Below are 60,948 nucleotides of genomic sequence, written 5' to 3'. Positions count from 1 at the left end.
AATTAAGACTAACAAATAGAATTATATATGACATTATCAACCTCACCTTAGGGCCAGAAGGTATACAGGTCTCATGAATGAAATCCGGAATTTCGAGAATAATGAAGATTTACAACCTGGAAATCTTCTCATTTTGCCATCAATTCAAGATAGCCCACTAAGTATAATTCAGTGTTATCAAGATGTAATGGCAAAAATCGTGTAATTCAAAATGGGAAGAAATTTCACAAAATTTCAATGGCCAACAGTAGAACATTGTCCTGGTGGCAAGAATTTTGTAACTAAAACTAATAGCACTTGAATTATTTAACAGAAAGCATATTTTTATAGTTCCTGTAGCCATAGTCAAATGTTTAAAGTGAATTTTAAACATGAGGGTCACCTCATGCCTACATTCTTTTGATTCTGAAAGAAGGCAATAAACTGAAATTACTGTAGAAAATATTTAGAATTATCTGTATAACTGAGACCAATATGAAGTATGATGTTAATTCTTATTGTGAATAATAAATTTAAGTAATTATTTCATTTGCTCTTGTTATAGGTAGCACAATGCCTTTATATTATATTTTTTAATTTTTTTATTCATTTAATGCAATTAAAATGTGTGATGACATTATTATTAAAAGAATTATTTATTACAATTGCAAATATAAAAAAAATGCAATTATGTAATTGCATTGTAGAATTGCAAATAATTCTCTTCTCTATTTCAGACAATTTTGCATCAGCAAAATCCCATACAGGTTTTTTCTTGGTAGTACATAATTTCTATTTACCTTTAAAAGAAACTCTAAGAATAAATTGTATCAGAACTAGATATATGAGAAACTTTAATACTGTTACTAGTTTTTAAGTACAATTAAGGGAATCATGGATCGAAAAATTTTGCGATTTTTAGTTTTTTGTTATAAAACGTAATTAAAAATTTCCTCTTTCCAATGCCGTTTGGATCACCTATATCTGAGTTGTATATACAATTTTTTTTTTATCAACACATGTTTTTCATTTTATCATAAAACATTGACTTTCAGCTGTTTTCGTTTATTTTATTATTTTTCCACTAGATTATTTTTATTCTTTGTTACTGTATTTGTTTTTAAAGTTAGTACTATTGCTTCTCACTAGTTTATAGCAAAACTTTATTGTGTTTAATATTCCGTAGTAATCTTATTTGTTTACGTTTTCTTTGGAGTGTGCTGTTGTGGATATTATTAATATCAGAATGGATTGGTATTATTATTGTTATTGTTCTTTATAGTGTAAATAGTTGTATTTTTAATATAAAATATCTAGATTGAAACTTCGTTTTAAAAAACGAAAAGTGGGTTCAATTACAAGTCTCAACAATCCAAAACATTTCTCCTGTTGTCTCTTTAGCAAACAAAAAAATTTCGACGTTTAAGGAAGTAAGTACCGGGATGCTGAAAGAAGGAAACTACCTTACGACCATAATCAGAGCTTCCATTTGAATAAAATAATTGTGGATGAAATTAAGCCAATTTTCAAGGATTTATCTGATAGTGTGTTGCTGGAAAAATGTTTATCTGGCAAAACCAAAAATGTCAGTGAAAGTTTGAACAATACGATTTGGTCGACAATACCCAAAAGAACGTTTGTTGATATTGAAACTTAATTTTGGAATAAATGATGCCATTTGCAAGTTTAATGACTGCAATGTAGCAAAAGTTTTGGCTTTAGAAGAAATGAGGTTAAATCCAGGAAAATACACCCTTGATACAATGAAAAAATTAGATGAGGAGCGAGTGAAATATAGTGAGCGAGGCATCTAACAACTAGAGATAAAAAGAGTAGGCAGAAGAGGAATCTCAGCAGAAGAAAATTAGAGCATAGTTATGAGTAGCAGGAAGACTAGAAAACACCATCTTATAGCGGTGGACACTACTAAAGGTATGTTTTCTGTTTATAAAATTTTTTAGATTTAGTTTTTACAAAACTTGATTTTTTTTGTGTTTAGGTACACTTCTCAGCTCCCTATAAAAGAGAAACTTGAAATTTTTTGTGAATGTACAATTCACTTTACTCTTTCAACTGAATGTACATCAAACAATTTTAAATATTTCTTGACAAAAAAAGAAAGTGTTATTTTTTTTTGCTCCATGGTGGAAAAATAGGGAAAATAGTGGAAAAATATACTTATACAAAACCTTCTTAGTACTATTCATGGGGAACAAGCTGTTGCTTTACCTCTGTTGCATTAACAGAAATTGCTGCTAATCTACTCTAAGGTGGAAAAACAAATTTCAATCACATTAAATTTAACCTTTTGATGTAGAATTGATTTGCTCAAGTAAAGCCATAATTTGGGATGAAGCCACAATGGTTCCCCGTTTTGCTTTAACTACAGTTGATCAAATACTTAAAGAAATTACGAAAAATCAAAAATCTCTTCAGCAATGTCATTTTACTAGGAAGTAACTTAGGTAAACTCTTTCTGTTGTCAAACATGGTGACAGAACAAAAACAACTGATTGCTTATCAGAGAAAATGATAGAAATAATTTCCTGTATTCTATTTGATGGAGATATAGCCGAAGAAATATTAACTTAATATTAACAACTTAAAAAGTTTCTAATTCTTATGAAATTTTTATGAAACCCATTCGTTGTCCCAAAAATTCAGATGTAGACAACTTACCTTGCTGTGACCCATGGTGGAGCAAAAAAATTAAAAAGTAGTAAAATTTTGAATAAATAAAAGTAATTTATTGAAATAAATAACGACATGGGAACAACAATTTCATTTATTTTTATAAAAAATAAGGCTCTAATAATAAAAAAATAAAAAACAGATCAGAGCAAGTGAAAGGTTGGTTGTCTGAAGCAGTGTAAATAAACATTTATTAGAATTAATATTAATAGAATGTTAGATAAAAAGTAATAATCTAATGTTTTAAAAAAAAAGGATAGCACTTTATTAAGGGCATAAATATTTTTAAGTTTAACCCAGACAAAGTTTTCTTATTATAACAAACAATACGTTTCATAAAAATAAGTATAACATTTTGTATAAAACAGGTAAATCTATAAAGTATATTTTTTGGATTAACAGAATTAATAATAAATTGTGTGGAATTACCACTCATTTTTTCATGTCATGGTGTGAGGAAGAGTTTTTAATGTTGTATGACAAGACAGTGTTTGTTGATTATTTTATGTGTAAGTTGTAATTTTAACTGCTGACGAAGAAAGTAAATTTTTGAAACCACTACAGTTGATTAAGCGTCTCTTACTTTTGATGTACTGTCTTGTGGTTTTTGATTTTATAATTAGTTTTATTATTTGATACAGCGAGAAAAATGTTTGAAAACAATAATAATGACACCTGACCAGGTCAAACTGGTTTTTCATTTTTTTAAATTACACAAAGATGAAAAAACGTTAGATTTAATATACAAAATTAAAAATTTAATATAATACCTAAATATGCAAATTTAAAAGAATTAAAACAGGAAATATTAATACGCTGTAACAAGAAAATTAATTGTGTATTGATAAGAAACAATAATATAAACAAATTTACTAACAATAAACAACATTATGATAAAGGCTTTTTAAATTTAGCCGATGCAAAATTGTCTGAAATAGAGAAGAGAATTATTTGCAATTCTACAATGCAATTGCATTATTTTTATATTTGCAATTGTAATGAATAATTCTTTTAATAATAATGTCATCAATCATACTATAGTGGACACTGAAATAAGTATGCATGAAATACAAGAACAAAACAAGATAAACACGCAATAATGAATGAGATTGCAAATACTAAAGTGCCAAAGTTCAAAATTATAGAACACACTACATCAGTAAAAGAAAAAAAATCACAAATATACCAAAAATTACCCACACATCAAAGGCATAAAAACATACACTCGATAAACAAAATTCTAACATAACATGTGCACATATGCATATGCATTCTAATGTAACATATTATATTAATATAAAACGAACATACCCATCATCATTATAAAAATAATTATATTAAAAATATTAAATATATTCTTGGCAATAATTACACTGAAATAAAAGACCCAAACACATATGACTTACAAAAACAACTATGAAAGACAACCATACAAGCCTAAATTACAATGTCATTTATGTCTGTACCCTTTCATACCATTGGCACCAAAATGAACATGATTACCTGTTAATTACCTGTAAATTCGTAACTCTAATATTGCAATACGCCCACTTATTAATTTCCAAGCTGCACCATGTTATTACATAATGTAAATAGATAAAATATTAAGAAATAAAGTAAATTATCCGTGCATGTATACTATAAAATATAGTTTTCAACTAATAAATAAATGAAGTAATATTGAAATTAAAAATAACAAAATTACTTTCATTTGATTTATCAAGTACACAAATATATCTATAAATGATATTTTAGTTATAATAAAAAGTATACTTATTTATAATAAAGAAAACCAAGATGACATAACATAATTACTATAGTATGAATTGTATTCAAAACTATTTTGAATTTGAAAGACACAGTTAACAAATCAGACAGACTGTCTTGCCGTGTATTATCATCAGTTATTTTATCAGAAATATACATTCAACACTTGACAAAATATTACTAAGTGGTAAACATACACATGATATTATTATTATTACAGGTAAGATATGTTTACGACATTAGTGTTATGTGATGAAAATATAAAAAAAATAACACAATATATTTTATATATATGTTATATATACATTATAACATTTGATTTTGCTTCATTTTTTGCACAAGAAATATACAAAACATAAATTAAATGAGAAAACGAAAAGCGGTATAACTTTTTCTTTATTTTTTAATATTTTCCATTTACATGATAATTAAATTATAATAATCGTAGTTTGATGATACATTTAAAAATGACCAGACTCTACTCACAAGCATAAAGTTCTCGATCACCAGTGAGGTTATGTTGTCTGTTGTAAACCTTAGATTGAGGTTAACTCATTTCACCCCCTCCCACCACAAATTCCACGATGTGTGACCAAAAGTAATACCATTCTGTAAACATTTTCTGTTTGAAAATTCTGTAAAAAAATGTAGTTCTGTAAAAAAATGTAGTAAAAGATATTTTAAAGCTGTGGTAAAATATACTTAAAATAAAACTACGGGCTGCGATTTAGTGTGTTTCATTTATACTTAAATGGAGCTGTACTTTTCATGAAAGCATTAATTTATGTGCATGATTTAATTCAGTGGTGACAGATAACAGAGAAGAACCTTTAATTGAGCGTAACTCAAGAACGACCCAACAAATTTTCACATGCACAACTTCAGATACATTATTACAGCATATCCAAATTTCAATGAAAATGATTTTGTATTTTTTTTTTTAAATTAAACTAGCAATTAAATTAACCTTAAAAGTATTTTATTTTTATTTTAATTAAATTTAAAAAAATCATTTTAATAGCATTTATAGCGGTAATAAAGTAATACTAATTGCAGACGATGGGCAAAATTTAAAGTGTAACAACTTATTATTATGCTTATGAAAGTATTTTCTGTAGTGCCTCTGAAGAAAATACGAATTGAACAAATTTTGAAAAAATAGGGATATGATCAACGCCCCATATATAGAAGTATTTGATCTAAATTTTAAAGAAAATCTCTGCGGTCTAAACCTAGTTGGACCACACGAAGTTACTTCTGTCTTGAGATAAAGGATTATGGAAAATTTTTTTCCTAATTATCATTAAATGTAACAGTATTTATAAGTGTGATGAATCATCCTTATGTAATTAATCGTTGTGTATGAATAATATTCTTGGAATAAATTTTACAGCTCCTTGTTCAACTATTGTTAAAGATGTATATCATTCAAGTAACTCGACTGAAGAACGATCTTGCTGTATTGACATTACTTAAAAGTAAGTTATTTTAAATTTTTTTAAATTATAAAAACTTTAAATTATTATTAATAAAATTTTTAATTTATTTTATAGTATTTTAAACATTTCTTATTTTTTTTTTATGTTTCAAATGAATCAACAATAAAACAAAAATTTTAATACATGAGGATCAGTAATACCGTTTTATTTTTATTTATTTATTTACAATTTAAAACTTACATGGTCATCCGTCAGACCTAAGTCTGTCGACAGATATACTAAAGAGTATTATTACATTATTAAGTGGTTAATGTAATAACCAATTTTATGTAACAACTAAAGATATTATTAGTTTTATAATACTTATAATAGTAGTACAATTATAAAAATTAATTTTACAAAATTAGACTAAATATTTAAAAACTAATGAACAAATTATTTCTTTAATAATTGTAATGTATTAGATTTAGTAACTAAAATTATATTCAAGAAACAAAACTATACTTAATTACAACAACGAATTACACAATTAATATCTTGTTGCAACAATTACATAAAGAAAATAAATAACTAAGCTTTAACCATTCAACAATACATTATTTATTGATTTACAATAATTATCAACATTAAAATAATAACTATAATCATGTTATAATTGTCTGGACTGCCAGTATAAATCCAACACGAATCCTGTTAGTACCTATTACGTTATAATTAATGCCCACTCAATGAGAAGTTTTTTTAAATCATTTTTTTTTATTTTTACATTATTGAGGTTATTCGGTAAAGAATTAAGTAATGCAGGAACAACGTACTTCTGTAATCGTTTACCGTAAGTATTATTATATCTATCTGTGATAAAGCTCATTGCTCTCAAATTGTATCCACTTTCTATATTTACCCTGTATTCACTGTTGTAAAAGTTCTTAAAAATAATTAAGAATTTAAATAGACCTCTAACTGACAGAAACCTTGTAAGATTATTTAAATTAGTGTCATAATTGTTATCAGAATCATAAAGAGCAATATCTTTGAGGACCCTATTTTGTATTAAATTTATTTTATTTATGAGATAGTCTGCGGCTGATCCCCATGTTGTCAAGCCGTATCGAATAACAGATTCAAACAAGGATGAATAGAGTAAGCGTTTACAGTGAATTGGTAATAGGGGTGAGATGTGGTGGAATTTCATAGCAACCACTCTTAAATTTTTACATATATGTTTTATATGGTGATCCCATCTAAAAAAAGAGTCAAAATGTACACCCAAATATTTGTATTTGTCAGCATTCTGGAGATGTTCACAATTACAATTTATGTGGTAATTTTTTATACAGTCACATGTATGACAAATAATTTTTATCGGTCTTTGGGATCGAAGATAAGGAGATCTTACATGTAAAACAGTAGTTTTTTTAGCGTTAATAATTAGGCCTTTGTCATGAAGCCACTTTAATAGATTATTAAAATCTTCTTGCATTAAAAACTCTGCTTCTTCCAATCGCTTATGTCCAAATGCTAAAACACTATCATCAGTGTATTGCAACAGACATGAATTAGAGATCGCGCTAGACATATCATTAACGTACAGATTAAAAAGTGTTGGGCCCAAGATAGACCCTTGAGGCACGCCACTATCCGTTTCGTGTCTATCACTATATTTATCTTTAATTTTAACAATAAGTTTTCTGTTACTTAAATAGTTTTGTAGCATATTATTAAAAGGGCCATTAAACCCTAGCTTATTTAGGGCATCTAAAAGTTTATGATGGTCTAACGTATCAAAAGCTTTACGAAAATCTAAAAAAAGTAAGATTACATGGTTACATTTATTTAAGTTAATATTGACAAAATCAGATAAATCATTTATAGCATCGTTAGTCCCAATCCCCTTTCTGAAACCATATTGAGTTTCACTGATTAATTTGTTATCATCAAGGTATTTAGTAATATGCGTAGAGACATACCGTTCAAAAACTTTTTCGATACATGACAGTATAGAAATTGGCCGATAATTATTTAAATCTTTAAAAGAACCAGCTTTATAGATAGGTCTAACAATAGACATCTTCAGTAGATCAGGAACCCTCCTTGATTTAATTATATTGTTTACTATAATTGAAATTAAAGGGCTGACTTTATTAACGACATATTTCAAATCTTTGATTCGTATGCCATCTACACCTGGCGATTTTTTATCATTCATAGATGAAATTATATTTTCTATTTGTTTAGGAGAACTTAAAGGTAAATGAAAAGACACAAGCTGCATGCAATTGCCACCCGTGAATTTCAAGAACTTATGTATACAATTATGTTTAATATCATCTACTGAAGTTACAAAGTGTTTACCGATAATGTCTGCAGCGACCTTACCCGCGTTATTAGATGTACCGCTTACATATTTAATTATAGTATCGTCTAAGTTACGCTTAGAGGGTAACCCCATCAAAGAGTTAAGTAGTTTCCAGTTACCCTTAATATCATTCTTTTGAAAATTTTTAAATTTATCATTAAAATACTTCTCCTTCGCTTTTCGTATTTCAATATTAATTTTATTTCTATATAATATGTAATCTTTTCGAATTTCCAGGTTAGCTGGTGCTTTTTTCCATTTTTTGAACAGTTTGTCTCTATACTTTATTTTATTTAGAATGTCATCCGTCATCCATGGTTTTTTTCTATTTTGAATTTTAATCCTATCAGTATTTCTGCGAACTAAAGAACTGTTATACACAGAATTAATTATATCAACGAATTTCTCATACGCAGATGGATTATTATCCATCTTATTACCTAAGGTGTCATAATTTATGCTATCTAACTTATATCTAATTAAGGCATTATCTAAGTAAAATGAACCAAGACTGTCATCCATCGATCGTTGGGATGAATTCTTGTACAACAGATCTGCTATTGTCACATAGTGATCAGAAATTTTAGTTTCAATTACTCCAGAAAAAACGTAATCAGGAAAGCCTCTAATAAAAATGTGATCTATACAAGATCTAACAATTACCCCATCTCTTATTTCCTCCCTCGTTATATCAGATATGCAACACATGAATCCCGTTGTATGTAATAAGGTTTGATAGTAACTAACTACAGTATTTTCCTTAGTAAGATCAATGTTCATATCTCCGATTAAGACCGCATTATTATTATTACAATTATGAAGAATATTTTCAAGATCATGTAAAAATTCATGAACATTTAAATCTGGCGGTCTGTAAAAGCATATTATCGTAAAATCATCGGTCTTAACGCCCAATTTCACTGAAACCTGAATGCATAATAGTTCACAACTTGAGACAGTCAAATCCAACATTATTCATAATATTAATAATAATTACAAAGGATCGTTCTCGTTTCCATTGATACACTTACGATTATCTGTAATTAAAGAATATGTAGTTACGTAGTTAATAATAGTTAAAAAAATTTAAACAGATTTTTTTTCCATGGTGATTATAAATAATATGGAACAAATTTTAATGTGTTAAAAATCTTAAAAAATTGTTTGTGTATGAATGATTATTTATGTTATGTTTAAAAATTATGTATAGAACAAATCTGAACGCTTTTAAAAAAAACGCTCAAATTGACTATAAAATCTGCCAAAATGTTTCATTAATCTAAAGTTCTCAAAGTTGGAACTGTAAAAAAAGTATTGAGGTTAAAATTTTAATTACATTTATAAGATTTAACATTGGTGACATGTTTGAAGATGTATAATTTTTTTCTTCTTTTTTCAAATTCCAACTGGACCACAACCATCCACGCATCATAGAGTATGCGGTAACATTATTGATGTAAAATAATTTCTTTTAGTTCAAGTGAATTAAATAACTGTGTAATGTTTGTACCGTACCAAATTTTGTATTCCATATTTTATTGTATTTTGTTAAATAATTGTTAATTTTGTTAAATAAATTTATAAAATATTTTTTTTTATTACAAGTGAATTCAACAAAAACTGTTTTTTTTATATTTTATTGTACTTTTATTTTGTTTTTCGCAATAAATAAAGTAAATGGCGAAAAACAATTGTAATATAATTTAATGTATGGTTTATGGAATGTTTTTGGGAAAGATTAAAATCTATAACATGAATGTCGCTAAGAAAAATGTTTTCTATTCTGGAAGTATCTTTTTTCACAGTTACGATTCTGCAAATAGTTTTCAGACATTAGGTTAAAGCAAATTATTAAATAATAAAAGTTATTATTTAAATCGCTAATAATTTTATAAACATAGAAATAAAATTTAAGTCTAACAGTAACCAATTTTATTTAGACTAGAAGTAATGCGTAATTATTAACTGGACAAATTCTTAAAACATTTACCATTTAAAGATAATAATTATTTAATTATTGCTTATTATTATATCATTCGGAAGGAGGATTTCGAAATCATTACGTGCTTTAAAATGTTTATTTTTAAACCCAGAACCTTTCAGATGAGTGACTACTGGGCCACAGATGTAGCATAAAATATTTTGGATAACTCAAAAATAAACATTTATTTTTACACATTTAGATTATAAAAAATTTCCGTAAACAAGCTTTGTAATAAATATTGTAAAAAGAATAAAGTACACATTTTCTGTAAAAATAATTTCAATAATCAGAATACGTCGAAAACAATAACGATTACTTTCGATTAACTCCATTACTCTTTTTGAAATAGAAAAAATACGAAAGAGAAGAAAATAAATTTATTACTCTCTGTCGACAAACCGACAAAAAACTATGATTTTCGTTTAATTTTCATCTAAAAAATATATATTTTGATAAAATACTCATTCGATCCAAAAAAAGAATTACATGTTACCTTAACTTTAATTTTCAGAATAAAAAATGCACGACTGCAGTTTGTATTAAGAGCAGTACTCAGTCAGTGTTAAAACAGAACGAGATACACCGCTAAGGCACCAGTACTTCATTATTATAAATATGCTTACTTATTCAAATATAAAACTAGTACAAATGAACCGTTAATCTCATATGAAAGTACGATAAGCAACTTCTACGAATCGAACCATTATGTGATTTATAATATTATTCCCGATCCGTGAGATATTTCTAAAACATTCTTTTTTAAAAACAAATCATGTTTTAATAAAATTCTCGAATAGATTTTCATAAAATTTAGTTTTCAATATAAAAAACACATAGGCTACCAACGGTTTGTACAATTAGTAATCATTCAGTATACGGGTACTGTATGATGAATAGAAACGACTAATCCACGTTCGCTCCACTCGCATAATGTCTAAATTGGTTATTTTAGAAAAATATAAAAAAGGGAAGTGTTTAATATTTCATACGATATTTATCGATTTATTTATAGAAGCTTATTAAAAATGAACGAAGTCTTTTTTTTTTAAAGTATATTTGGAATAACAATAAGAGTGCCATGCAATATATATATATATATATATATATATATATATAATCTTTGTACGATGTATATACTTTTTTTTTCTGTCATTTACATATTTTATATTTATATATATATATATATATATATGACAGTCATGTCTTTTCTTAAAGAAATGTCCGTAAGTTATTAAACAAAGTATATATATATATATATATATATACTTTGTAAGCCAGTAAAACTGTTTCATTTTTTTTTGTAAAATTTCCCGTATTGAAGGATGTTCTGTATTTTATTTACTTATATTTTAGTATTGAAAAATCAGTAAAATCTGCTTACAAATACAGCAAAAATTACTTTCATAAAACTGAGATTTTGGTACATAACACCACAGAAATTAGAACGAGCAGTAAGCTTAAAAGATCTGAATTCTGGACTACGTGTTTAACAATATTCCAATTCTAATTCTACTATTTAAAATTTGTATAAGTACAGCATTATAAATATTAGAAAATAAAAATTTACATTTAAGGTAAGCAATTTTTTTTTCGATTCTTCGTTTGCGTAACTGTAATTTTTACATTCGGCTGTAATTTGACCGTCATCCAGTTCCTGTTTAAAAAGTATAATAAATTAGTACTTTTAGTAAATATTTTCAGTGAACAGTCGATCTTTGATTAGCCTCAGTTTATTTTAATCCGTTAACGAATTTTTTTCTGTTACGATATCCAATTATATTACTGAAATTCTTTCAAATGATGTTTATAATGAGTGAACATCTGTAAAACACTGTAAAAAATTGAAGAAAATAATAAAAAATGTTTTGAGTAGTTCTGAGTAAGAAGACCGAATTGACGTTTTTTTTATTTTTTTCATTTTGTCTCGCTCAAACACGTACCCGATCAAGGCCATCCAGTCATAGCGAATCAAGGCCCTTAGAGTAAGTATCGCTAAATAAATTTGCCGAACAATATCGCCAACAGATAACGCAAATAAAGAAACGTCATCATAACGGACCGCGCTTCTAACTTGCCCTGCTGAAATTATTAGATCTTAAATTTATCTTCACAGAACAATCACTTATCCGATATTCATCAAATGTACATGAGCTTAACTTCAGTTACACTACTACAGCATATCTAAATTTCAATGAGATTGATTTAGTAGTTTTGGATATTTTCGAACCAAAAAACTTTATACACAGGCCTACACTATGTGTATATATTTATAATATATTATGTTAAATATAAATATAATTTATATATTATAATATATATATATATATTGAAATTTAATTGGTGCTTTCTTGTTCCTCAAACCTCAAAATTCCATTTTCACCCGTCAATTCTACCATGCAACTGTTCTTCAAAAGTCTGAAAAAAAATTACCTTATTTTTACTTCAAACGTTTTTATGCACATACGAACAACTTAAGAGATTAATATTTATCGCAATTTGAAATAACTCCTCAAAATTAATTAAAAAACAAAATTGAATGTTTCACAGGATTAAAATCGATGTTCAAAAAAAAGAGGCCGGTTATTGCAGTTTTATAAGCAAGTAATTCACGGAAAATAAGTATAATCAAAACTGTTGATCAAAAAGATTGCCTAGTAATAGTGTTGTATGATAAGTTTAATAGTGAATTTCCAGGCAAAGAACATTCCGCTGTTTTTTATAATGGGAAGGTATTTAACATAGCCTTACATATTGAATAGCGGTTCATGAAATCATTTTTTCGTCAGGAATACGAAGGTAAATGACGTTGAACCAAAATATCCATCGTAGTTCTAAAACGTGTAAGTTAACCTGTATGGATACAGTTGACTTAATTGTGCATTTTCTGTTTAGTTGAAGCAGCGAATATACAACAGAACGTTTCTGTTTAGTTGAAGCAGCGAATATACAACAGAACGATTCATCTGTGAGAAATTCAGAATGAGTTCTGCGACTGCAACAGATCAAAAAAGTGTTCATAGAAATGTTTTTCCCGACTCAAAAATTGTTTTATGTTCGTGGTCCCTGACGAACCGTATCTATAATTCAGAATGTCGTAAAGGAATGAGTAAGGCACGGATCGATAACAATCTTTGATAGTTGAAAAATTATAAAAAAATTCCACCTATTACACGTTACAGTACCGTACATAAAAACAAATAAATTATTCCGTCAATACTTCAAATCCGGTTTTTGGAGCCCGTACGAATACAATTAAGACATTTCAACTACAAAATAAATGAGAAACATTAATGAAAGTACACGCCATACTTACTTATCCGACCTTTTGTTTCACCACCGATTTAAGGATTTAACAAAAGACTATATTCTAAATATGTTGACTCTTCTGGAATAGTAACAGCAAAATGATATATTCAAATTCAGCGAGTAATTCCACTGACAGCGGGTTGAGAACTGATATGAGAACTGATATTCGCTGGAATCGTGCACTGCGGCACACCTGTTTCACCGCAGATTAGTCACCGGTTAATCCACTAAATAAGTCCAATTTTTTAATAATATATTGTAAAACTATTTCAGGTAGGCTGATTTTTAATATATCTAAAATGTTTAGCGTTGTTTAGTTCTTACGTTGTATTTTGTTTTCAGGAGGAAATATATTAAAATAATTCATACGATGGACACTGGTGATAAAATAAAAGCTGCATTAGCATTCTTAGGTTATGATTTTCATGATAACAGAAGGCCAAAACTAAACATAAGAATTGTATCATTTAATATAATGCAAGTAGTTTTATTCATGGGTTGTTTTTTATATTTAATCGATAACTGGGATAATATGGATCAAAGAATAGAGTCGTTAAAAGGGATAACAGTTTACACAGTGCTTCTCTCGTTTGTTATCGTGTATTTAACATGTTGGAAGGATTTTCTGTCTGCTATTTTAATAGCTGTTCGTGAAAATAAGGATAAATTTCCATTTTTTGTGTCGAAAGATCGAAAAATATTACTGGAAAGTGATAAAAAAGAAAGAAATTTTATTAATAGTGTATTGTACAATTTTATTTTGTTTGATATGAGCATTTTTTACGTACTTCCTTTATCAACTACAATTTATAAACTGTTAAATACTGAAGATTTGAGTAATATTAAAGTAGAAAATTTACCGCTATTCTTCCCAGGTTATTACCCTTGTAATTACAGGAAACTTTATATGTATTTCATATGGTACATATTACAGTGTTCGTATATAACGTTTGCAGGGTACTATGCGTACGTTACTTATTTCGTATGTATTATATCGATGCAAGAAGTTGTTAATGACATAAAATTACTTTGTTTATCGGTAAGAGAAATGTTAATTCCGAAAAATGGAGAAAATTCTTGTCAGTGTAGCATTGAGGAAATTAATTTGAAAAATTCAGCTTGGATTTTGGTGCAAGAGGATGATGAAAATGGTTCTTTTTCTGAAGATAATATAGAATTAATTAAAAGTTACACGAGATATATTATTATGCATCATCAATTAATATACAAGTAAGGATTTATAATTTTTTTAATTAGATTACTTTCATCATAGATCTATTCTTGATGACGAATATTTGCACAATACATAATTTATTTATTCAATTAAAAAATTGCTCTTAAAAATAGCTGACTGTATTTGTTTTCTCTGATTGTGTAGGCACCCAAGGACTTTTCAGCATTAATTTGTATGAACAGTTAGTTTCACAAGGTATCGAAAACGTTTAACAGGTTTTTACACCTACAAGATTTGAAAAATGTTTTGTTATTGAAGTAACCGCTGATATTCTATATTGTAACTGATCGTTAATCATTTTGATAATTATAAATTGGAAAGAGAGATTACGCTTAAAAATCGCCTGCTTACAGTTTACCGAAATTAAAATGAGCTATTTTGCTCGTTATAACAAACAGTTAGTATATACATTATAAGTTAGAAATACATAGGAGATATACTCCTATGTTTATCTTTAAATATGAGCTTCCCAAAGCAACATCAGTGGTACAGAGCTTTATTTTTGAATAACGGTTGGGGATTGCCTTCTAGAATGTGTATCTGATTAAAAGCCTTTTTGTAAAAAATAACCCTCTCCCTTAAAATTTTTCACAGGAGGGGATATCTCTTTGATCTGTTTAAAGTTCATCCACATTTATCATTCTGGAGATAAATTGTTATAAGTAAAATCTACGTAACAGGCGTGCATCAGGTCTCAGAGGTCAATTATATGTTTCAGTATTTTCCATTTTTTGAACCAAATTTACAGTTTATTTGAATTCTCTAAAATGGATATTGATGTTTATAGTTTTTATTCCCTTTTTTAAAAACTATTAAAAATACCCCTTTTATGTTTTGTAGGTATTGAAAAACTGGCAATGATTTTTTAATGTTACTTCTTTATTTTATATATGTTTCAGTGACAGTTGGCAGCATAGTCCATATTTTAATTCAATAATTGTGTATAGATAATGGTTGAGGTCAATTTTTTTTTTTTTTTTTAGTAATAAAAAAATTATATCTTATTTTATATCTATATTATTATTATTGTAAATGAATGTTTGTTTGTTTGTCCTGTATGTGTTCCTATACTATTCATCTGGTTGCGATGAAACTTTGTTGAGTTGTGCGCACACCCGTGAAGGTTTCTGAATTAGTTTCGACCCGCTAGGTGGTGCTGGGGTTGGGATAATTCGAAAAATTGTATTTATGGTCCGATTTGGCTCATATTCAAAATATATATTAGTTTCGTGAAACGAAATATTTTTGCGAAAAAGGGAAGAAGAGAAGAAGGGAAAAAGAGAAGATGGGAAGAAGGGAAAAGGGAAAGATTAAATTTTGTGAAGTTCCATAGTTCAGTTTTTAATGTTTTATCAAACTTTCATTTGTGTTCATTTAATCTATATATAATATACTCAAATCTAGCAATGGTGAAGCATTGCCGGATCAGCTAATAAGTATAATAATTAGAAACATGAGCCAATATAGCAAATCATGTATAAATTGAATATGAAAACAAACTCATAATATAATATAACAGTGTAATTTATACGTAATTATATAATGTTACAATATAATATATAATAGTAATAATTATTATTATTAATTTTAAAATACTATTTTATAATTCCTGTAGTAAGGGCCTGTTAACAGTAGTTATAATAAGAGTGTGCTCGGATTTCGTTATTACAAAACTTTTTTCCATAGAATAAAGTTAAATGATGTGTATCTTCTAAAAGTATTAAAATGAAAATTATAATTACAGGAGAGTAAGTATAATCAACAAAGGAATTCCAGGTGCATCAATAACAACGCTATGTTTATCAATCGGATATGCTTGTTTGTCTGTATATTCTCTCGTAAAGGTATTTATAAAATTATATATTTACAAAAATAAATTAATAAATAACATTGGTCATCATAAATTTGGAACTGAAAAGGGAGTAGGTGTTCTATATAATATTTTATATGCTGAGTCTGAATATGTATTCCAAAACAACCCATCATGTAATGTTCTTAAGTTAAAACCACTTAAATTTATTTGTTCTATCATTCGTGGAAGAAACTATATAGATAAGTCATAGTCTGATCCGGCCGCTGATTTCTGCAGGTATCTGTTTTTTTTTAATGAAACTTGATTTAAATGAATGATTAATGATTGTTTAATACATTACTGCCAGGTTTCTTAGCAAAAATTAGCCGTAATTACCTTTAATTAAATATATTGTAATTAATTTATTTTAACAAATTGCAACTATACTTTTTTTAAGTGAATTAAACGTCATTTGAAAGAAAATGATGTGAAGAATGTAAAAAAAAAATCGTTGCCAGCTCCCAGTCAATCGCAACCTCCAAGTTGCCAGGTGTAAACAGGTATGTTATTGTTAATTATTTATGCTCATTGTGTTTTTCAAAGAATTTGAAGTTTAATTTTATCTGCACATGATAGTTGTGCTGTGTTCTTGTTTACAACATGAAGCAGCACGCGCATTCCTTCTCTCTCATTCACACTCATCGAGACTGAAAGTAATTAGTTCAAATAATGGCAACTGGTACTTGCGGCTATTTATTTACAGGCAACCACGTGTTTTTGTGTACAGAAAAAATTTAACTTCAATTTAGGATATAAAGTTTTTGAAAAACATGATGAGTGTATATAATTAACAATAACGTACCTGTTTACACCTGGCAACTTGGAGGTTGTGGTTGACTGAGAGCTGGCAACCAATTTTATTTTACATTCTTCACATCATTTTCTTTCAAGTGATGTTTAATTCACTTAAAAAATATAGTTGCATTTGGCTAAAATTAATTAATTACAATATATTTAATTAAAGGTAATTGCGGCTAATTTTTGTTAGGCAACCCGGCAATAATGTATTAAACTATCATTAATCATTCATTTAAATCAAGTTTCATTAAAAAAAACAGATACCTGCAGAAATCAGCGGCCGGATCAGACTATAACTTATGCATGCATGCTGTAGACCTATATTTAATACATAACAGTTAAATGATGTCATTTCATGTCAAGCCAGACATGTATAGACATATTGAAGAGTCAAGTAATAGTAATTCAACGTGATGAAGTTTTCTTCAGTATTAGTTCACATTTTGGTATGACTTGCTGTGTTCTTTAGTTGTGGTAGTTGTTTTTTCAAAGATGTCATTACTAGTTTTCTTGGAAATATAAAAGTTGAAAACCAGGATCAGCTTGTAAGTGAACTACAAAAATCTAGGCTGCGGAATGTCATTGAAAATCCATTTTTTACATTTTTCCATAAAAATATAAAAAATATTTTACATTTTTCAAATTCATTTTTTTAGTTGGTTGATGTCAGTTGATGTTAGTTCACTGAACACAAGGAAAATAAAAAAAAAGAAATTAAGATAAATGTAAATATCTGGAAAATAATGGTTGGAATTTTAATTGTACTGGTAATTATTGTTATTATCTTTGTATTTTATAATTTAAGAATTTTATCAATATGTTAAAGGGTCATATCTAAAAGTCTGAGGCTGATGAAGAAAAACTGATTTCATTTTAAAATTCAGCATAAGAAATACATTCTAATTCACTTCCTTTTATCTCGGTCCAAATTATTATTATTTTTTTTGTTAATATGTGTAAATTACAATAATTCTTAAAGTAAAGTTAGGAATCATTTTGTATTGCGTGCGTGCACGCAAGTGCATGTAATTTATGCATAATGTTTGATTTTAGAAAACTAAATTCCATAATTTTCTTTCATTCTTTTTTAATATTCTTTGTTTAGAAAAGCAGCTTAATATCAAAGTTAACAGAAGTACCTTACTGTGCTTTTTTGTTTTATTTAATATATTTATTCGATGTCAGAGGTGAACGCATGACAACAGAGGTATGTATGGGTATTAAAATCAATGTTTAATTAATTCGCATAAATTTCTTATTTTTCGGAAGTGTATTACAACAGTAATTGTACAAACTTGGTTTTTTGAAAATCTGTCCAGGATTTTTAGGAGTTATGAACATTTAAATAACTTAATAGAATCAAAGACTATTTGACCTAATTTCATAAAATAATATTGATCTTTATACTTTTTGGTAGAAAGTTAAAATGAGGAGCTTGTTTTCAATCAACATATCCACAAATTGTCATTTCTGTGTTTTCATCTATCAACTACTCTTACTAAACCTAGTAAAGGTTTTTTTTTATAGCAAAACTTAATAATAAATCCATTAAAAAATAACAGATAAAAAATCATTTTTATCAGAAGAAAACATATCCATTCCATTATGTTTTGTAAGTTATTTTTTTATCAAATGTCAACATATTTGTAATCAAGAAGTTTGTTAGAAATTCGCCGGTAAGAGTCTATAAAACTGGATGGTACAGCAAAGTCAACGAACTGTGTTTACTATTCTAAACATTACCTAACATAAAAGTAAAAGGAAAATGTGAAAAAAATAAAAAAAATAAGCACGAAAACATTATATTTATGTTCAATTAGATATGTAATAAAGAATACTTTCAAAAAATACCTTGAATTTTATTAGACAATGTTTTTTCTTCCATTTGAACTGCAGGACTTGAATATGTCACTTTTTCCTCAGAAAGATGGGTTTACGAATTGTGCTACTAGGTAGCAGTATTTAATAGTACTAGGTAGCATACAAAAACTTGATAATGTACATGAAATAATAAAATTTAAAAGAAAATATACTACAGCTTGTTTTAATAGTAAATGCTCTTTCATTAAAAGGAAAGTACTGAAAATGAAACAATTTTTTTAATTCCCATCACTTCATTAAAAAAAAAAATAAAAGTATTAGTTTACAAGAGATTATAGCTGCTAAAAAAAACAAAAAAAAACATGAACAGTAGAAAAGTATTGCAAATGAAGCAACAAAGATTTTGTCACATAAAACAGAAATAAATTCGATTGATAAAATTTTTATTCTACAGTTAGAACTATTTGAACTAATTGGTAGCGGAAATAAAAAAAAGTTCAGTTAATAATAATATAAAAAATGTGTCCACAGATGCGATAAAATTCGAGGGTTACACTTATACTAGAAGGTCATTATACTAGATTTATTAAAAAAAAGGAATATAGGGTATGAAGTGAATGATATGATTATCAACAAAAAAAAACTGGCCAACAAATTCAAAAAATGTATATTTGTTTGTTCTAGAATGGCAATAAATTTTAATAATAAATCCATAAGATAACAATCAGTAATTCATAAAAAATAAAAGAATAATCTAACAAAACACTGTAATATTAAAAAAAAATTACAGTGAAATTGTAAACCATATTGTAAGAGTCTTGCAGATATCATTTCTTCTGTTCAAAAAACAAACATTTTTTATTATAAATAACTGTTTTTTAACAAAATGATTCTGATATAATAAAAGGTAAGACGCTTCATTTCTGTTATCAAAATCTGTTATCAATTTAGAAATTTCTTTAAAAAACATATGTGTTAAATATCTATGTAATAGACAATAGATATACAATAATAGATAACAATGTTTAAGCGTTCCATATAATAAACAAAAAATAGAAAAATTTTATATAAAACTCTTACCGGCTTGATTTCATTTATATGTAATACGTATCACATTTACAAAAATAATACAATTGTTGTGATAATTTGTTGTTTAAAAAAAATTAGTTTGAACCAAACTTCATCTCCTTTTTTAACTAATTTTTTTTAATTTATTTTATTAACTTTTTTTTAAATTTAAATATATTGATTTATCAACGCACATTAACTCGTGGCTGTAAAAAAAAAATCTGGTGTGTTGACAGATTCCTTGTATGCCTATTAAATTACATATACAGATTTTTTGCTGTACTTCATTTAAACTTATTTCATTTGAAAGTGAGATACGATCCTTGAATTCTTTAATAAAGTGGACAGTTTTCAAGAAAATATTAAGCTAATTATATTAAGTTAAGTAAGAAAATATTACTTATTAACATCAAATATTTATACAATTATTAATTGAACAACCTTTTCTAAAATATTAGGATAGATTAAAGATCCCTTTAGTACTCTTTAAGTAAATGTGTCATATCTATTTAATACTATGTTTTTATTTTTAAATTATTGTTGTAACCATCAACAAAATGAAAACAAAAACAAATAATTAGATGTTCCACCAAATCTGATGTGGACACCATATGACTTATTTGTACGCTTAGTAAATTACATATACACATATTTTTAAAATGAAAAATACATAAAATTTTATTTCATTAATAACTTCTGATATTTTTTCATAATTGTTTTATTTATTTTTATTGAATAATTTTACAATCACGGGTTAATAATTATTAATAAATCCCTATATTTAATTTGATAAACAGAGACAAGATCTGATTTGAACCAATGTGCCTTTTCCTTATAAGATCCAAATATTTCATTAATTAAAATTTAATTTGGCTATAACTCTGGAACCAGTGAAAATAAGTACTACTTATGATACATCGTTGATAAGCTGTCAATGAGGGCTTATTACTGCAAGTAAGAAAAAGTCCAAATCCAATCTTTTTTTAGATTTTGTACTTTTGAACATTTTTGGTTCAGTCGATTGCAATCAAAAGGGAAGATGCACAACTAGATGTTACAACAGTTCTAAATCCAACACCCTATGGCTAATCATTTCTGATTTATGGGAGATACATACGTTCGTACGTATGTATGTGTGTACTGACGACATGCCGAAACTGGTCAAAATGGCTATTTCTGCTGAAATCTGAAAACTGAAATTTTTCGCGATCACAATACTTGCTTTACTTCAACAAGAAAGTAAAAATTAGAAGTTGTTATTTGTGAAATAAAATTTTATGTACTTTTAAAAATGTGTACATGTAATTTAATAGGCACTATTATACCATCACCATCATACTATTACATATGTGTATATGTAATAAATTTGGTGAAACATCTGATTTTATAGTTTTAGAAACATCTGAAACTTTTGGATTTTCTAGTTTAATTTCTGTTTAACTTTATTTAATTATTCTGGAATTTCTGTTTAATTTTATCTACATAATAAAGTTAACTGCATAGTGACTGAAAAATATATCTTTACAAGAACTACATATACACTAAGGCATAATGCCTGATCTTTAAAAAACTATAAATATAAAAACTGTGTGATCTTAACCATACAATCCTCAAGAACACGTTGCGCTCGTGTAATCATGAAGGTAAAACGTTTCAATGTTATTTGATAAAGAATGAAGATCTTAAGCAAAATCATTTATTGTTTTATTCTGCAGAGGGAAAAGTGAATCAGGATAAAGCTTCACTTAGATTTATATCTGCTATCGAAATGAAAACGTTCTAAAGTCTGAACAAAACCTAAAAGTGTCAGTCTTACCGGCCGGAAGAGGTTCTCTTGAAATTGAGTCAGCTTTAATTCATCATCTATGTTCTGTGAATATAAAGGGAAATATCAGTAAAATCATTTTGTTCTGAGATGAATGTGCAGGACACATCAAATAATCCATAATTCCAAACATGTTGGAATTAAAACGCAAGAAGAGTATTCAGCATATTACAGAGAAGTGGGGACAGTTAAAGAGTTTGGCAAAGACTGGTTACAATGCAATACATTTACAATGCACTTGGCTGTTTACTCAAAAATCAAAGGTATTAGTGATGTTAAAAGTCTTATAATGAAACATAAATCAAGGAATGGAAATATTTTCACCAAAGTACAACACTTCACCAACTACAAATTTTCTTCATCAGTTTAATTAGAAAATGCCAGGAATACAACAAAAAAAAAAACAAAACAGAAGGTTCTGTATTATTAAAAGAACAGCCACTTTCATTATCATCAGAGAAAAAAAAAGAGATGTCATAAATTTACTGGAAAAACATTTTGGAAGTCAATGAGAAAGTATTCTGGAGTTGACATATTACAAAATACTTTTCATAACAATGATGGGCAGATGCAAAAAAATTATCCTGGGACAAGTGATATTTGGTATTGTCTCGTGGAACACTGTGCTTGTATTTAATAATTTTCTTCTAAACTATACTATGATTATCGGTCTTGATACTTTGAAGAAAATTTTTATGAAAAAGTATGTGACAGTCTTACTGTTTAATAATTTAATGGTGTCCATAAAGACAGTCAGTGTTGATTTTATTATACAAGAATAAAATTATGGATGTATGCTAATTCATTATTCTTTTAACTATTAAAATAAATAGCATGTACAAAATTAATACTCTTTTGTTTTGCTTTCTGAAGTGAACATGTACAACTTTTTTCATCAAAACTGAACAACTCCATTTGTTTTCTATTGAAAAGTTTGAAACTAATACTTTTTTAAATGAGATCAAGGTTGGAAATAGTTGCTAAAAACTTTTATCTTAAATCTTAAGATAAATATAAATTAAAAATACCCTCACAGCTCTGACGTATACGTTTTTTGCATCTTCTGAAAAATTATGTGTAGCAGATATGTTCACTTTTGAAAACAAGCTCCTCAAATATTATTAATATAAAATTAAAGTAAAATTACAAAAATTTGTTAAAATAATGAAGATCCATATACAACAAAATCTTAATTTTCATTAAAATGTACCGAAATATTTTTCAGATCTGTGAATGAATAAATTAAAAAATCGATTAGTACTTTTGAAACCTAATCAGTCAGCACTGATCTAGATAAGCCAATCATAAAATATATTACAATTTTCTTTCATAATTATAATTTACTTGATAAGCATTGCCAAGAAATATTAACTTTCTAGTATCTCAACAGACTACTTCCAGCTATTTTCATTCAGAATAATATTCTCTTTTATTATTTATTATCTTTCATTCTCATAACTTCATTATATTATCTTTTTGACTTTATTCAGTTACTTCAATTTTTGTGAACTATACGCTGTTCTGCCATTATATTTTACAAAGAAAAATTGTGCACAGTAGCAGTAAATATTAGTATATAATAATTTTATGAATGTAAAATTTATATTTAACAAAAAAAGTAATCTACAAAACCACTACGTAATCAACAGCAGTCAAATGTCATCATGATGTCGTTAAATTCTGAATTCCCTATTGCCAATTTCATGCTTGTCATCCGTGAAAGAAATTGTAAATGATGTTTTTTTTTTTAATAATCAATTACCTACTTCTGCTTTATTTATTCATCTTCTACTGTTATTACCAGCTATCCTATACATGATACACTATCACAAACTGAGAAAATCTAAAATTGGCTCAAAGCTGAAAAGCACTGTATGCACAAGCCACAACTGTATGTTATTATTTTGTAGCTGTCAGTTTTTAATTATTTCAGTGCAATTATTTATTTTGTGTACTATGGATATATATATATATATATATATATATATATATATATATATATATATATATACAGAGTGTATGTACTTTCTATAATAAACAGAATGAAGGATATATAAAATTCAGATATGTTTTACTGGTTCTTTTAATGTAAAAATTCATAAATTTGTCCCTTAATTTGTGTCTTAAAAATTACAGTCTGGCTTAACTTTTACCAAAGGTGCAGAAACCAGATTGAAATCTTTCACCAGACACCACTTGCTAACGAAGCATTTGCGTTCTATATTTATATGAACTATCTTCTTTATTTTCACCAGTAGAATATGTTCTGAAAGTGTTACATTCTCTATGTTTATTGTTCATTAAAAAATAAAAAAATTTTTCTATTTTTTTTTTACAGTGGGAAAATTTAAGAAATGTTCTTTATGACTGCCAGTGGATAAATAAACCAACATGGTTTAAAAAAATGTTGTTGATCATGATGACTCAAAATAATAAAAAAATTGAAATTAAACCTTTTGGAATAACAGCTCTCAATCTGAATAATTTTGCTGTGGTAATAATTATTTTAATATATATTTAATACAAATTTCCATATAATATAATATTTATTTAAATGCTTCCATTTAAGAAGGATTTCATGTTAACTGTTTTTTAAATGTTCATAAAAAATTCCATAAATTAAGTGCAGCTTCATCCCTTCACTGTGCAATAAATTATATAGTAGTTGTAATCAATAAACTGCCACAGGCAGCTGCTCAATGTGAGGGTGACTCTGATCGAAGAGCAAGTATTAGTAGCTGACTATTGTATACAGAAAACTAAATATTTTCATAAAGTTAGAACATCTAAGAGAGATTTTGGCATTTATTTGTTAGGGAGCAGGGAAATAAACTCCTATAGGGTAACATTGGGCTCACTGAATGAGATATAAGTGTTAGGAATATTTTGTTGACAGCCCAGCATCTCCTATTACTGTCAGTGACTGATGGTTATAGAACTGCCTCTCATGAGCCAGTGAGGCAGTCCTTGTTATTATATGCGTTTAGCTTATTGATATCTTTGCCGCTGAGCACAAATTATGTTTTAGCCAAAAAGACAAAGCCAAAAAGACAGGCCAACTCACCTACAGATGCATGTGAGAATTAGAAAACTATGGAATCCGTTCTGGGCAGTTAAGGTGAAATGAATCCTCTAATGGTCGTTACAATTATGTTTTAGCCAAATTAATTATGTTTTAGCCAAAAAGACAGGCCAACTCACCTACAGATGCATGTGAGAATTAGAAAACTATGGAATCCGTTCTGGGCAGTTAAGGTGAAATGAATCCTCTAATGGTCGTTACACACGTGGTATTTTCCCGAATGTAATAGGTTTACAAGTCACTTGGTGGGTTTCCCCCAATCGGAATATTATTCAGTTTCTTTCTGGATGTATTGCTTTTAGAGATAGTTGGTTTGACTGTCTCTGGTCTATGTCTGGAAAGTAGGTCGATGACAATGTACATCATGTCCTGTATGTCTGCCAAAAATATGAAGCTGAATGTTCTAGAATAGTAAGAGATCATGCAAGAAATGGATTTGCAAGTCAATAGGAAAGTCCAAAGGGAGTGGAATATAGTAGTTGCTGATTTACTTAGGTTTTTGGTCCTGCAGAGGGTGACTAAAGGGGTTTGACACCTTCTGGGTTTGGCTACAATGGATAGAATAGCAACCCGGGTGGCTAGGAGGCTGCTGGGTTCATCAAGATAGGTGTTTTGGCGTCGAGCCCCAGTTAGTTGAGTTGTTCGCTTTCAGGATAGAGATAGACTGTGTTCGGAAATCTGTGATGGAGCAGTGATGTGTGGGAAAGAAAAAGCATTGGTCCAAAAGCGGACCAGATCAGAGAGAGTTAGTGTTTACTTCTTACTAGAATTTCATAATTGAATTTCTTATTTGTCCTTTATAAATTAAGAAATGGATTTGGGTATCTGAAACAAAATTGTTATTGTTATAATAATCACTTGTTTAAGAGGTATGGGAATAAAATTTAGTTGTTTCTAGTAGACTTAGATATAATTATTTGACGGTTAACTCTAGTTTGAAATTTAGTTATGGTTAGGCTTACCATATTTTTTGGTCCAACTCAGGACGTATTTTTGAAATTACTTAAAAGTCTTAACAGTTTACTGAAACATTAAACTTCATTTATTCTGTTGTGTATTTCATTAGATATGACTTTTTTCAGAAATGTTTTGTTTGTTTTTAATTACTTTATAAAATTCACAACAAGAAAGTTCTGAATTAATTTTAACATTTAGCAGATGTTTAATAGTAGATACTGAAGTACCCCATTTTTGCAGACCAATTGTTACCTGTAATTGAAAAAACTTTCAACTGGTGCAGATTTCCCAGGCAAAGAGATGTCTTTACCTCAACCATCTCATGTTCGTAAACTCAACCATCTTAGAAATATTGGAACATGAAATATCAGTCTTTTGAAACATCTTAAAAATTGTTTTCTACTTTTCTTCAATAGTACCTGGTATTTCTTTCAGAACTTGAACCACAATCTACCCTTTGGTTTTGAATTAACTGGTTTAACAATGTACGTTCATCAGATAGGTCATCAATATTTATAGAATTATAATTTCATTAACAACTTGTGCATTCTCTTCTAAATCAGATCAGGAAATTTCAGAGTGCCAACTTATTCACTGAAACTTACTTACTCTATCAAAACTGATTCTCCACAACTCTTAAGTACTGTATACTAGAATTATAAAAATTGTCTATGCTTAAGAAGAATTTTTGTTCACGAACATCATTATTTTCTTTTAGAGTGCATAGCAATTCTTTGACAGAAGATTGTATAAATTTGTGGGTTTTTCTTTCCTGAAGTTAAATTAATTCAGATTATGTCTGAAATGCTTCTGTTGCTGTGATAGAATTAGCTTCCAATTTCAGAACTACATTATTAAATAACTGTAGAGTACCATGTAAAATTTTCAAAAACAGTTCACTTTCTAGATTTTCCAAAAAAAAATAAAAATAATTTTGAGCATTTGTCACAAGGTAAGATGCATGATTTTAGGCCATCAAAAATTGAAAGAATTCTTTCTATTGCAGGTAACAAACTAAAGAAACCTTGAGCTACTGTGAGATAATACTTTTTTTGTAATCTGTTTCCACAAATTCACACAACTCTTTAAGTTTTGTTACTCTTACTGTATATATGTGAAAATATTTATAACAATAATTTCTATGTCCGGAGGTAGAGAATCACATATTGTTTGTACTGAATTGTGTACAATGTAGGCTGAACAACTAATTCATGAAATAGGTCTATCTAAATCACTTTGATTTTTTCTTTACACATTTTAATTTCCCTTTCTTTTCACACCACCAAAATTACTGTTAGTTTATCAGCAGTATAACAAACCAACTTTTCTTCAAGTTTGTATTTTTTCACATTCTGCAAAATACACTGAATCAAAATTTGAGGAGTTTCATGTTACACTTCATCAACATTTAAAAGTTAAACTTGAATTCCCTCCTCCAGACTGAAATATCTTACGACAATTGAAACAAGTTTACTTCATTTGTGTTTGAGCTATTGATCGTTACTGGTTATATAATTAATGTCTTCCAAAGAACGCAACACATTATCAAATATAAATAACGAAATAATGTTAAAAATAATTGCCTCGGTTTTGGTTCTAGCATATGAAATCTTGGGTCATATAACTTTTTAACCAGTTTAGATGTGCAGTCTGATGTTTTGAAACTAAGTTCATGTCTAGGAGTGTGATATGAAAATGTAGCTTCTTTAGCAGCACACTCCAGATCACTTATTGTTACTCCCATGTTTGGCTTTAAAAAAAATCTTTTGTTTGCTAAAGCGGTAGCATTAATAGCACTCTCTCCAATGTTTAGCTGTTTTTATGTGGTCTTCAATATCGCTCTTTCCTTTATGTGCAACAGAAAATTCTCTGGTATATAGTGCAATAAACATGTTCATTGTTACTGTTATTACACAGTTTCAAAAATTTATATTCCTGTAGCAGGTTAACATTAAACACACATTTTCTTTTGTCCATTGCTAAATGATCTAAATGATGAGACAAAAAACAAATAGAGATAGAATGATCAAAAATATGTAGACGAGTTACTTCACACAAGAAAACAACTTAAAACACATTGCCCCTGTTGTGTTGCCAAATGACTAATTAAAAAGTTGTGGCGAGACAGGTAGCCACGCCTCTGTCACAATGAACATCAGTGCTTGCTCCAAGGTCGGCTGAGAGATACAAGGCCGTAAGAGAACGTTTAAAAATGTGATGTCGAACATATAGGTCTAAAATTAAAAAAATCCACATCAATCATAAAATTCTCAAGCCCCAGATGTTTTTGCAACCCCGGACAGCACTAAAAAACCAGGACTGTCTGGGTAATCCTGGATGTATGGTGGTAAGCCTAATTACAGTAAAAGTTATTATTTTGTCCTTCAGTGTTACAGACACAGGGATCATGCTTCTGCAGAATGGTTAATCATTTAGTTGAGAAGGCTACAAAATAGAGTATATGAGCGAAATTTGGAGAAGCATAATATGAAAGTGAAAGTAAAGTTGAGTAAACTCATTGATGGAAATGTCTGCTGAGGCTTTTGCATCAGTCACATCCTGACAAAAGCCAAAATGACAATTCTAATGTATAATTAGATTTAGATTAGATTATATTTCATCTAAAAGATGATCTCAGGTAAAGGCCAACATGGCTATGAACGGAGGGGGTGGTGATCATCATTTTAAGGTGATGTCATCAGATCTGATCGAATGATTAGATCTGATTTTCAATTAGATAGTTTATTTGGTGAAGTATTCATTGGTACTGCATTACAGTTATTTTTAACTTTGAATTTGGCCTTGCTGAATTAAAATATCCTTTTTTTAATATTACTCTATTTCATATTTATATGGCATATAATATAAATATATAATTAGTTTAAATACAAGGAAATATAATTGTTATTCTACAATAATATTTTTTTTTTGTTTCAGTCTATAAATGCTGTATATACATATTTCAATGTATTAACTAGATTTGAAAGTAACCAAACAAATTTGTAGTATATATTTTAAATAAATTAAATTGTTTTTATTTATAATTACAGTTCTTAATTATTTATTCACAAAATTATAATTTGTGAGTTCATCCCATACATTAAATTTATGGAAACGACTACTGCTTCAATCCTATGCCTTAAATTAGGTAGATCAGTTGGTAGTGGAGGCATATACACAAGATCATGTATAAAACCTCAAAGAAAAAAATCACATGGGGTGAGGAAGAGTAACCTTGAAAGCCGCTGTAAACTACCTCTTTCATCAGATCTGATAAATTCTGTTACAAAGACTTAATAAAACTAGTAATTAGTAAAATTAGTTTATAAATATTGAGAGTGGAAAAAAATATTCTGAATTGTTTAAAATTTGAGCACCCAAGAATCAAGAGGGCTTTTTTATACTGATTAAGCTGATTATAAAATAAGATTAAGCATCACAATTCCCAAATTTTGAATATTTTTTTTTTATTTTTGAGGTTTTTTACTCTGGGGAAAATTTTGGAAAAATTTATTTATAAAGAAGTAATCTTTAACAAGAAAAATGATCTGGATTTCTGTCAGGATCAGAGATAATTTAGCTAATCTGATTATATTGCCCCTGAAAATTTGTTGCAGGATTACATGAATCTATTCAACAGGAATTAAACTGTATGTTGTATGTAGTATGTAATATCTGTAGATATTCCTATAAGGCTACAAATTTGATCCAATAACTTTTTTTTAATGTGTGATGGTTATGTAAATAAATATAAAATGGAAAAATATAATTAAATGTTTTAAAAAACTGAAAATGGTTTTTAGATATTTATCTGAAGAGTATTTGTAAGCCCCAGTCTAGTGAATATCTGATCTATAAAGAAAGATCTATAAATTGGTTTACATAGTCTTACATTTGAATTACACACACCAAAAATCAAGTTAATCGCTTCATTTGTGACCGAGAAATTCAAGAAAGAGTAAATTTTATTGTTACTCCATTTTAATCCTTTAAACTCATAATTTCAAAACTTCTTTCTTAGCATGCACTTATATCATAAGAAGAACATGTATATGAATTTTAATCAATTTATCTTCAGTAGTTTCTGCTGGGCGTTGATGAATCAGGACAAGTTGTTTTATAGTTACAGACATAAAAACAGTTTACTACCAAGAGTATAGAATTCAATAATGCTTCTTATCTTAGCTTATTGTTTTTTCATAATAGTGCAGTGCTTTTCAGGGTTTCCCTATTGTCAGTTAAACTTTTTCTTTTAAAATATCGCATATTAAATTGAAAACATTAAAATTATGAACATATAAAAATATGTAGTCATAAATATCTAAAATATATAAAATTAAAACAAAATTTGTTATGTGGTTAGCCATGTAGTACTGTACTGAAGTTATTTGAATTTATTTAAATTATATAAATGTGCTGCTATCTAAGGCAGTTTTGATAAGAACGTCATTATCAAATTCTCTCTGTAATTAATCAAATTAAACTTTTATATATAATATTTTTCTAAAATATTTAATTTTTTATTATTACCACATTCTTTTACAATTTTTACTATATGTAAATTTGTATCCGAATTGGTGATTGAATGTTTATTGAAGATTAATAAATGGTCTGTAAGATTGGAGAAACCTAACCTGTTAAGATCTAAAATGTTCTGCAAACCTTACCCTAAATGATGTATACTAGTTTTCCCCATATAAATTTTGTTATAATCATTGCATGTTATTTTGTAGATACCACTCAAATTATTAGGATCATTTGCATCATTATGAATTTTTGTTTTATTATGTGGTCTGTAAGCTATTTTATATTTTTTTATTATAGTAAATGTTAAAGTTTTCAATAATTTTGTTGTATAGGAATATTGAATAAATATTTTCATCAACACTTTTATTATTTATAGGTATCAGCATTGTTTCATTAATAGATTTTAATTTCTGTTTTTTGTAAATGTTATCAATTAATGCTGTGTTATATCCATTTTTTACTGCAATACGTTTTATAATATCTATTTCTGAATCTAGTTTTTTATTATTATATATGTAATCTATTTGCTAATTAATTCGTGCTCATTTTTTGTAATATACTTACTAGGTAAATTGATTTTAGATCTGATTATTTTATCTATTATTTTAGTAATAAAGTAACAAGGAGTGGATTTTTGAAATTAATTAATTTCTGTATTGGCTTATCTTTTTTATGTATTTTAAGAGAACAGTAAGTTTGGGAGCAAATCGTTTAAATGAATATAATCTAGTATGATACCTCATATTATTATTATAATTAAAAAATGATTTGTAATTGTTATTAGACTTTTTATAATTTTTTAGAAATTTACTAATTGGGTCTTTTACTTTCGTAAAATTATATTCACTTCAATAGTTTTTTATTAAAATATTATATTCATCATCTAGCATAATAACCGGTGTTTATTTTGTCTGATTTAAGTACAATACAATTATTTTTGTTTAATTTTTCTTTTAAAATATATACTACTTTATAGTTCAAAAGTGGTTTCCTATTTATAAGTACATTAAAGCTTGATGGTAAACTGTTTTTATACTTTTGTCTTGTGGAAATTTTGTTTTGTGGCAATTATTTTTATACGGATTTGAATACTAGATCATGGATGCCAGTGTTCTTTGGTGGTTGTATATAAGATTGCACTTCACTTATACATATCATCCTTATTCATCCTCTGAAGTAACATCTGATAAAGAGGGTAAACTGTGAACAGAAATGTAAACATTTAGGATTCTATACTAGCAACTCTCACCTTACGACAAATAGGCACCGACAAATCATGTATACATCTGTGGAAATGTTACCAATATTTTGGGGAAATGATTTTCTTCAGTTTCTAGTACTTTTATATAATAATTAAATTCACTTAAGTATTTAATTTACAATAGTAAACTTATATCGAAGACATATTGCGTTCCATATCTATGATGATTTGTAGTAAATGTTTTAAATTACTGGTTTGAGATTCACCAGAATTAATTTAAAACATTATGACAAATAACGTTTCAAAGTTTGAAACAATCCCATTATGAGTTTCTTGAGTTATAATCAGCTAAAATAATATCTTTGGAAACAAGAGTTCTATAATATTGAATAAACAGATGATAAACGTTATTTGGAAGGTGTTTCAAGGTCATCTGATTATAAAGGCAAATTATTTTAACTGTGTGTTGGATATCTGGTTTATAAAATTATTAAATATTTTTAATGTGTCAAATATAAAGGAACTTAATTGATTAAATTTTTATTTAAAATTTATAAAAGTTTGATAATCATTTTTAAAAATATTATTCTACTGTAATCGGATTGTGGAGTTTTAAAGTTCAGTTTATATATTATTGCAGATAAAAAAGTTATTTGCTGTAAAAATAAAAATAAATTTTCTTAATTTAAAGAACTATTAAATTTGTACAAAAAAAGTAATTTTAACACATTGCATTATTTTCTTTTTCTTTTGGTAAAATGTAAATAATAAGGAAGTTATGTAATACTAGCTGACCTGTCTAGCCAGAACCTGAACCCTTTGGTCTTAGGTCAGCCCAGGTGAATCCCAGAGCCAATGCAGGGGCTTCTGGGATCATGGGGCCCAATTGTAGCAGAGCTTGTTTCAGTCGCCATTGCTATCTACCCAGAAGGTTCCACCCTCTTCCTTTTTTGCTGTTTAGCCTCCAGGGATTACCATCAGGTATTACTTAAGTGGATAAGTATGAGTGTAAGTGAAGTGTAATCTTGTACAGTCTCAGATTGATCATTTCTGAGATGTGTGCTTAATTGAAACCCAACCACCAAAGAAGACCAGTATCCACAATCTAATATTCAAATTCGTGTAAAAATAATTGCCTTTATTAGGACTTGAACACTGGAACTCTTGACTTCCAAATCAGCTGATTTTTGAAGATGCGTTCACCATTAGACCAACCCGGTGGGTTAGGTCTGTACCCCCCTAGACCCCCGCATTATACATTATCCTTGATAAATAGTAATTAGAATATTCAGGCTTTATAGAAACCTGAAAAAGAAACTAAATTACAAAAAATAGAAAAATAGTAACTATGGTAACTAAATATTCAACTTATTTCTTTGCCGTGGTGGCAGAAATATAATAATGAAGTAAAAGGATTAATCTATTTTTTCCTTAATGAATATCTTTAATTCACATATCACCCTCCTTGGGGATGAAGAAATAATGACTATTTTTAATATCTTAAACTTCAAGGAAGCTAGGGCCTCAGTCAGTGGCTTAAAACCTTCCCTGAGATAACATGAATTTATCCTGAAAATTTGAAACTAATTAGTCGGTTGGATCTCGCATTATGTGATAACAAACAAACAGACAAATTTTATGCATGTATATATATATATATATATATATATATATATGGTTATTTATTTATGTATATATATATATATATATATATATATATATATATACACACATATATATATATACATATATACATTTTCAAATGGTCATGATCTGTTAGATTGAGAGTGTACCTGGTACATGCAAAAGTTAGCCTTCAATGTACTAATAAATATCCCGTTTCAATTTGAAAATTGGATGATTGCAGAGATATAGGAGCACCCCATTGCACCTTGCAAATCAGGGCCAAACTATTTGTTGATGATAATGATGATTAGTCTAGCCTCCCATGAGGTGCTCATATAACTCACCACTCTAGCCCCACATGTTCTCCCTACGGGAAGCCTATTATTGTTAAACAGAAATTTGTTAAATCTGTTTAATAATGTTTTATTTAATGTAAATTTAATTATATTATTTTTGTAATATTCATTTGATTAGAATCATTCAGTTCAAACCCATCTCACACAGTGATAGAGACTCACATTTAACAGTTCATTAAGTCAACTCATTAAAGTTTATGCTTCAACTGGCAAATCTCCACTACTACATTTTATATATATATATATATTTTTTTTTTTTTTTTTTAACATGGGTAAATATTTGACTGTGCTTGATCAAGTAGGTCTTTGTTTATCTTTAACAAATAAAAACCCTCTTTCTCTTTATACAATAATATAGATATAAATTTATTGACTAAAATAATTTTTATTTATCAGTCATATATATGAGTATAACATAGCGAATAATAGCATAATGTAACTTAAATTAATTCTTTCTCTTCTAAGTATGATTGATTGAAAAATATATATATATATGTGTACAAGGGCTGTCCAGAAAGTAACTTTCATTTTGAAATAAAAAAATAAATTCTATTATATACATTTGAAAGGTACAATAATAAACTATTTTTCTACATAGTCGCCATTTGAATTGAGGAACTTATCATATTGATGCCCAAGCTTTTCAATACCCTCTCTGTAGAAATTTGCCGCCTTAGATTTTGGCATCCATCTTGCACAAAAGTTGTGATAACCAAGCTTCCACAATACAGTTTCATGCAGTAAACTTTGTGAAATTTGGGGGAAATGAAGTAAGAGTTCTGTAATCGTAATACGGCGATTTTCATGAATTTTATCGTTGATTTTCTTCATCAGTCACAAGGCTAGGCCGACCACTACGATCGGCCTTTATGAACATTGGTGCGGCCATTTTAATCTGAATATATCACTGCCTCCTCACTCCACCTTCACTCATTATTCCATCTCCGTACACCTCACAAAGTTGCTGATGAATTTCAATTGGTTTGAGGTTTTTGCCAGTAAAAACGTAATTACTGAACGCACCTCCCAACTCGCCGGATTTTCTGTTGAAGCGCACATTTCAATAATTCACAACGAAGAAAGTAGAAAAATCACAGTTTTTATGCTACAACAGTTGATGCATACTGAGTGTAGAAACATTTTGATACCAAGTTAGCGATTCTATCCCAACCCATCTTCACGCTTGGCACAAATATAAGTTACTTTCTGAACTGCTCTCGTGTATATATATATATATATTTGTATTTTTCTTATCTAACAAAATAGGATTGTCATAATTTGAAGAAAAATAAATGTAGTAAAATTCTCATTATTTGCCATGCTAAATATTTTTCTTAAAAGAATTTTTGTACAAATGTAAACATTTTGTAGGTTAATATAATCGGTTTGTAGGTTTACAAAAAAAGTAAAACTTCATATGTTTTTTTGGTGTGTGCAATAACCAAGTTTTATATTTTAATAAAACAACTTCAAAGAAAGTTACATTTCAATGTGTTTTCCTAACAAATTTCACCTCACCATTATCTTGGAAGGAATTTTAAAAATCATTATTTCCTACTCAGTTGTCACTTTTAAATATTCTTTTTCTAACTGATTTTAATGAAAAAAAAATTGACTTTTAAAATAAAAAAGGGAAGAAGGTTCTCCGTTCAACCACCTTCAGTTTTCTTTAATGTATGCACAAACTTTGTTGTTCACTAAACAGACAAATTGGGATAATTTTTTTTCCAAAGTAAGTTTCTCTGGCTCAATAAATTGATCCTTCTATTACTTTAATAAATTATACTTAAATGTATTACAATCAATTTTTATCATCTAAAATACACTTTCTTTTTCATTATATACTCTTTTTTTTTAAGAAAGCTAGAAATTACGGCTATGATAACATTTTCCTGATAAGTAACACTTTAATAATATTTTTGAATGGTATTAGATCAGAAGAAAACCAAATTAAATGGTCTATTCAATTGCCTAAAAGAGTATATACACACCTTTTCAGTAATTCTTGAATAACACTGGGGAACAAAAAATAATTTTTTTGTCTCAGGAAGAAAAATGTGTTTCTGGTAGTATTTTTTCTTCTAAATTCAAATATATTGGTTTTTCGCTATCAGACAAGGTTTCTGATAGACAGGCATTTATAATTTAAAACATTTTAATACTTTCTGCATTTTTAATTATACATTCAAACATTTAACATCTAGAAAGTAAGAAATAACAGATTTTCTGCTATATTTCGCTTGTGGAGCATCCCTCTTGATGGATCAATAATAATCGGCTAGCATATTAGGATTCCATTTGCTCTGATACCTCTTTTCCATAGCTGAAATCTCCTGATGAAAGTGTTCCGCCTGCTCAACGCTCAGTGCATCAAGATTTTGTGGGAAGAAATCTAGTTGCAAATGCAGGAAGTGTACTTTTAAGGACATCTTACAATCCAGATTTTTATAAGATCGTTGACAATATCACAGTAATTTTCCGCCTTTTGATTTCCCAAAAAACTGTGAGTAAAATTTTTGGATGCTTGCCAAGCTACTTCTCCTGTGGATTCAATAGTTCCTCTAGTTGACTTTCATCATGCATTAGTGATCGTATTCGTGGACTCATAAATATTCCTTCTTTAATTTTTGCATAACTAATTTTAGAAACTTCGGTTTTAAGTACATGAAACCAGGAGTGTTGTCCATGGCCTTGAAATTCTTCATTACTCCTAGTTTGATATGTAACGGAGGTAGATACATATTTTTAGGATTAATACGATGGGTCATGTTTCACATTTTTCTGTTCAGGAATGAGTGATTTGTGTTTAGGCCATTCTTTTTCTAATGAAATGGTTTTTTCTGTCTCTACTATCATATTCACACAAAAAACAACAATACTTTGTGTAACCAAGCTGCAGATCAAGAATAAGTGCAATTACCTTAAAATCGCTACAAATATTCCATTCAAACACTGCATAGCTTTTTCTATTCATGAAGCTTTTCCAACATAACTTTAATTTTTTATATGTTTCATACTAGCAGAATGAGCCCAGGTACTTATGGGAATTTATTGCTATTATGCAGATGCACAGCTTTTAAACTAACTTTAGAGGAATCAATGAACAAGCGCCATTCTGTTAGGTTATGTTCATTATGAAGTGTCTCCTGTCATTACAAAAACACTAAACCACTTTTTTCAGAAAAATAGTCTTTATATTCAAAATGACGATTACGCCAAGTTCATATCTTTGTATTCTTTTGAAGAAGATTCCATTCTTTTGCCAAGAAGCAAGCATTTCTAACTTTTTTAGATAACTTTAAATCTTATATGAGATCATTAAGATTTTTTTGAGTCAATAAATGAGGCTCAGATGAACTGCTTTGTTCAAATGTTGTATTATCAGAATCTGTTTCTTTTTCTTCCTTACTTCCATCAGACTCTGAGCTCTTTTCATCTAATGTCACATGTTCTGGAGGTTTTGGTATGTGAAATTCTTTGCAGTGTGGAACTATTCTCATTGCAGATTGCAAGTCAGGGTACACCATTGTATGTTTTGATGTAATCCCTTTAATGTTTGTTAAGCAGAAATAACAGTCAGAAGAGTGACTTTGGGTTCCCTCCAAATCTTAGGGATAGCAAATGGCATGTGATGTGTGCCATTTTTTCATGCAGTGAGAAGCTTAGAACACTATAAACAACAGATATGTGGGTCCTATGTCCTTGTTTCATCCCTGTCTTTACACCCAAAATAAAGTTCATAACACTTTTTTACTAATGGAGTAAGGTTTCGCCTTTGGAATTTGAGCGTCACTTCACCAGATACATAACAAAAATTGTTAGGATGATTTAAACAAACTCTAGGAATTTTGTAACTAACGACTAATTAAAAGAAATAAGGTTGTAAATATGTAATACACAATAATTCAGACACACAAAGCACTCACAATGATATGTTTATTGGTTCACTACTATCCCACAATTGACATTCTAATGAATGTACTACACTAGATCACGTTTGTACATGTTTATACATGTCTGAACCTGCACAACAGTAGCAACTCTACCCTTTGAGGTAGCTCATTTGGTTCCATTATATATACAGTGTTCTAGGAGCTTCTACTTGACAATCCATTTATTCATAAAAAAACTTTATATTAAGATCAGTACATGCAAACATGCTTACCATTTTTAAAAAAAATTTGCCCCAAACAAATGGACGAAAAAACATTTTAAAATATTTAAAAAATTAAGATAACAAATCTCTGTGGGTGATTGAGAAATTCCGATTATGTATTAAACAGGATAAAAAAACTGCATTAAGTACACCTACTGATACTTGTGAAGATGTATTTTAATAAAAATAATTCTTTTCTCATGTTAATTAAATTATTTTCAGAATCAATATCTGTTATTTATCTAATATGTAGGATGTCCAATGAAGAAACTTTCAGGACAGGTTGTAAAAGTAATGAAAACGTTCATATAACATAGGTTTGGAAACGCTTTGTACTCCAGTTACAGCTGGATCGTTTAAAATAAAATTAAACATTTTTTTTTCAGAAATAATACAATAATTAATTATTTTTTTAAATCACGCTACTTAAAAAATAAAATTTTTTGGGGGTTTTTTTTAATTGTCATCCCGTTCAACGTACATGTAACAATTTACTTAAATAATTTTTATTACGTCTTTTGAATTTGTGATTTATTTTGTGGTTACTTTATATATTTAATATTTTCATGTGCTTACTTAAATATTATTTTATGAAGTGTTTGTACTTTTGTGTAGTATTTTGTGATGTGTTTTTTGTGCTTTAACCACGGTTCTCTTTGATCCACCGAGGACAACTCTTTTTCAGGATAACAATCCAGTACTCCTGATGTGATGTATTAAATGTTTTATTTTGTATATATCAGAAAAAATTATTTATTAAATTTACTGAGATACAGAAATCGGACGGTAAAATTAGTTAAAAAATTTTATACCTCAAATATTTTTTTTGTTTTTTCCCTTAATTCCGAGTTCAGTGATCGATTTACAATGTTGACATATTTCATCACCATTACGTTTAAAAATTACGCGAATGTAATATAATTACCACTACAGTATAATTTCTATAATTTTGTTTACAATCAAATAGGTAGGGAAATATAATCATAGTTTGGTAACTCTAAACATTTTTTCTTAGCCTCCGGAACCACCTAAGGTATTACTTCAGAGGATGAAATGTATGAATGTAAATGAAGTGTAGTCTTGTACAGTCTCAGGTCGACCATTCTTCAGGTGTGTAGTTAATTGAAACCCTACCACCAAAGAACACCGGTATCTACGATTTAGTATTCAAATCTGTATAAAAGTAACTACTTTAACTAGAATTTGAACTTTAGAACTCTTGACTTCGAAATCAGCTGATTTGTTATGACGACTTCACCACTAGACCAACCCGGTGAGTTTGTTGTCAATGCCTTCGATTTGTTGTTGAATGTTAGCCTTCAGTTCATCGATAATGATTTTACTCTATCCTTCAAATAAACAAATCTGAGAAAGCAGTGGCCACTACTTCTGACGGTTCTTTCTTCTAAAAGAATGCTTGATAGTAGAATCACTTGTTGTACAACGTTATTTTGTCTTAGAATAATCCGTATTTTTTTCACGATTTATTAACTAAGGATAAACTTTTCGAAAATTCTACGGTAAATTTCTGTAACAAAACCGGATGACAATCCGGTTAAAAAATATCGGTCTCGTTATACGATTATCAGAAATAGCGGACCATACAAAGATTTCTCATCCTAATGTAGACGTCCAAACATCTGGTAAGATTTTCAGTCAACCGATACGTCCAAAACATCGCGTTGCGGACGATCTTTGGAGCTCCGTGGTTCGTCAGGAACGCCACTCTCCGATCTGATGCGAGATTTCAATCCGTGTCCGAGGTGGGGGTGGCGCAGGCGCGCAGACTGTTCGGGAGAGCGGCTGTGTCCGAACACAGTCATCTTCGGGACATCTGCCGAGAGGACCCAACTCCGACAGTTGTAAGGAAGCGGCCTCACGCCGTACTGGACGAACCACCGTGATGGTGCGGTGCGGTAGACGAAAATCGACAAACCAGGCTTAGGGGCCTCCATATCGCATGAGCCATAAACGGAATAGTGCGTCAGACGCGTTTCCGGGGTCGCGAGTGAAAAGTTTTCGCGAGTTATATAGTTTGAAGACGTCAAACACGGTAAGTCGCGCATAAAACAAAAACGCGGTTTAAATTTAAAAAAAAACTTACAGTAAGACAAAATATCCCAGCAATTGCGACTCCTCCGGAAAAGGGGACGCATTGCTCCCTCCTTATAGCTAGTGCCCCGTTGTGGCGTATTCCTGCTAGCCTATTAAAGAGTTAGCACCGAAAGGACTTCAGTGGACGGTCTGAAGGGAAATTACGTCGGGAGGACAGGCTTTATAAGCCTAGCCTTCCGCGGTCGGCCCATGAAATGGGTTCGATAACGCTGGTTTAACAACGGATTGGAATGCAATTAAATCCGTCTTAAATTCACTAAAATAATAATAGACAAAACTTGAAAAATTAGATCCGAGATTAAAAAATAACCCTTTTAAAAACAAGCCCGATTAGAATGATCCAGCAGCAAGGGACTCTGTCCAGGTTCTGCGATAAAGTAGGGAGTAATAGACTCCTGCCAATTTTGCATTCCATTCCATTCCAACCGATACCTAGTATCATGCGAATTACCATGCCCTGGTAAATAAACCCGAGCGTTGTCCGATATGAAAATAGTACAGCATCGTATTTTCTGTCTGTCGACAATGTTTTTGATATGCCGGTCGAAATAATTAATACTTTTACACGATACGATTCCAAATTTAAATCGTGAAGATTCTTACAAGATTTGTATTTCACCACTTTACACTTCCTTGTTCGAAGTAAAGAAAATATTGTGATCGTGAAAAATATCGGTTTTCAGACTTCAACGAAAATATCCATTTTGACCATCTCTGAATTCATTTTGACTAGTTTCGGCGTGACGTCTGTACGTACGTATGTATGTATCTCGCATAACTCAAAATCGATTAGTGGTAGGATGTTGGAATTTTGGGTGTAGAATTGTTGAAACATCTAATGGTGCACCTTTACTTTTGATTACAATCGACTGAATCAAAAGTGTCCAAAAAAGCCCAAAATCCAATTTTTTTGGTTTTTGGACTCTTTCTTAACTGCAGTAATAAGCCCTCATTGAAAGCGTTTCAACGATATGCCAATAAGTGCTACTTATTTTCATTAGTTTCAGAATTATAGCCAAATAAAATTTTAATTAATGAAATACTTCGATTAAGGGGAAGGCACATCGGTTCGAATCAGACTTCAACTCTTTTTTTTAACTTTTTTTTATTTTATTATATTGATAATTAAATAAAAATTAATTGATAATTTATTAATAATTATTAACTATTGTAAAAAAAAAAGAAGATAAATAATACTTCAATAATAACAAAAAAAGAAGAAAAAAATCAGAAGTTATTAAGGAATAAAATTTTTATGTCTTTTCATTTAAAAAAAAGTGTATATGTAATTTAATATGCGTACAAGGAATTCATGTGGTGCCCACTTAAGATTTTTTATGATAACTTACATATAGAATTTTTCGGTCCGACAGAAATTCTTTGAATATCAGCTATGACAGTCCAAACGGATGATTTCTGCCTATTACATTTTGCTTTGAAACCGACCCCGTTGTACGCCATTTTGCTTCTCTGGCCTCATAGCTTTCCAGAGTTAAGCTGCAAGAAGGAACGTATGGTAATTACTCCAAACATTTTTTTTTTTTAGTTTGTCAATGCTTCATAACCCAGGAACACCAAAAAACAAAAATGGGGGTAATATTCGTACGTACGTATGTATATATATGTTTGCATGTTTGAAGCATACTTACTTTTGACTGGATCAACTGATTTTGATGAAGGTTTGTACATATTCTCCTGTATATTGGGCAGTTTGTTGGTAAAACTTTAAGATTAATATCTCCAGCGAGTGGGGTAGTTAGCTTTTCGGGGTTAATTTTCTTAAAATTTTTTAAACGTAATCCAAATTTATATTGAGATCAGTACGTACTGATCGTGAACATGCTTATCTTACCATTTTTTAAAAAAATTGGCCTCAAAATTTCCCCTTCCCACAAAATTGAAAGATTTCAATAGTGAATAGTTTACGTGATTTCAAAATTGAAGAAAGTTTTCAGTTTTCAAGTGAAGAGTAAGCAGACATAATTTTTCATTACGGTAGTTTAATTAAAATGCTGTAATTATATATTGGTTATTATCGACAAAGATTCATTAATAGAAGAATTCCAAATACGAAAACCTTTGCTTCAGTATTTTAGTGTTAATGCAACCTATAAAATTGTGTTTTGCATCCTTAATTTGTTTGTGTTTTACACAGTTATTATAGATACAGCTATGGGCTTTGTTTTATTAAATATTTCACGTGAAAAATCATAAGATTTACTCCTTAATTTGAGTTCCAATTGCTTTATTTTACCCTTAGAGCAGACATTAGGATGGAATTATCGGAAAGCTGTAGCCTGAATAGAAATTTTGGTTATGTGGTTAGTCCTATCATTATATAAACGTTTTCCTCTATTTCATTCGTGGAACTGAAATATTTCTTCTTCTTGTTACAAACTCTGTAGAATTTTTGATAATATTTTAATAAAACAGGTTCGTTTTTTGCCGTAAAATAATGGAGCGGGTATCCAAATAAAATTGTTGTTAACATATAATTACTATTATCTTTTCTGCTAAGATCACTATAGTTTCTATGTTTGGTATCGCTTTCTTTTCCTAGTTTCATCCTTTTATCACTTGCTGACGCGTTTCGGAACCAATCCGTTGTCAAAACATATTGTATTAGAATAATACAATACTAGAATAAAACGCAATAAGTCTTGACAATAGAGTGATTCCGAAACGCGTCAACAAATGATAAAGAAGTGAAGCTAAGAAAGGATTCCAAATTAACCTAATTTAAAAATTATAAAGTCTCTTCTAGGTTATGTTTAGTAGATCTCTTAGATTTTTTTCGAGTAAATCGTGAACGTAGTAGTATAAAGTAAGATTTTTTTCAAAAAAGGTGTCAAAAAAAGTGCTATTTCATATTTTTTTTTTTTAATTTAATGAAGGTTTAAAAATATATACGAATTTTTATGAGATTTTTTTCTAAAGATTTATACGAAATAATGACAATTTTTAAGAGAAATTCACGAAATCATTGATAGATAGTTGTAACTATCTATTGATATCTAAAAATAATTATTTAAAATTTTCAATTTTGTCTGAAAAATTTATTTATTGATTTCTAAAACACAAAATATGGATGTATTTATCATTCCTGGCCTACTTTATTCTTTTGAAATTTTATTTATCTAATGGAAAAGGAATGAGTTCCCAATAAATAATATGTCTACCCACGGTTTAGTTTGAAAGATATTAATTATTAGAGGAAATATCTTCCCCCCGAAAAAATGATTAAAGTTTGTTTAAAAAATGTTTTTTTTTTAAATTAAGACACGGTAATAAAAAATGTGTTTTTTTTTGTTCCAGAAATAGTATATTTATAATTGGCTCCTTAAATGGAACCATAAGTAAATCTTTTGATAATATGCATATGATAGGAGGTTTTTAAGGAACTCCGACAATAAATCAACTCATAGTAATCATTATCAGCAATCATAAAGTTCATTAGAAAAATAAAATGTCATTTCATAGACCATAAGAAAAACAAACGATACACAGATTAATAGTCAATAAAATATTTTTTTTTTATATTTCTATCTCTAAATGATTTACATTTCAGTGTGAGATAACAAAATTTTAAAGGTAATTAAAAAACAAAAAATTTGATATAAAAATTTTTCAGACTATGACAACCTTAACCATTTAATATATTTCAGATGTTTGCTTATAGTAGTAATCTCATTTCGAAATATAATCGTTTAAAGTTGCCGCAGTCTGATGTTTTACGATAAAGATTTTTAAAGATCGATCTAATAATATTGTTAATTACAGTAGAATAAACAATTAATTTTTCAATGTATGAAATTTCTGGATTCTCCTGTTTGGTTTCGTAATTAATCTACGAATTAAGGTGAAACATGTAAATTAACAAACTTTTTTATTAATTTTCGAAAACATTACAATTATTTTATCAACGATTCTTTAATATTGAGATGGTTTAAATAGAAAAACGAACGCAGTTTGATACAGAAGAGCCTTATCGAAAACAATGATTTTTATTAAAGAATAACAGCAAAACTATCGATAATGTATAGAAAAGTATCGATAAAAATTTCGAAAATATAGAGAAATAACCTTATATTAAAATAGAGAAGACATGAATAAAAAAAAGTAGTTTCGTCTTGGAAATTAGTCTTATCCTAGGAAATGCTAAAGATAAAAATATCAGACGATTACAAATAGATTAGAAAACAATAATCATTCTATAATATATGTAGTTCAAACTAAAAGGAAGATTGAAACCAGAAAAAAAGTGCTTGGCTCATGATAAATATCAAAAGATAAAATAATACCTAAATATGTATCTCAGCGTTGCCTGGAAACTTGTCACAAAAGTAATTTTTTAGAAAGGATAGTGTAAAAGATATATGTAAATTTAAACGTATTAAAAACATAATTCTTAATCAAAATAGCATTTAAACAATTATACCTTCCCTTTAAATTTTATTCGTAGGAGGGATATCTCTTTGATATATATTGCGTTTGGAAAATCGCTGTGCGGTATGCTTTATGAGGTGCATTCTGGTTCTTTCGGCGTTAGGTTGGTTTCCCTATGGATTCACTGGGCTTTGTTCAGTAATAATCCTTTCTTTTTCTGTTAGTCTTCGGAACCACTGTAAGATATTACTTCAGAAGGTGATATTATGAATGTAAATGAAGTGTATAATCTTGTACAGTCTGAGGTTGACCGTTCCTGAGGTGTGTGGTTAATTTAAATCCAACCACCAAAGATCACCGGTATCCACGATCTAGTATTCAAATTCTTATAAAAGTAAATGCCTTTACTAGGATTTGAACTTTACAACTCTCGATTTCGTTCCTTTACTAGTGAAACTATGTGAAAAATCAACTTTAATTAAAATCATTGAATCTCGTAAATAAACGAAAAAATATTATATCTAAATAAAATGATAAGTATTTTATATTAGGTTGTATGTTAGCCGTAAATAAAAAAAAAAAAAAACCGCGTGACGAACAACCGTTTTGTAAGCTTTTTTTTAATGATTTTTAATAAATAGTGATTTTGTTTGTAGATACCAATGATAAAATTATTTTTTTTTTGTTTAATAATATTGTAATAATGTGTACTTCTTCCATGTTTCATTCTGTTTAGAGTCAATCTTTTTATACTTTTCTTTATGTTCAGTCGTTTACACAAATTTTCTTAGAATTAAATTATCTACATATTTTTTGGTAAAAGTTTATTTCTTTTCCAGCAGTTTAAAGTAAGATATATAACTGTGCTGTGATTTATATTTTATATTTTGTATTAATTTTGTAATAGTTACAACTGTGAAACATTTTTTATTAAAATTTTCAGGTAAAAATTTATATAAAACCATAAAATTTATCTCATTTATTTAATTTCAAATAAATGGCTTTATTCTACCCTCGGAGCAAACATTAGGGCAGAATCTTTTCCAGGCTCACTAACTGAAAATCGAAGTGTTTCCGAGTGTCATATTTATTATGAAATTCTTTTCTTTATGTTTAGTAGTAGAAAATATCCCGCATTCTTTTTGTTTCGTCGTAAAATATTCTGTAAATAAGCGTTAACCTTAAATACAGAGTGTTCAGAAAGTTACTGTGCCCTGGAATTATGCAAGTGTAATGACGAAACTTTAAATGACCTTCTTCAACTCTAATACAACACTGCACACATTTTCAAACACTTTAACTAGCTGGTGTACTGCAATGCTAGTGTACGATGCATTGCTGTTGCAGTTGCATTGTGGGTTTTAATTCGTCAATCGTGCGTGCTCTGTTGCGATACAGTGCTTGTTTCGCTGTCCATTATAGAAAGTAATCTAAGGTAATCAGGTAGGTTAATCGTCGAGGCTACAAACAACTCGAAATGATTCGTTTTCTGAATCATGTTTGGTAAAAAAATCATTAGCTGTATGGGCTGCGGCACAACCTCTTTGGACCAACCGTGATTGACTGATTTTCATTTCTGTTAATTGAGTAATGCAGTTTGTTAAAACAGAACATTAACTATCACTATTAACTGTTTTTTAAAAAAAGATTGGACTCTCAATGCGCGTATTATTTACACTGAACCAGACACCAATTTTCGCTTTGTATAATTCACAGAGATTAGTTGTAGACCATAGTAATATATTTTGTGAATTAATATAACCTCCCGGATGAAACCACGCTTCAAATGTAATGTTGAGGATACCAACAAAATTTTAGTCAATAAAACGTTTTCACTGTCGACAATAATTTAATCCTTTGGCATGATCTGTAAGTTTAAGTTCTTGAACAAACATTACTTTGTAGGGGAGTTTCAGTTCTTTTGTTACAGATTTATGATCGGTAGCAAGTCCGATATCTTGCTACTGTGCTTACGCGGTGACTTTGATCGACTTTCAGCCATAGCATACGCAATATCAAACAGTTTCTGTTCGTTTAATTTAGCTGGTCTTCCACTTCGATCAGCGTCTTCAACAGAGCCTTTGCTCGAAATTTTTCAATAAGTTTTCGAACCGCATAAGTTTCTTAGTATTTTCCATAGTATTTTACCGCATAGTATTTTCTCTCGAGAAAATGTCAAACCGAACAATTAGTAAATAATTGTTTGACCGGCGAAGCGTTTTCACAACCGATAAAGAGCGTTCAAAATGTAAATTCTCACCTTAAAACTACTAAATTGTCCTGTGTATCGACAAATCAAGATTGTAAAATTTGTAGCAAGCCTCATTTAATTTATAAATGTCCTAAATATTTATCATTACGGCCAAATGAACGATTTAGTTTAGTTAAACATAACAATCTATGCACTAATTGCTTAAGATCCAATCATGCTTACAAAGATTGTAAATCATCTGTATGTTTTAAATTTGCAGCCCGGCACCATACCAGCCTTCACTTTAATGAAGCTCAACCTAAAACTAAACGGATACCGCAGCAAGAAAATGTCTGCAACAAATCAGACGAATACCAACCTAAAACCAGTTATCATGCGTTTCACAAGAAACAACCTCAAATCTTACTTGGGTTTGCTATCGTAAAAATTCGAGATGAGTCTGGTAACCTACAAGTTTGTCGAGCACTTCTTGACAGTGGCTCTCAAGTCAGTTTTGCAACAGAATAACTAATGCAGCGACTGAAATTAAAGCGTTTTAAAAATCCATTCCCAATTGAATCATTTAACAGCTCAGAATTTAAATATAGTGTATTTATTCATATGGAATCATTTCATTCTAATTTTGCTATGAATTTAAATTGCAATATTTCACCAAAATAAAAAAAAAACTACTAATTTACCCTCATCTAAAATTGATTGTAACCTATGGAATATACCACCAAATTTTAATCTTGCAGACCCAACTTTTAACAAACCACAAAAAATCAACCTATTGTTAGGTGCTCAAGTATTTATGAAAATCCTACGTATGGAGCAACTTACTCGTGAAGGAGGCTTTCCCGTCCTTCAAAATACCGAATTAGGATGGATCATAAGCGGAGAATATTCACTCGGTTCAAATAAGTCCAGTTCAACTAATTACAATTTATTTGCATTACAAAGAGAATCACTAGATCAACAAATGCAGAGATTTTGGCAAATATAGGAAGTCAGCGAACCTACTTGGTCAGAAGATGAGAAACTCAGCGAAAAACATTATGTTGAAAATACCTTACGAGATGAAACTGGCCGCTTTATTGTAAAGTTACCGTTAATTAAAGAACCTTCGGCTCTCGGCGAGTCAAAAACTACAGCTCAATCAAGACTAAATTTCTTAGAGAAAAACTGAACCGTGACAATCAATTAAAGAAAGATTATCATAAGTTCCTCGACGAATATGAATCCTTAAGTCATATGAAATATGACTACTATTTGCCGCATCATGCCGTTTTTAAAACCTTCAGCACCTCAACCAAAACTCGGGTGGTTTTTGACGCATCTTCGAAAACTAGCAACACCATTTCATTAAATGACCTATTGAGAGTCGGTCCTACGATTCAAAAAGATTTATGCGCTATCATGTTACGGTTTCGTACACACAAAATCGCATTTATAGCCGATATTAGCAAAATGTATCGCCAAATAAGGATAGATCCTGGTGACTACAACATTCAGTACATTCTGTGGAGAAAATCTAGCAATGAACCTGTGCGTGAGTATCAGTTAACTACTGTCACGTATGGGACTGCATCAGCGCCGTTTTTAAGACGTAATAAGCCGAGTTAGAAAGAGGGTTGTTTTTAGCCAGTAGTCTGCAGTCAGCGGGAGCCTGGCACTCCGTATGTAAATACATTTTCACCTCCCACCGCAAAAGAAAAATCTGACACTACCTTAATTAAATATTTGATAACATTTCAACTGTTATCTATGGATAAAAGTACATTTTTTTATTGTATATTTTTTTGTGTTGTACAGTGTGAGTAACTTGTATTCAAATTATGATTGACTCCTGTAAAAATTAAGAAACTTTTTACTACATAGTATCAATACTAAAAAAAAAAATAATACATATCGATAAATAATAACCGATAAATCATTGTAGGTTACCATTATACGTTATTTCTTTGTTTTCAAACTTTCTTGTTATAACTGTATTGTCTATAATTCACTGAATATAAAATAAAAACATAATAAGGTACCAAAATTAAAAAAAAAATTATTATTATTATTATAAATAAATTAATAATAACAAATAAGAATAATAAATTTGGAGAGTAAAGACTTTCTAAAAAGGCCAAGCAGAAGAAACATCTGAAGCAATCAGTCAATTGAATGCAATCAACATCATTACAGCACCTACGAAATTAAATACCATAGAAATCATTTTAAAACAATAAAAAGAAGTAAATGAATTTAAAGAAATCCTCACTACTCCCACTAAAGAGTTAAAAGATGAAAGAAGGTACTTGAAGAAAGAAATGAAAAGAATAAAAAGAGACCTTTTTCCAAGAAATACAAAAACAATTCCCTATCGAATTAGATTCTGATAAAAACAAAATGCGGATTACAAACCAACAACAAATATGGAAATAATAAAGATCAAATAGTTCAGATGCTAGAAATTAAACCGTCATGAAAAAAATGGCAGAAAGGCTCCTGGAATAGACGGAATACCTGTAGAATTACTGCGCAGTGCAGGTGAAGAAGCGATTGATAGATTATACAAACTGGTGTGTAATATTTATGAAAATGGGGAATTTCCATCAGACTTCAAAAAAAGTGTTATAGTTATGATACCAAAGAAAGCAGGGGCAGATAAATGTGAAGAATACAGAACAATTAGTTTAACTAGTCATGCATCAAAAATCTTAACTAGAATTTTATACAGAAGAATTGAGAGGAGAGTGGAAGAAGTGTTAGGAGAAGACCAATTTGGTTTCAGGAAAAGTATAGGGACAAGGGAGCAATTTTAGGCCTCAGATTAATAGTAGAAGGAAGATTAAAGAAAAACAAACCAACATACTTGGCGTTTATAGACCTAGAAAAGGCTTTCGATAACGTAGACTGGAATAAAATGTTCAGCATTTTAAAAAAGTTAGGGTTCAAATACAGAGATAGAAGAACAATTGCTAACATGTACAGGAACCAAACAGCAACAATAACAATTGAAGAACATAAGAAAGAAGCCCTAATAAGAAAGGGAGTCCGACAAGGATGTTCCCTATCTCCGTTACTTTTTAATCTTTACATGGAACTAGCAGTTAATGATGTTAAAGAACAATTTAGATTCGGAGTAACAGTACAAGGTGAAAAGATAAAGATGCTACGATTTGCTGATGATATAGTAATTCTAGCCGAGAGTAAAAAGGATTTAGAAGAAACAATGAACGGCATAGATGAAGTCCTACGCAAGAACTATCGCGTGAAAATAAACAAGAACAAAACAAAAGTAATGAAATGTAGTAGAAATAACAAAGATGGACCGCTGAATGTGAAAATAGGAGGAGAAAAGATTATGGAGGTAGAAGAATTTTGTTATTTGGGAAGTAAAATTACTAAAGATGGACGAAGCAGGAGCGATATAAAATGCCGAATAGCACAAGCTAAACGAGCCTTCAGTAAGAAATATAATTTGTTTACATCAAAAATTAATTTAAATGTCAGGAAAAGATTTTTGAAAGTGTATGTTTGGAGTGTCTCTTTATATGGAAGTGAAACTTGGACGATCGGAGTATCTGAGAAGAAAAGATTAGAAGCTTTTGAAATGCGGTGCTATAGGAGAATGTTAAAAATCAGATGGGTGGATAAAGTGACAAATGAAGAGGTATTGCGGCAAATAGATGAAGAAAGAAGCATTTGGAAAAATATAGTTAAAAGAAGAGACAGACTTATAGGCCACATACTAAGGCATCCTGGAATAGTCGCTTTAATATTGGAAGGACAGGTAGAAGGGAAAAATTGTGTAGGCAGGCCACGTTTGGAGTATGTAAAACAAATTGTTGGGGATGTAGGATGTAGAGGGTATACTGAAATGAAACGACTAGCACTAGATAGGGAATCTTGGAGAGCTGCATCAAACCAATCAAATGACTGAAGACAAAAGAAAAAAATGAAATCATTTTCAACCTGCATAAAAACATATAAAGAATTCAAGAAGTTACAAAAACTAACCGTACTGAAGTAGAAAGAGGCCAAAAAGACCAAAAACAAGGCAATGAAAATCTATAAAGTATTATCAAAAAATTGAGTGTTATTATTATTATCATGTGAAAACTTCCTAATAAACTGATAATAAATTGGAGGATAATTCTCTTTATGAATATTTATTGTACATCAATTTTAAACTTTTTTCATTTTTATTTTATTTTTTGTTATAGTACCTGGAATAATATAGTTACATACAATCTGCTAACAATTCAAATTCAGAAGAAATTCACATAAGGACACCGACTTCTCTTTTTCAAAATTAATTTCTGTACAAGAGCCTAATTAAAAGTATTCAAATATTTAGGAAAATTTAACAACTTATTTTGCAATAGTGCGACATATACGTTTGTATTTTGAAAATATTACAGAAAAGCAAATCTTAATCCACACATTCATTCGATCTCTTTCTCCCTCGCTCTCTCTCCCCAACTCGTGGAAAAGCTCGCAGTTTGTATTTATCCTCCTCTGCACTTGCCATTTATCATTAAAAAAGCTTTCATTTAGCAGTCCCCAATTTCATACTTTCCCCCACATGTATCCTCACTTTCATCAAACTCGCTCATATAGGGAGCCGTTATGCTCAACAAATAGAATTTCTGAAGATATTGTTAAACCTGTCCAGCCATAAGCGCCATCACTAACGTACCTAACACATCGAAACCTTAAAATCACTCTTTAATATTCCACAAGCAATGTCTAAAAATACAAACCTGAATCATGCCATACAATATATCTATTTTAATAAAGTACTACTGCACTTTATTATTTGAAATTAATTTCCATTCATCCCTAAAAATTCATCCAATCGTGTTGAAGGATATTGAATTTTTTTTTTCATTTTAATACCTTCACCATCTACTACTACATTTCGTACACTGAAATAACAATAACCTCGTAAATTCATTACCCGCTGATACTCTCAACACTACCAATTACCTATTTTCAGAAAACAATCTCTTTTCTAAATGCAGACAGCATTATAATTGAAAGGAATTTTATAAAGTTGAGCCTCTTTCCTGAGATATCCGTTAAATCCAGATCTATAGAAAATTATATTAAAAAATCCTGTTCATTTTAATACTTAGTTTATAAGATTGGATATTTAAAGAAGTTTCCTATATCTCAACAAATTTTAGTTACGGAGAATCATATATCATATTAAAACGCTTAAAAAAATATATAAAATACAGTAATCTAGGATTTGAAGATTTGCTTATAGAAATACGAATAACGCTTCAAAACTAAAAGCACTGTGGTTATTGATTTCTCAAGATATAACCTATAAATGTTACTTGTTCAAAAAATCTGAACTTTAATAACATGATCTTTTTTTTTGAATTTATTTTAACAAATTTTAAAATGAGGCCTTTGAAATATATTTACAGGCAATTAAAAAAAAAAAAACTTATTAAATTATTAGGTATTCTTTTGTGAGGATCAATTTTCAAATTATTTTCCCCAAACTCAACGATAAATAATGTTTATTTAGATAGTAATGTTCTCAAATTCTGTATTATTCCTATCAGATATGATTTTTTAATCAATTATCTTTTAAATCATCATTTTAAACATTTTATTAGAAAAACTTATACTACTCCAATTCACAAATAAAAAAGTTAATAGAAATAAATTTATTTTTATTGAAGAGTCCATTCACAATAATAAATACATAAAATTTTTATAAAACAGTAATCATCACAATTAAAAACGGTTACTGATTGTTATAAATTATCAGAAAATTAAATACAACTTATGCGTGATTATAATAAAATAAATTGATTTAATAGAAAAAATATTACTCTGCCAGAAATTACTTAACTAGTCAGTCAGTAAACTTAATTATTTCAGTAAATTATTTAGTAAAAAATATATATGAATCGTGGTTTAAAAATCCCGTTTTCAATATATTCTTTTATGTTTCTAAGATTACATTCAATGTAACCCCCGGAGGGATCCTCCACTAGAACCACGATATTACTTTACCCCCCAAAATCCAAAGCAAATGCATATTATATGCATATCATATGAATATTATATGAGTCCCCGCCCAATCACCGAGGGTGGGACACCGAAGCAGCACACCCCTCCTGGAAGGTGCTGTCCGAACCCTAAATTCATCCCAAGAATGAAAACGACAGGATTTATTTTCGGGCGCCGGCCTTGCAGCCACGGTCTCCAAGAGCGTGCCCACGGGCATTGCAGTGCGAACACCTAGCCTTCGTTGGACAGTCCTTACGGAGATGCCCCTCGGCCCCACAATTGAAACATCGCCATCCCATTCTGTCAGGATCGCTGCAGGTGCAGTCCGATGCCCTATACACCAACATCGATAGTAACGTTCTATATTTATTGTTAACAAATAAAGTAACTCTAGTGCAGCCGACTCCCGATTATCCAGGATGGTAACGGTAACCAGGAAGAGGCCGCGGATAATCCAAAAATAATATCTAATAAAGTAATATGTGTTAAATGATCTTATTGTCTCTACTACAGTACAACATTATAATAAGGTGTAAAGGTAAATAATAAAATAAAATACTGTACATTACAGTATTACGTACCTGGTAAAAGTAATATCCAAAAATTTATTCAAAATGTGTATTAACATATAACAAATTTTCACTGCCACTAGTATTGTACGTACATAGATTACACATATACAGTAGTGTATACACTAGGTAATGCATTAACAAACACTTATTAAAACTACAGTAGATAGCGGAAAAAAATATGTAGACATTAAAAAACAAACTTAATAGATCTACATTTTACTCTTCAGATATTTTTTGTTAAATAAGAAGCGATTGATTGTTGTTTTAATGACTGAAAACACTTTCTTCTGATTGAACTTCGTAATTTGCTTAGCATAATATCACACAATGAACTATCGTCTTGACTCTCCAAGTAGGCAAGGAGACTTACTTATTGGAGTGCTGGCTGTACTGTGCGTGCGTAGCCTTTGTTCCGTAGCCTTTATTCCGTAGTCTCAAGTTCACCACCAGCACTATCTTCGCTGTTGTTCCTTACTCGACCGGAACTTAACTTTATTACGTGCATAGTACTATTATCTGCCTATTTTACATTGTGACCTGAAGTAAACAAAACAGATGCCGAGCGAGGTAGTATGAACCGGATGCATAAAAAAATTGAGTGACAGCTACAGCGCGTGATTTAGTTACTATCGTAATAATAATATAGTAATAGCTGCCTATTGCTCTGTATATTTAAAACTTTATTGAATGTTTATTAAATTAAGAGACGGTTATAAGTTGTTAAATATAAAGTTATTTTCGATGATCATCGAAGGTTACTTTACATCAGTAATTGTCATACGCAGTTAGTAGCTATACAAAATAATAATGGTTTAATGAAATGATAAATATAGATAGATTTGTAAATAATTTGCTTTAAACTTAAGAAATACTTTACATGAAATACTATTTACAAGCATAAAATAAATTAAAAAAATATTTTATGATTTATTACTATTTTTTGTTGGTTTTTCCTCAATTTCTTACCGTGAACACTCATAATTAATCACATCCACTCAGTACTACGGTATAATCACCATTTTTTATTGGATTTGAAAACTACAATCAGTCATTTTCCTTTGTTACTTGCCGATTTTATATCGATATTTAAACCAGTTAGAAAAGCCTGTTTAGATGTCTTAACGACAGTCTCACACAAAACTTTATTGACTGAATGATCTTCTTTCACCCGAGTTCACCCAGATAAAAAATCTTTTTCCACATTTTTCGAAACTAATTTTAATTTAATTCTTTTCAAATATCTCCCTCGCCAAATTTTTATCTCATCTCTATCAACCATGAAACTTTTTCTACTTTTCCTGTAAATTTGAAACCTATTGACAAAAGAAATTGATGTAAACTAGCCTGACTAATTTTTATAAATTCGGATGACTGTTTAACAGCTGAAATTACCTTGCCGGCCTCCGTGGCGCGAGTGGTAGCGCCTCGGTCTTTCACCCGCAAGTCCTGGGTTCGTATCCCGGTAAGGTAATGGAATTTTTTACACACGCTACAAAGCACTCATCTCATCCTCTGCGAAAAAAATTGCTTAACTGCGGACCCGGAGGTTAAACAAATAAAAGAAAAAAAAAGCTGAAAGTACCTTATTGGGTGTGCGCGATTCATTTTTAAAAAAAGATACCATGGAGTTAGGATCTGACAGTATGTTTATTGAAAACGTCAAATTGACCTAAAACGGTTTTTGAACGTCTTGTTTTCTTTTTTGGCGTGTATTCTATTCTGTATTTTTTTTCTTTTCAGTTCGCGGTCTCTCAATACTTAAATGGATTCACCATGTGAATTCAGATGGTAAGCTCTTCTACTAGTTTAAATTCTAAAGTAGGGTATTTTTCGCGAATTTATTGAAAACATTAAGAACTATCGTCTTTTCCCCCCTTCCTAATATTTTATCTTTTCTGTGTTCAACTATATAGGAAGAAGGACTCTCAGCCATAGTTATTAAATTTCAGGACACGTAATGACATTTATAATCAAAAACATAAGTTCTAGTTCTGTAATAAATCAAATATTTCGTAAATTTCAGTATGATACTAGTTTAAAGCAAATTAATGAAAAACAGCCTTACTCAAAGTAACTTCTCTCACGAGCTGTTAACAACGCCGCAGTTAAAAAACAATGAAGTTTCAAAAGACCAAGTATCGTTTTAAAAATATTGTCGAAAATATAATTTACTGTCATAAACTATGACATATCTATGAAGTATTGCTATTATTTTATTACATAACATCATGTAATCAGAGATTAAAAACAGGGGTAAGTAATGATTAATGATTGATAATGCTAATGATTAATGTTGCAGAAATCTTCCATGGAAACACTAAATGTAAAGAAAAAAAAATGAATATTTGTAAATAATTAAATTTTGCTTTTCGTTTGATGTTTGGTAGAATACACAAAGGGGACTACGTACATACATATTGATGTATGTACGTAGTCCCTAAATGCTTCCTGTTATAACGGAATATCTACCCTTACTATGAAGTACACTTAGTACGTGCAATTATGTTGCTTTGTATCACATATATAATTTTGTTGTTAGCAGTTCCTGCAGTCTGACAAACAGGCTGATGCACTTTGTTGCAACGCATGCAAAAGTCAATTTGATTAACCCTCTGAAGTGCATATGCTCCCGTATCAATTTAGTCCCTCCTATTTTTTAGGGTTGAAAGAGTAAAAGGATTGCTTTATAAACCCTGTATAATTACAAGTCCTAAAGTAATACGACTTGTGTAATTATATAAAATTATCTTGAATAAAATTTATTTTGTTCTTTTATTTATTGTTTAGCTGATTTATTCTTTCAATTTTTGTTGTAATTTTTTTCAGAGTAAAATATCACAATTCTTATTACAATGGAAGTTTCTGATAAAATAACAACTGTACTACGAATTATAGGTTTTGATATTAAAAATGTTAGAAAAGATATAAGAATTACAATTTATTATGTTTTAAAATTATTATTATGCATCGGTTGTGTATTTCATTTAATACATAAAACGAATGAATAATTCATTAAAAGCGATAACGTTTTGCACCCGATCTTTTATGTATGCCAATGTAATTATAACTTCATGGAAATCTTTTATTTCAGCCTTTACGATAATTACAGTGGGTAACGATGATAAATTTCCTTATGGATTATCATTGAAAAGAAAACAGTTATTTCATCAAATAAAAAAACAATTAAATATTCGTAATAAAGCTATGTATTATTCCATAAATATATATATTGTTATCGCAAATGTTATGCCTTTAATAGGTGCATTTTATATTATAAACACAGATTTTAATAATTTAAATGGTATAAATGTTGATAATCTACCGTTAATTTATCCTGTATATTATCCAGAAAACTATAAAACTTTGTTTACTTATCTTATATGGTATTTAGAACAAAATTCGTACATCTTATTATTTGGTTATAATATGTATCATTTTTATCGATGGAAGTTGTTACAAATGATGTAAAATTACTTGTCCTATCAATAAATGAAAATGAAAATGTAATAATAAAAACATACAATGACAGTACAAAATTTTATATAAAAGGATATAAAAATGCAGGAATAATTTTTCTGAACTCAGTTAAAAATAATGACCGATTATTTGAAGTATATAATTAAATACCATCAGTTAATTTACAGATCTGATTAATTTTTTATGCTAATTGTTTTCCATTCATTTAATAACTGTAGGATTTTACTTCATTTACTTTAAATTGACTTCATTTACTTCATTGAACTTTAAATTTTTACTTTATTTACGATGAAGTCAATTTGATAACCTATGAAAAATTGAAGTAGGAATAATAATCGTTAATTATTCCTACTTGTGTCCAGAAGTGAATCGATCATTGATTCTATAATCATCTTATCATTTATGTTTTTTCTTATAAATTTTTTTGTTTGTTATTAATTCATTACAAATAACAAAAAGTCTACCAAATAGTACACTCAATCATTGGTTAGACTTTGTGCAACTTTTGGATTTTTACATTTCTACAGGCATGTTATGTTTTTCTCATCTAAACTCCAATAAAAGTTTCAAAGCTATGAGAATTTGTCAGCATGATTTCATAGGTAGAACCAGGATGATCGATTTAAATTCCTTGGCAGTTTTTCCGGACAGAAGGAATAAAAGTTAAGAAAGGCGGAAGTGCATGGGGATGATTAATCCATAGAGGGGTTAGCGCTGTTCAGGGTGATGAAGCTAATACATTTAAATTACAAAAACGTTTTGGTACTCTTAACATCAATAACTGGATTCCCACGTGAAATCAATGATTTCATTCTTGAAATAAATTACTCTTACCCTCTGATATAATTTATATTGTACTTGGATCTTCGCAGTTATATTTTAACATGTTAAAAAAAATTATTTTTATGAAGTCAACTTTTTCTCGTTTATAATAAATTTAGTAAATAAACAATTTATTTAATTTTCTTTATGTGAGAAATTACAAAAAATAAAATTTTCAATGAAAACGAAATCTTAATTCATTATTACAAAAGATGTGTTTAATTAATTCCTTTTCAATTTCCTATCAAGTAAAACGAAATCACATTAAATCACTTTTATGATAGCCGGCAAAAATACTTATTCCTCACCAATAGCTATAATTTTCATCAAATATATATAAAAAACAAAAAAATTCATCGTAAAAAGTTGTTTCTACATAAATTAATGTTTTTAAAGTGAAGGTCATCAATTTAAAGACCTTGTGAAATCATTTTTTTTTCTAAATTCCTGCTATTTGGTCTCATAACTGAAATGTAAAATATACAAACCATCCATTAAAATGACTAGAGTTCTTACTACTCTAGTAAACTGGTGATACGAGAATCGCATAACGGTAGGGTACAGAGAAACCTTTTACAACGTATTGTATCCATGCATTCTCTCCCGTAGATCAATCGTTCAACAAAACCTGCATTACCACAGAAACTCAAGATAACATTTTTTTGTTAACATAATTATTAAAGCAAATATATAGTTTTGTTAAGCTTTTCAAGCAAAAAAAATTAATAATATTTTTCTGATAAAATAAAAAAAACGTTTTATTTCTTAAAAAAAATATTTTGTTAAAAAAATGTACATTTTTACAGAAAAAACTTTCTTAAAAGGATTTATTCAATGAGTATTTACGATGAAATTATTAAATGCTCTATTTAATTCTAGTTTTGATTTTACTCGTAACTTCTCAATTTTCTCCAAATTTCTATTCTTCCAACCTTCCTTTTTTCTTTGTTTTTATTATTTCTGTTATCTGTGCAGAAGTACACTCCACATCAAAAAAATGTTTTTTTCAAGTCTTCAATCAATTCTACCTACATAACAATTTAACTCTTTTAAATTATTTTTTAGTCACGTTATAGTTGTTTTCATTTCGATTTTATTTTTGCAATCTTCTATTAAAAGGATATCCTCAAAAAAATTCTCTTTTATTCTATGAAAATGCATTCTTTTTAAATGTCGTTGCATATAAAAAAAATTTCTCCGTTCAATGAAAGTATGCATTTCCATAAAATATACTTTCATTTAAAGAATCTTTATTATTTTATCCTTCATTAGAAAATTTATATTTTAACGTTTTTTGCAAAACTTGAGTTATACCACCCAAATAAACCAATTTTCTATATTAAAGAATATTTTATTTTTAATGGTCCTCAAAATTATTCCACAGAGAAATTGTAAATGTTTTTGAACGAAAAAGTTTGGTTTGTTTGTTAAAATTTTTGTTATTATTTATTATAACATAATTAATTCTATTAAATAATTTGTATGAAAAAATTTTCAAAAACATTTAATTTGTACTAAAAATTATTATTTCGATTTAATAAAAATGATTTTATAATAATGATTTCTTATTTTATAAAAATTAACATTTTATTAACAGATTTACTTCTTTACAATTCGGATAGTTTTCTAATTTTAAGTAATTTGCAGAAAATGTGCCCAAGAATAATAATAAAAAATATTAAAAAAAAATTCTATAATAAAATAAGGAAACATATCACAATAATTCATTGTTCCTAGTTATAATAAATGTAAATTAAATTTCTGAAAATTTCCAGAAGGTATAAAAAATATCAAAAGCAGAAAAAGCAATCTCGTTCGAGTATTATTAAATAAATTTTTAGAATCAAATATTTATTCTATAAATCATAGATAAAGTTGTTAAACTAAAAAAAAGAATTTCTAGCTTTTGTGTAGAGAATAGCACCATGCGGATGCTAAAAATAAATAGTAACAAAGGGGTATGATCAAGTTTTAAAATATAATTGGGTAAATAAATATTAAAAAACCTGATGGCTGATGAAGTTTTTTCGGTAAAGTTATTTTTCACTTTATATATATATATATATATATATATACATATTTATTCCGTATTGAAATGTTTCATCGAAAATTAATACTTTCACATTTCTTTGATGAATTTTTTCGATGAAATTAACAATATTTGATGCAAGTTTCATTTTTTTACAAGCTTTTGAAACAAATCTTATAATAAATTTTATATTTATCAAAAAAATTGAATTTTATAAAAGCGGCTGTTAAATTAATTCTTCTTTAAGCATTTACACTGCTAATTATCAACCATTTTCTTTTTCAGGATATAATAAGTAAAGGAATTCAAGGTATATCAGCGACTTTAAATTCTGTATCATATGTTTATTGTTGTATAGGTATTTTTATTTTCTTGTACGAAGGAAGAATTTTTTTCGCGAATAATTTCGGTTTTCAGATTTAAAAAAAAATCAAATCTAAAAAACCGAAAACGGAAATCTGATAAACGAATCTATTTTGACTAGTTTCGGCGTGAGGTCCGTACGTATGTATATCGCATTACTCAAAAACGATTAGCCGTAGAATGTTGAAATTTTGGATTTAGGACTGTTGTAACATCTAGTTGTGCACCTCCCCTTTTGATTGTAATTGACTTGACCAGAAATGTCTAAAAAAAGCCCAAAATTCAAAAACTTTGGATGCAGTAATAAGTCCTCATTGAGAGCTTTTCAATGACATATCATAAGTGGTACTTATTTTCATTGGTTCTAGAGTTATAGCCAAATAAAATCTTAATCAATGAAATATTTGGATCTCGCAAGGGGAAGGCACATCAGTTCGATTTCGACTTCATTTCCTATTTTTTAACTTTTTTTTTCAATTTAAGTATATTGATTTATTAATAATTAATTATTAATCTGAGATTGTAAAAAAAAAGTACAATAAATAATAATTCAATAGTAAAAATAAAAAATATGAAAAAATTAGACGTTATCAGAGAAATAAAATTTTATGTATTTTTAATACTTTTCTAGAAAAATTCGGGAGTGTCTTTTTACACCCTTTCGAGTCTCTTTAGGCTAATATGTAAACTATCAATTTTGTGTTTCCTTATTAGATTAAAAATTGTTCTTTTGTTAATACCTGTTACATTATTTGCTTACGAGTATGTCTCTAACCGAGTATGTCAGTTTCAGGGTTATCCCTTTATAAGGTTATATATAAGTTGCCGATTTTTTTTCTCTTGAATCTACTTAAGGGGTTTCTCGGTTTATGTTTCACGACAGAATCATTCACTGTTAAAACCCGATTGGCACAAAGACTCAATGTAAATAAACAGAAATG

General features: G+C 28.9%; 1 protein-coding gene across 2 annotated transcripts; it reads left to right on the top strand.

Annotated features, from left to right (window-relative positions):
- The first annotated feature begins 1,128 nt into the window (after positions 1 to 1,128).
- Positions 1,129 to 29,203, top strand: LOC142333006 (odorant receptor coreceptor-like). Of its 2 annotated transcripts, XM_075379772.1 has the most exons (7): positions 1,129 to 1,911; positions 5,831 to 5,915; positions 14,479 to 14,752; positions 16,501 to 16,600; positions 18,512 to 18,613; positions 24,459 to 24,614; positions 29,097 to 29,203. In XM_075379772.1, the coding sequence occupies exons 2-7, from the start codon at positions 5,855 to 5,857 to the stop codon at positions 29,163 to 29,165; spliced, it is 762 nt and encodes a 253-aa protein (XP_075235887.1). In that variant the 5' UTR covers positions 1,129 to 1,911; positions 5,831 to 5,854; the 3' UTR covers positions 29,166 to 29,203. The 2 variants fall into 2 exon arrangements, with proteins under 2 accessions (XP_075235887.1, XP_075235889.1); XM_075379774.1 differs by lacking the exon at positions 18,512 to 18,613.
- Positions 29,204 to 60,948: the final 31,745 nt, after the last annotated feature.

This window comes from Lycorma delicatula, chromosome 12 (assembly GCF_047948215.1).
Source record: "Lycorma delicatula isolate Av1 chromosome 12, ASM4794821v1, whole genome shotgun sequence".
Taxonomy (NCBI): domain Eukaryota; kingdom Metazoa; phylum Arthropoda; class Insecta; order Hemiptera; family Fulgoridae; genus Lycorma; species Lycorma delicatula.
Note: the sequence above shows the minus strand (reverse complement) of the source record. Positions and strands in the feature narration are given on the sequence as shown.

Bases quoted from the DNA above. Each gene is read 5' to 3' on its own strand.
- LOC142333006 (XM_075379772.1), top strand. From the start codon at position 5,855: ATGTATATCATTCAAGTAACTCGACTGAAGAACGATCTTGCTGTATTG. The intron at 5,916-14,478 runs GTAAGTTATTTT...TAACGTTTGCAG, and splicing joins TGTATTGACATTACTTAAAA to GGTACTATGCGTACGTTACT. The intron at 14,753-16,500 runs GTAAGGATTTAT...TTATAATTACAG, and splicing joins CATCATCAATTAATATACAA to GAGAGTAAGTATAATCAACA.